The sequence below is a fragment of the Carcharhinus amblyrhynchos genome, chromosome 5 (assembly GCF_965287045.1).
Source record: "Carcharhinus amblyrhynchos chromosome 5, sCarAmb.v2.hapA, whole genome shotgun sequence".
Lineage (NCBI taxonomy): Eukaryota > Metazoa > Chordata > Chondrichthyes > Carcharhiniformes > Carcharhinidae > Carcharhinus > Carcharhinus amblyrhynchos.
The window spans coordinates 35,282,322-35,354,410 of NC_137328.1; the positions used below are offsets into that span (position 1 = coordinate 35,282,322).

At 41.8% G+C, this 72,089-nt stretch overlaps 2 protein-coding genes across 2 annotated transcripts in view; one reads left to right on the forward strand and one right to left on the reverse strand.

The window, feature by feature from the left end:
- Window positions 1–13,262: 13,262 nt before the first annotated feature.
- On the forward strand, window positions 13,263–38,722 carry LOC145342967 (uncharacterized). Its single transcript, XM_080188634.1, has 6 exons — window positions 13,263–13,281; window positions 14,907–16,175; window positions 26,663–26,832; window positions 29,525–29,651; window positions 33,965–34,073; window positions 37,165–38,722. The coding sequence occupies exons 2-6, from the start codon at window positions 15,085–15,087 to the stop codon at window positions 37,636–37,638; spliced, it is 1,971 nt and encodes a 656-aa protein (XP_080044760.1). The 5' UTR covers window positions 13,263–13,281; window positions 14,907–15,084; the 3' UTR covers window positions 37,639–38,722.
- Window positions 38,723–54,102: 15,380 nt separating this feature from the next.
- Window positions 54,103–72,089, reverse strand: part of zcchc7 (zinc finger, CCHC domain containing 7) — a 299,729-nt gene continuing 281,742 nt past the window's right edge. Inside the window, exons 7-9 of the mRNA XM_080189647.1 lie at window positions 57,795–57,890; window positions 56,474–56,591; window positions 54,103–55,165 (exon numbers count right to left, since the gene is read on the reverse strand). Coding sequence (XP_080045773.1) covers window positions 54,591–55,165; window positions 56,474–56,591; window positions 57,795–57,890 — 789 coding nt within the window. The 3' untranslated portion in view covers window positions 54,103–54,590. The remainder of the gene's footprint in view (window positions 55,166–56,473; window positions 56,592–57,794; window positions 57,891–72,089) is intronic.

A 72,089-nucleotide genomic window follows, 5' to 3' on the forward strand; every position in this document is an offset into this window, starting at 1 on the left:
ACAACACACATACCTTTAACCTGTGCTTAACCCTCTCTCCACTCACGTTATCTGTACCTTTAACATGTGGTTACCTGTAAAGACTCGCATTCCAAGCATTATTTTGTAAGTTGAGTCTGTGTCTTTATATGCCCGGTTTGTAAACAGAATTCCTACTTAACCTGATGAAGGAGCAGCGCTCCGACAGCTAGTGGCTTGTGCTACCAAATGAACCTGTTGGACTTTCACCTGGTGTTGTGAGACTTCTTACTGTGTTCCCCCCGTAGTCCCAAGATGTACAGGTTAGATGGATTGGCCATGGCAGATGTGGGGTTGCGGGGATAGGGCAAGGTGGGCCTGGATAAGATGTTGTTTCAAAGAGTTGGTGCAGATGGGTTAAATGGCCTCCTTTTGCACTGTAGGTGTCAATTGTAATACAGAAGTTTGTTATAGTAAGATTTTAACCAATCTGTAAAATAGTTTCAAAGTAGCCTCTAATCGCAGCACAGAACAATTTTACAAACTTTTTTTTCTGCAGACCCACAACTATCTTTAGTCAATTTTGTAGATGAGTTGAACTTTAAAGTTAATTAATTAAAGTAACTGAGTTTAAAGTTATTCACACAGACATTAAGTTCAAATAAAATATGCAATTATACAACAAAGTATTTCTTAAATTATTTTCAAAGCAAACAAGTTAGTATTCAGTGATGTGAGATGAAAGAATGAATCTCTCCTCAATTTCCTGGGCTCAACCCCCCCCCTCCCCCAAGAACTCCCCAGGCTCCACTGAAACCATCCCCCCACCAGCCCAACTATCCCCCACTTCTATGGAAACTCCCTTCCCCCAAAGCCCAACTTCCCCCTACTACACTTCTCCCTCCCAACCCCCCAATCTGACCCACCCACCTTAAATACTTACGTTCTCCTTGGCTTCAAAAGATCTTTAAACCTGGCTGGACCTTTAACCATTACCACAGCTAATGTTGTAAAAAAAAGATGACATGGCTTACTTACCTGTGACTAAGTTGCCATTGATTGGAGCAAACTTCGTTACACAGTTCTCGTCCATTCTGAGTCGGATGGTTGAGCAAAATAGAATCATCTGGATTTCCAGTAAGAAGAGTGGCAATTTGATTCAATTACCACCATCAGAAGTTATGCCCATATCTTTCCATGTGGCCTAATGTCACATTTTGCTTCTTAGTGCTTCTTTAATGCACCTTTGGAAGTTTTACTATGTTAAAACTGTTGCATAAATGCAAGTTTTTGTTGCCGTTCCTCTGTGCGTTTAGGTATATGTGGCAGGTCACATTTATGCCCCTTGTTGCTCGTAAAGCTGCAGTTTGTGATCATGCAAAGTAGCCAGTTGATAGAATGTACGTTTTGACGATATTAACTAGTATCTACCCAGTCCTTTGGAGGCAGGGTGGGAAAGCAACAAAAATTCCTGGTGGAATGGCTACCATAAGTGGCTCTGCCTCCAGGTGAGTTTCCCAGAAATGGGCTGCTCAACAGCAGTAGGTAGGAAGGCAATCAACAACATAATTAAGCCCTCAAACAAACATATCTGGCATTTTAGAAATCTCCCCATAGTTTCATGGGACTACACTGTGCCTGGATCCTGGTAACATTTAGGAGTCAACCTGTCAGCGGAAATTCAGAGGGACACCGGAAGTTTAATAAAATGCCAGGATCATGAAGTCACAAGGTTCAAAAAGGTTCAGTTGTGGCCTCAAGATGTTCCTGGGAATGGGTTTCCCTGTTAATGATCACCTCCTGGAAGATCTTCCTTGCCAGCCACTGCTTACGAGAGTGGGGAAGTGCAGGAGATTCTGCTCATCTAATTTTGTTTTTACCCTTTTAATCCCACATATAAAATCCCACCTATTCCACCTTTGAGCTTGTTTGTGTCACAGTTAATACTTTTAAGAATACATAGATAATTAGATAGTATTAAACAGTAGGTTTAAACCGGCAGCAGACTGCTTGGTTGAGGTACAAAAAAAAATTAAATCTTCCAAACAATATGCTTGCCCTGGCAGATGCTTTGTACCGTCCCATGGAATTGGCACAGATTGTTTAAAAGTGCAGTATTTTCAAATTTGTTTAATTAGTAACTTTTCTGTAAATAGAATGTTGGTTTCCTTTCCTGCTGACCTTTTGGCTGCGTTGCCCAGAATGTTTAAAATGCACTTTGAACCTTTAGCAGGTTTAGTATAACTGTTCTTTTATCTCCGTGCCCTTTTTTGCCTGCAGATTCTCATATTACTCCTTAAATTTGATGTATACAGATGTTCAGAGATCCCGGGCAGAGATTTAAACATAATCCTCATCAGTGATGCTTATGGCCAGCTTGCTGGAGATGCAATTGAAGTGTGACGAACTGAACAACGTCCCTTTTCCTTCTCCTCAAATAGAACATTTCACTGCTGTCGTGGGCTCAAGCCAACAATCTGAAAACCCTGAGACAGATCAATGAGAATGACAGTCAGTTCCAAGCATTGGGCTGACAACCTTTTAGTTGCGAGTCAAACATTTAACTGCTTGAGTTATTGGGCCACCCTTATTCTATTGTTAAGAGTGCAACAAGACTTCCAAAGCTTAATTCCTCATCTAAATATCGCACACATATTCAGGACATGGGGCCAAAAAACTCAGCAACCATTAATCCTCTGTGAGTTGCTATAGTATTTCTAGCACCGAAATCAAAAGTGTCTTATTTTCAAAAGTTTATTTCCTGACAACTGTGAATTAAAGAATCCCTGCTGTTAATCATTTCTATCCTCCAAGACATAAAATAATAATTCAAGGGGGTGAAACAATAAACATCTGCACAATTATTACCCTTCTCTTAGCTCAGAACTGCCTTGTACATTTTAAGTATAATTATGAAACAATTTTTAAATGTGCTTTTAATTGTGTACAATGTTTAAACAATTCTAAATTGGACCACATCTACCAAAGTCTTGAACCAGGACAACTTGAAGAAAAGAAACCTTTCTGTCACGAATGGTTAAATAGATCAACGTCTGAGACTTGTTCAAGCCATCTAGGGAAAATCAAATGAAGATCACATGCGGATAATATCAATAGTTACCTTTACGGTTATGGATCCTTACTAGTTCTGCATAAACTCTCTTGCATGTTTGCACTTTTATTGTGTAAAGAGAAAAGCATGGATAAAACACTGACTAACCCTGTGATCCTCTATGCAAATAATCAAAGAACTACATAAAATATGGCACAAAAAAACAGGCCATTTGGCCCATTTTGGTCAATGCCAGTGTTAATGTGCGACAAGAACCTTCTCCCACTCTCCAGTATACAAAGGCACACCCTCTTTCCACCTCAGATGGTCTCTCTATTTCCATAATCTTAATGACAGGTGAGACCATCTTTGGTCACTTTCCTGTACCCCTCACAACCTTCATTCCTCTGTCCCATTCCAATCGCTTTCTTATGTATTGAACCAAGAAGGTCACAAATCAATTATTTTCAACTTGCTGATTGTGTACACTTTGGTCCTTCTTTCCCATACTTCTGCAACCAATGATCTGATCAACCATTCACTCACTCCAGCTTTGATGTCCTTATCCTCTGCAAAATATTTATTCCTCTCGTCTTAGAATCGTAGAATGCAAGAAACTATCTTGGCTGTGCCAGCTACTAGGTGGCGCTGCCCAATTAGTGCCACTCTCTGCTCATTCCTCATTTTACACTTTAGATATTTATCCAATCTCTCCAATCCAATCAATAAGTTATTATTAAATCTGCTTTCTACACTCTTTCAGGCAGTGTATTCCAAATCATAACTTGCTGTGAAATAAAAAGTTCTTAATGTCACCTCTAGTTCCAAAGTTTATGTCCCCAGGTTAGTGATCTTTCTGCCATCCGAAATAATTTCTCTTTATTTACAACATAACGCTTAATGATTTTGAACATCTCTATCAAATATTCCCTTGATCTTCCCTTTTTTAAGGAGAAAAACACCAGTTTCTTTGATCTTCTCATGTACATAAAGTCCCTCATCCCTAGCTAGATGTCATTCTTAATGTGTCATGCCCAAGATAAGTGACAATAGTCCAGCCGAGACCTCACTAGTATTTTATAAATGTTATGGTCAGATGGAAAATGGTAGAATGGCTCCCCTCTTTTTCCATTCCTTACTGACTGAGACAAATATTTTTAAAAGGATGTCGATAAAAAGAAATAAAAAGAATACCAAGGGAGATTGGTCACCAGGGCAAAGAGAAGACTGTAAGGTTCATGGATATTGTGCTGGAGGCTCACCTCAGAGGTGGACAGGAGGGGGAGACCATATTTCCATGGGAAGCTGTCAGACCCTCAAATAACCCCCTTCTAAAGGGAGTGAGAGCAGGTTTCCATGGAGATCAATTCTCACAGTCTGGCCTTATATACCACATAGCAGCACTGGAAGAATTTTAATGAACCCGCACACATCATTTCCATACCACCAACTTTTAAGTACTATTTAATGCAGCACAACTCCATCACTCATCCAGTAACAGTCTGCAGTACCAGACTGTCTAACATTCAATTAATTCACTTCACTTTCACACACCTTCTACTGAAACCAGCCTCACATCCACCTCTTGCTACTTCCACATAGCCCTAGCTATTGAGCACTTTGTCTAGAGTGAGAGTCATGGAATGGTTGCAGCTTAGAAGGAAACCATTTGGCTCATTGTTCCCGTGCCACCTCTGCACAAAATAAATCAGATGGCTTCTTTCCAAGAAGACTAACTTACAAGATGATCAAAGGATTGGATAGGGTGGACAGTGAGAGCCTTTTACCTCGGATGGTGATGGCTAACACAGGGGGACATAGCTTTAAATTAAGGGGTGGCAATTATAGGACGGATGTCAGAGGTAGGCTCTTTACTCAGAGGGTAGTAAGGTTGTGGAATGCCCTGCCTGCAGCAGTTGTGGACTCGCCAACTTTAAGGGCGTTCAAATGGTCTGTGGATAGGCATATGGATAACTTTGGAATAGTTTAGGTTAGAGGGTCATTAGATTGGTTCCACTGGTCGGCGCAACATCGAGGGCCGAAGGGCCTGTACTGCGCTGTAATGTTCAATGTTCTACATTCCCTCACCCTTTCCCCTGAAAACCTCTCTTTTCTGGTGTTTATCCAATTCCCATCTGAAAACCACAAATGAATCTATCTTCATCAGATTCTCAGGCAGTATATTCCAAATGCTTGCTGAATAAAAATAATTTTCTTCATGTCACTGTTAGCATTATGCAATTCTCCTTACATTGGTGTCCTCTGCTTCTCAATTCTTTCACCAATGGGAGAATTTTTCTCTATCTATTCGGTCTAGATCCCTTGTGATTTTGAACATTTATATCAAATCTTCTTTCAATTTTCTGTAAGGAGAAGAGCTCCAACTTCTCCAGTCTATTCATGTAATTGACATTCCTCATCCTCGAAACTAATTTGGTAAATCTTTTCTGCACCCACTCTAGAGCTTTCACATCCTGCTTACAATGTGGTTACCAGAATTGGGCATAAATATGCAGTTGGATTTGGTCCTATGTTTTATAAAGGTTTGTCAGTTATACTTCCTCTATCTATAAAACCCAGGATCCTGTATGCCTTTTTATCTGCTTTCTCAAACTGCTCTGCCATCTTTAATGACATATGCATATTCACTCTGAAGTCACTTTGTTTCTGCAATCTCTTTAGAATTACATTTTTTATTTTGTATCATTCACTTCTCTGCATTAAATTTCATCTAGGACATATCTTCCCAATCAAGTAGGCTATTTATGTTACCTCGAAGTCTATCACTATCATCATATTTCTTCCAAGTTTTGTGTCATCTGAAAAAATACACCCAAGTCTAAGTAATTGATACATATCAAGAAAAGCAGTTGTCCTAATACTGATCCCTGGATAGCCTCAGTACATACCTTCCTCCAGTCCCAAAAACAATCTTTCACCATTGCATTCTGTTTCCTCTTACTTAGCCAATTTAATATTTGTGCTGTCACTGCCCCTTTTATTTCATGAGCTTCAACTTCATCGGCAAACTTGGTATGTGGCACTTTATCAAGCCTCTTTTCGAAATCCACGTACACCATATCAACTGCATTACCCTCATCAACCCTTTGTTACCCCATGAAAATTTTCAATCAAGTAAACGTGATTTACCTTTAACAAGGCTTTCCTTAAGAAATTCACATGTGTTTCAGGTGACTGTTAATTTGCCTAGATTATCAATTCTAAAAGTTTTCCCACCAAACAGGTTAAATTGACTGGCTGGTAGTTGCTGGGTTTATATTTTTTTGAACATAGGGGTAACATTTGTAATTCTCCAATCCTCCAGTATAACCCCTTTATCTAAGAAGATTATGGCCAGTGCCACCACAATTTTCTCCTTTATTTCCCACAATATCTGTGGATGTATTCCATCCAGTCCCGGTGACTTTATCAACTTTAAATTTGATTTGATTTATTATTGTCATATGTATTGTTATACAATGAAAAATATTGTTTTTTGCATGCTATATAAACAAAGCATATCATTCATGGCATACATAGAGAAGGAGAGACTGCAGAATGTAGTGTTACAGTAATATCTAGGATGTAGATCAGTTTAATACATAGAAAGTCCATTCAAAAGTCTGATGGCAGCAGGGAAAAAGTTGTTCTTGAGTCAGCTGGTACATGACTTCAGACTTTTGTATCTCTTTCCGGATGAAGAAGAAGGTGGAAGAGATTACGTCCGGGATGCGTGGGGCTTATCCAAGGCAGTGGGAAGTGGAGACATAGTTAATGGAGGGGAGGCTGGTTTGCGTGATGGACTGGGCTACATTCGCAACACTTTGTAATTTCTTGCAGTCTAGGTCAGAGCAGAAGCGATGCTAAGCTGTAATACATCAGAAAGAATGCTTTCTATGTATCTGTAAATGCTGGTGAGAGTCATAGTGGACATGCCAAATTTCCTTAGCCTCCTGAGAAAGTAGAAGTGTTGTTGGGCTTTTTGAACTATGGCATCAGCACGGAAGGACCAGGGCAGGTTGTTGGTGACCTAGACACTGAGAAACATTAAGCGCTTGACCATTTGTTTGAGATCTTTTATAGATGCACCATAGAAAGCATTCTTTCTGGTTGTATCACAGCTTGGTATGGCTCCTGCTCTGCCCAACAAGATAACAAGGATATCTATGTCAGACTTCTATTTATTGACCACAATTCAGCCTTCAACACTATTATTCCCTTGAAACTCATCTCCAAACTCTATGGCCCAGGCCTTGACATCTCCCCCTGTGACTGGATCCTGAACTTCCTCACAGACTACAATCAGTAAGGATAGGCAACAACACCTTCTCCACGATCATCCTCAACACCGGTGCCCCATAGGCTGTGTTCTCAGCACCCTACCATAATCTATAAACACCTATGACTATGAGGCCAAATTCCCCTCCAATTCAATTTTCAAGTTTGCTGATGGCACCAGCGTAATGGGTCGCATCTCAAATAACGATGAGCCAGAGTACAGGAATAAGATAGAGAACCTGGTGAATGGTGCGGCAACAATAATCTCTCCCTCAATGTCAACAAAACAAAGAAAATTGCTATCGACTTCAGGAAGCATAAAGGAGAACATGCCCCTGTCTACATCAATGGGGACGAAGTAGAAAGGGTCAAGAGCTTCAGATTTTTAGGTGTCCAGATCACCAACAACCTGTCCTGGTCCCCCCATGCTGGTACTAAAGTTAAGAAAGCCCACCAATGCCTCTACTTTCTCAGAAGACTAAGGAATTTTGGCATATCAGCTCTGACTCTCACCAACTTTTACAGATGCACCATAGAAAGCATTCTTTCTGGTTATATCACAACTTGATATTACCCCTGCTCTGCCTAACGAACTAGAAAAGGTTGTGAATGTAGCCCAATCCATCATGCAAACCAGCCTCCAAACCACTGACTCTGTCTACTCTTCCCGCCGCCTTGACAAAACAGTCAACATAATTAAGAGCACCACGTACCCCGGGCATTCTTTCTTCCACTTTCTTCAGGAAAAAGGTACAAAAGTCTGAGGTCACATACCAACTGACTCAAGAACAGCTTCTTCCCTGCTGCTGTCAGACTCTTGACCGGACTTACCTTGCATTAAGTTGATCTTTCTCTACACCCTAGCAATGACTGTAATACTACATTCTGCACTCTCTTGTTTCCTTCTCTGTGAACGGTATGTTTTGTCTGTATAGCACACAAAAAACAATACATGCGACAATAATAAATCAAGTCAAATCTCCACTTCACCTCCTTTGATGTAGACAGGGGCACGTCCTCCACTATGCTTCCTGAAGTCCATAACTATCTCCTTCGTTTTACAGACATTGAGGGAGAGATTTCTAACGCCACACCAATTCAAAAGACTCTCTATCTCTTTACTGTACTCTGTCTCATCACTGTTTGAGATCTGACCCACTGGTGGTGGTGTCATCAGCAAATCGAGTTGGAGAGGAATTTGGTCACACGCTCATTGGCGTATACAGAGTATAGTAAGGGGCTGAGGACACAGCCTTCCGGGGCATCAGTGTTGAGGATAATCGTGGAGGTGTTGCCTATCCTTACTGATTCCAGTGAGTGGGTTAGGTAGTCTAGGATCCAGGGAGGAGTCGAGCCTTAGGCCATGGTAGGAACAATGGCGTTGAATAAATGTGCTAAGCTGCAGTTGATAAATGGGAGTCTGACATAAGTGTCTTTGTTATCCAGGTATTCCAGGGTTGAGTGTAGGACCAGCTTATCTATCATAGTATCAGAGCAGAAGGATGCCATTTGGCCCACTGATTCTGCATTGATTCTCCAACAGAGCATCTTATCCAGGCCCAACCCCCACACCATTCCCATAACCCCACACATTCAGCCCGCTAATCTTTCTAACCTACACATCTCGCTCAAGGGCAATTTAGCATAGCCAATCCACCTAAACTCTGCATCTCTGGACGGTGGCAGGAAACTGGAGCACTCAGAGGAAACCCACGCAAACACAGGGAGAATGTGCAAACTCCAAACAGACAGTCATTCAAGGCTGGAATCAAACCCAGGTCTCTGATGCTGTGAGGCAACTGTGCTAACCACTGTGCCATCATCTAATACCTGTTACTGATCTGACTAATCACTGATATTTTTCCCTCTTCCTTGCAATACAAGGTATCATACAACAGAAGAGAGAATAACAGAGAATCTGTGGGCCATGCAAACCACCTTCTTCCAATCAGCCCATGGAGGAGATGGTGCACCAAATCACAGGTCTAGCTGCAAAGGAGCCAGTAACATCCAATGTCTCCAGAAGCTTTCATGATTGCTATATATTACTGTTTTTTGGCTCATCTGAATTCCCAACTCAACCTGCTATCTGCCATGATGTGCAAACTGAAGCTTGTGTATCACAGATCTCTTGCTTTCCATCTCAAGATCCCACCTCCACCCCCTTCACTTTGAACCACTCCTTTAGCTTTTCTGCTTTCATACATCCAAAAACTGCAATGTGCCAGCCATGGAACAATCAGGATGAGAGATTGAAAGAGAACAACCCCACAAGAAGCGAAGAAGCATTCACTTGATTTGACGTCCTCACTTTCCACCTCACCAGACTCCGCATTCAAAGGATCAGTCACTGCCATTTCCATCAACTTCAGCAAGATGCCATCATGAAACACAACTTCTCCTCACCTGTCAGCATCCCAAAGGGACCATTCTTCCAATTCACCCTGCTTCAATCCTCCATCACCCACAAACCCTTCATTCCCTTCCCACAGCACTTTCCCTTGCAATTGCAGAGGGTGCAACACCTGCCTCTTTATCTCCTTCCTCTTCACATAGAAACACAGAAAATAGAGCAGGAGAAAGCCATTCAGCCCTTCAAGCCTGCTCTGCAATTCATGGCTAATCATCAAATTCAATATCCCGATCCCGTCTTTCCCCCAATATCCCTTTAGCCACGAATCATGATGGGAAGGACAAATCCTTTCAGTTTAAGCAGTATTTCACTTGAACTTCCTTCAATTTGGTCTATTGTATTCGCTGCTCCCTGTGCTGTCTCTTCTACATAAGGGAGACTAAACATAAACTGGGTGATCGCTTTGTGGAACACCTTTGCTCAGTCTACAAGTATGACCCCTGCCTCCTTGCTGCATGCCATTTTAACTCAGCACCTCGCTCTCATGCCCACATGTTCATCTTTGGGTTTCTGCAATGCTCCAATGAAACCCAATGCAACCTGGAGGAATAGCATCACATCTTCTGGTGGGGCATGTTACAGTCCTTAGGACTCAACATTGAGTTCAAGCACCATTAGACTGAGGCCTTTGTCCTCCATTTTAAACTTAAAAAAACCCATACATTTATTCTCTCAATTCAACAGCCCTCTCGTCCTTCTCTCTCCCACACCAGTCCATCTGTCTTTTGTTCTTAAGGTTGCTACATCTTGTTGCAATCTCCCACAGCTACTGTTTAACATCTAACAACTCTCCCTCTCTTTAGTTTTGAAGGGCCAAATGGACTCAAAACATTAAGTCTGTTTTCTCTCCCTACAGGTAATGATAATCAGAGTATGGCAGGAAGGGAATGATGATTTGTCAGCTCAAATAGAAATTCATATGAATGACCTGATGGCCAGGAAAGAGGTGTGGCTACAAATAAACCAAAGCTGGTTCCTGACTATCCAAGAGTTCGTGACATTCAGGAAGGATAGAAAACTAGAAAAAAAATGGATTGCTCTGTTAATTAGAGAGAGATGATCTTAGTTCTCATAATCAAGATGTAGAATTAGTTTGGATAGAACAAAGAAACAGCAAGGGGCAGAAAACATTGGTGAGAATTATTTATTGGCCACCAAACAGCAGTGGTAATGATAACATAGTATAAATCAGAAAACTGGAGGCCCATGTAGCAAGGTAATGGGGGATTTCAATCTACATATAGACTGGGTAAACTTAATTAGCACTAAGGTTGTGGAGAACGAAGTCATGGAATGTATGCAGGAGAAGTTCTTTTAGAAAACAACAAGGGATGTGCTATTTTAGATCTAGCATTAATAATCTTCATGTAAAGGCGCCTTTAGTAAAAAGTGACCATTAAGTGATAGCATTTTACATTAAGTTTTAAAGTGATAGTTCAATCAGAAACTTAGGTCTAAACGAAGGAAACTCAGAAAGTATGAGGGGTAAATTGGCTATGGGAGATTTGGAAACTGTTAGAGGCTATGACAGTAGAATGGCAATAATTAACTTTTAAAGAACCAATATATTGTTTGCTACAAAAATATATTCCTTGAATGTGCAAAAAAAAAGAAAATTGTTTCAGAAATCAAGGATTGTATTATATCAAAGGAAGAGGCATATAAAGTTGCTAAACCAGACAAGCCTGAGAATTGGATGCATTTTTAAATTCTGCAAAGTAGAACCAAAGAAAAGATTAAGCAAGGGAAAATTGAATATTAGAATAAACCAGCTGGAAGCATAAATAATTGTTAAAGCTTTTACAGGTCAGTAAAAAGAAAAAGATTAGCAAGATCAAATTGTAAGTGGTAGAAAAACAAAACAAATACTTTGTATCTGTTTTCATGGAGGAAAATACTAAAAACCGCCCAGAAATAATGGGAAATCAAGGGACCCAAGAATAGCCAGGGCAGAGAGGCCTCCCAAGAGGAATGGAGCCTGGGGTGCCGAGGTGAGGGTGTTGGTGAATCAGTGAGGGTGACAGTGGGTGATCCAATAGAAAATGGCAAATATTTGAAGTATTTGTTGAATAACTTTTTAAAATTATAACTGTATACATATAAGAACATAAGAAATAGGAGCAGGAGTAGGCCAACTAGCCCTTCGAGCCTGCCCCGCCATTCAATAAGATCATGGCTGATCTGTCGTGGCTCAGTTCCACATTCCCACCCTCTCCCCATAACCCTTAATCCCCTCACTTATCAAAAACCCATCAACCCACGTCTTAAAAATATTTAGCGAGGCAGCCTCCACCACTTCAGCGGGCAGAGAATTCCAGAGATTCACCACCCTTTGAGTGAAGAAGTTCCTCCTCAACTCTGTTCTAAACCGCCCCCCCCTTTATCTTGAGGCTGTGCCCCCTAGTCCTGCTATCCTTTCTGAGCGGGAAGAGTCTCTCCACCTCTATCCTATCCATCCCATTCATCATCTTATACGTCTCAATGAGATCTCCCCTCATTCTTCTAAACTCTAACGAGTACAAGCCTAATTTATTCAGCCTCTCCTCATAGCTCAACCCCCTCAACTCTGGCATCAGCCTAGTAAACCTCCTCTGCACTCCCTCCAAGGCCAAAATATCCTTGCGTAAGTACGGTGCCCAAAACTGCACACAGTACTCCAGCTGCGGCCTCACCAATGTCCTATACAGCCGCAGCAAGACCTCCCTACTTTTATATTCAATCCCCCTCGCAATGAAGGCCAGCATCCCATTCGCCTTCCTGACCACCTGCTGCACCTGCAAGCTGGGTTTTTGCGACTCATGCACAAGGACCCCGAGGTCCCTCTGCACCGTCAACATCTTTTAAGTTTGCTTTTATATATTGGCACCTATTACACCACAATAGTTTTTTGTGGTTTAAATTCAATATAATAAGGATGTTTGTCAGGGGTTCCTTCAGTTGGGAGGTCAAAAGGGTTGCACAGCTGGAAATTTTGGGAAACCCCGTATTAGACTAATTAAATAAAATAAAGCTGAAGTCTATGTTCAATTATGATTTGTATTGCCATCAAGTAGTTTATCTAGCTAAGCTGTAAATGTAATCCAGTGCAAATGCTTTCCCAGTCCTAACTTCAACTACTGCTCAAATTGAGAGAAAAAAAATAAACCTTAAATCTCACGAACCAATCTCCTATCTGTTCATAACGCTGAGGTCGCGCTGTCTCCCTCTCTCAGGCTAGTCCTTGTTCTGTAAAACACCAGAACAGCTCCTCTTCCCTGCCTGAGCCAAATGCCTTAACTCACCAAACTCCCTCAGAGTAAATACTCTTGTCTGGCAGGACTCCATCCAGCTGGACTTCATGTTACTTCACTTCACTTCACTTGAAAGATGGCTAAGGCTGCCAATAAGATGCCTGGGGTTGTACCAGGTCCCATCTCCTCAGCTCCCCCCGAGGAACCTGAAGTGGTCACTGAGGTCTGTGAAATGGTCGCTAAGGAACCAGTTACCTAGCAACCACCTCCTGTCCTCTCCGAGGGCCGCCTGGCTCCGCGAAGCTGGGGGTTGGAGGTTAGAGGCGGTGGCCGCAGGCGGCGGCGAGTGGGTGAGTCCGGGATGAGTGAGGGTGGCGGGGGAGGCCCGGGATGAGTGAGGGTGGCGGGGGAGGCCCGGGATGAGTGAGGGTGGCGGGGGAGGCCCGGGATGAGTGAGGGTGGCGGGGGAGGCCCGGGATGAGTGAGGGTGCCTTCTCTAGAGCTGTACCTCTCGCGTGTTTGGGCGGGGGAGCGAAGGCCGCAGTCAGGTCGTCCCCCGCCCTGAGGAGCAGTGAGTTTTCCGTGCCCTACAGCAGTGTCGCCGCCCGCGGGGTTGGGGGATGTCACTGCTCCCCCCTGCACCGCTCACGGTTCTCAGCTCAAGGGGAAACCGAACCAAATGTGTATTCGAGGTCGCTGCACTCTTCGGTAATCCGGAGACAGCACAGCCTCCCTCCCTGCAATTTTGCTGCCAGTTTCTGGCAGACGCACATCTGAATGAATTCAGCCCAGAGCTGGCTGCAGCTTTAGATTCGTTAATTTCTGTCCTTCCTCACAGGGTGACTGTCAACGTCAAGGGAAATATGACGAATTAGCTGTGGGTCAGAACCAAATAAATTGAGACACTGCGAAAACCCACTGAAATATGCCAAAATAAGTCATTTTGAAATGAGGGAATTTAGTTTCCGTGAGTGAACTTAAAGTATCTTACAGGAGCGTGAGGGGTTAGGATGTATGCATAAACCAGTTTATTCAAATATTTTGCTCAATTGCAGAGGAATTGTTAAAGTCTGAAACTTGGGTGATCCAACGTCTTTTAAATTTGAAAGTGAAATGAGACTGGATTTTACTGTATGAATTATTTCATAAACCAGGGCTGCACGACCATGATAGAATCATCTGCAATGGTTTATCTATCTGTACCATAATCTCCAGTGTCCCCCTCCCAAGGATCTATCTTTGCCCCTTCCTATTTCTCATTTGCTGCTGCCTCTTGATGACATCATCCAAAACACAATTAATTTCCGTATGTTTTCTGTGCTGATGACACCCAGTTCTACTTCCACCACCTCTTGACCATTCCATTGTCTATATAAATTGTCAGATTGCTCGTTGTTCATCCAGTACTAGATGAACAGAAATTGCCTGTGATAACAATGAAAAGACTAAAGTCATTATTTTTTGTCCTGTGACAAGCTTTGTTTCTTTGCCTTTGATTCCATACTTCTCCTTGGCAGCTGTCAGTAAGACTGATCAAGACTGCTTGCAACCTTGGTGTCATATTTAACCCTGAGAAGACCTTCCAACCACATATTTGCACCATCATTAAGACTGTCTATTTCCACCATTGCCAAACTCCTTAAACAGCTACTATTAGGGGCCACCCTTCAGCTTCCATGGCTCAAGGTCTGAAAATTCCTTGTTAAACCTTTGTCTCCATTACTCTTAAAAGCTATATTTGTGACCAGCTTTTGGCCATCTGGCCTAATATCTTCTTATGTGTCAAATTTTATTTGATGCATTCCTATGAAGATTCTTGTGATTACAATGTTGAAAGGTCTACATGAGTGCAAGTAGTTGTTGTGGGTAGGTGCAAACATAAAACTGCAAAGAAGTCAAGTATCTCTTCTGTTGAATTTAAAGTAGTAACTACTGCTTAAAATTTTAATGACCATTTTCAATGGTTTATTTTCAGCACACAGGTTGAGGACAAGCAGCTTTCTTTAAGGAACGATTTGGACCATGGATTACTACAAACCTAAAACTTTTTAAAGCATACATGGTGCTTGATTTGAGGATAACCTTCGATCTAACTTTGGTGTTTCATTTTAAATCTTGACACAAGTGCAAATCCATTAAATTTTTTGGAAAAAATGGATAACCCTTCCTGCATTAAGGGTTGTTACAATCACTGTAAAGCAGTTCTTCAGAAACTTTATGAACAGCGAGCTATGGGTTTGTTTTGTGATATTGCAGTTGTCGTAGAAGGAAAAACTTTTTACGCTCACAAAAACATCCTGTCTGCATGCAGCAACTACTTCTACGCAACCCTGAGCAAGAATAATCAGGAGTGCACAGTTGTCCTGGATATGGTTAGCTTGGATGGCTTTAGCCATTTGTTAGAATTTTTTTATACGTCTCAGGTCCCAGGTTGTCACATGAATGACTTCCTGTCGGCTGCTCAGAGTCTGAATGTTTGTGTACCAGTAAAATTTCACACAGAGGACAGTGGAATAAATGGCAGTGGCCAAAGATCAGATAAAGAGGTCTGTAAGGTAAAGAATTTTCTTGTAAAAAAACAAGAGGTGAAATTAGATTTAGAAGATCTGGAGTTGCTTAAGAACATGAAGGAGGATAATTCCGTACAGGTGATGAGCCCACAGTGTAAGGCTGATGTGAACAATGAATTAGTCGTTGGCAGAAAGGTGCACAGTGCGTGCCTGGCCAAAATCAAAACTCGACTGCAGACTGCCAGGTTAGCTAGGGCAATTGCTTCTAGCAGAAGTTCTCGGCATCCAAAGACCAGACTAATTCATGTGAATGGGAGGAAAGAGAAGCAAGAGACTGTTGCCAAATCAGAAAATTGTAAGGTTCCATGTCAATGGAATAATATTCCAGTAAGTGGAACCCAGAGAAAGGCTGTGCCTGAAATAGTGAATGTCCCTTTGGAGGAGAGAGACGATAGTACCAGAAATAGCAACAATGTTTTGCCATCTTTGAATGTGGAATGCTCGCTAGCGACACATTGTAGCAGGCCAAAAAAATCAAGGAGGAAACCAAGGAAGGATTCTGCATTAATAACCGGGGGTCTTTCAGGCGATGGAGATGACATTCTGGAAAGAAAACGAGTGAGATGCGAAGGCTGTAAGAAGTTGCTGGTGTACACACGCTACCTTTCCCATCAGGTTTCCACTGGTGAGGAGTCCTTCAGGTGTGATGTTTGTGAGAAATTATTCAGTTACAGGTGAGTTACTACCTGTTCCGAATCCTGGGTTAACACAGCATGCTACCTGGTGCTCCCAATATTGATCAGGTGTGCAGCCAGTTAGTATTCTTTTAAGTTCATATTAGAATGTAGGCATCACTGGCATTTTTGCCAGGTGGGTCACCTTCTTGAAGTAGCTTATTACAACTGAGTGACTTTAAAGGACAATTAAGGGTCAACCGTGTTGGTGCAAGTTAATGTCAATTGGAAGCCAGAGCCGAAAGTAAGGGAGAGGGCGGGATTGGGTTAGGAAAAAAGGTTTCCTTCCCTAAATTAGTGAAACAGATGGGTTTTTATGACAATCCAACATCTTCTTGGTCAGTTGTACAAATTTCAGCATTTTATTTACAAATAAAAACAAACATGATTTCCAGCTTCCCAATCTGCCATGACGGAGTTTGAACTTGTGTTTATTAGTCCAATAACATACTCAGTACATTATCTTGATAGCTTTCACTAGCTATTTTAGTGTAACTCAAGTTTGCTGTGTAATTCTTGTCTGGATCTTGAGTTTGTCCTTGTGAGCCCTGAGTTCTCTTGTAGAAAAGATGAAGGGAAATCTAGCACAGGGGTATGCGCAGATATATGCAGACAGACACACATGTCAATCTCTGCTGACAGGTTAATATATATCCCACAGCATTAAAACGGCCCCAAGCTATGAATGAGTTCTTCTGTAAAAATGTTGTATTTTACATCCTCATCAACTTCTCTGCAACTGAACTTCTCACAGTTGGCTAATCCACCCTTGTGCAGTATCATCTCTTTATGGTCCAGTTCAATAGGATTGTTGACGCTTGATTTTACAGTGGCTTTTCAGCAATGGTTTCTCTTTCCATGTTGTCACCTTGGGAATATTTCTCCTCTTCCTCATCCATATGCTACCTCATGACAGTATTTGATGATGGTGTGATTCCACATGTATGCTAACAGCACTAAACCCTGAATAGGATTTTGCGGGTTGCTGGCAGAATCTTCTCATCCCACCCAAGGCACCCTGCAGTGGGGCGGGTGAGCGTAGATATTGGGAGGACCGGAAGATCCTACCTGTTGGCAGCCAATACAAGCTGCCTCAGCCACCAGAAAACATACAGAAGGGATGCTGGAACATCCCTTGCTCTCTCTTACGTTCAGCTCCACTGTCTCTGGATTGTCAAGCCTGCTTGTCTATCCTCATTCTTGGAGAAGCTACCATGGGGAGGTGATGGTATAGAGGTTATACCACTGGACTAGTAATCCAGAAGGCCCAGGTTAATACTCTGGGGACACAGGTTCAAATCCTACCATGGCAGCTGTTGAAATTTAAATTCAGTTAATAAAAAATTTGGAATCTAAAGCTAGTCTCTAATAGTGAGCGTGGGCCCCATCTGGTTCACTAATTTAGGGAATGAAATCTGTTGGGCTTACTTGATCTGACTTACCTGTGACTCCAGACCCACAGCAATGTCGTCCATTCTTAATTGAAATGGCTAAGTAAGTCAGTCACTGGGATAAAACCACTACAAAGTCTACAAAAAGGAATGAAATTGGACCTACTGCTTGGTTTCCACCTAGACACCAGAGATGACTGCTGTAAATCCAGACCTTGCAAAGTCTGGGGGCTTGTGCCAAAATTAGGAAAGCTGTGTCACTGAGTAGTCAAACAACAGCCTGATATTGTTCATACTCACTGAATCATATCTTGCATATAATGTCCCAAACATCACCACCTCTGGATATGTCCTGTCCCACCGGTAAAACAGACCCAGCAGAGGTGGCAGGCAGCACAATGGAACAGTGGAATAGTCAGGAGGGAATTGCTCTGGAATTCCTCAACATTGATTCTGGACACTGCAAATTTTCATAGCACCAGGTCAAATATTGTCAAGGAATCTTCTGCTGATTACTGCCTAATACCTCAGCTAATGAATCAGTGCTCTGTTAAATATCACTTGGAGGAAGCAGTGAATGCCCCCCTACACTGGATGGAGACTTCAATGTTCATCACTGAGAGTGGCTCAGTAGTACCATGATTGGCCAAACAGGCCAAGTCCTAAGATTGGGGCAGGTGGTGAAAAAACTAATGAGGGAGAAACTTACTTGACCTTGAACTTGCCAGTCTACAGAATTGGTAGGCGTGACCACTGCATAATCCTTGTGAAGAAAAAGACCTGTCTTTACATTGAGAATACCCTACATTGAGTGTGAAGCATTACCCATGCTTCATAGATTTCAAACAGATCCAGTGACCCAAGACTGAACCATCAGCAATAGCAGAATTGTACTCAAGCACAATCTGTATTAAGCCTAGAGATCAACCCTGGCTCAATGAAGAGTGTAGGAGGGCATTCCAGGAGTAGCATCAGGCATATCTAAAATTGAGATGTCAACCTGGTAATGCTATAACAGGACTATTTTCATGCCAAACAACAGAAACAGTAAGTAATAGACAGAGCTAAATGATTCCACATGGATCAGATCTAAGCTCTGCAGTCCTGCCACATCCAGTTGTGAATGGTGGTGGACAATTAAACCACTGACAAGCAAGAGGCTCCACAAATGCCTCCATTCTCACTGATGGGAGAGATCAATGCTGAAGCATTTCTAGCCATCTTCTGCTAGAAGTGGCAAGTACATGATACATCTAGGTCTCCTCTGGAGGCTCCCAGCATCATTGTTGCCGGTTTTCAATCAATACGATTCACTCCACGCGATATAAAAAAATGGCCGAAGGCACAATATTCCTGAAGACATGTGCTCCAGAACTAGCCAGGGCCCTAAGCTAAGCTGTTCCGGTACAGTTAAATACTGGCATGTACCTGGCAATGTGGATAAATGCCCAGCTTTATCCTGTCCGTAAAAAGCAGGACAAATCCAATTGGACCAATTACCGACCCATCAGTCTACTCTCAATCATCAGCAAAGTAATGAAAGGGATTGTCGTAGTGATATCAGACAGCACTTACTCAGCAAGGTCTACTTGTTCAGTTTGTGTTTCAGTAGGACTAACTCAGCTGCTGACCCCATTATGACCAAACATGGGTAAATGAGCTAAACTCAATGAGGTGAGAATGACTGCCCTTGACATTAAGGCAGTATTTGATTGAGAGTAACACCAAAAAACCTTAACAAAACTGCAGTCAATGAGAATTAGGGGGAAAGCTTTCCAGTAGTTGAAGCCATATCTAACACAAAAAAAAGGTTGTTGGAAGTCAAATATCTCAGTCCCAGGTTATCATGCATGAATTCCTCAGGGTAGTGTTCTAAGCTTAACCATCTTCAGCAATTTCGTCATTGACCTTCCTTCCGTCATAAAGATAGAAATGGGCATGTTCACTTACTGTTCAGCACCATTTGCATCTCCTCAGATACTGAAACAATCCATGTCCATATGTGGCAATACCTGGACAGTATTCAGGTTTGGGCTGATAAGTGGCAAGTAACATTCACAGCACACAAGTGCTAAGCAATGATCATCTCCAACAAGAGAGAATCTAACCATCTCCTCTTGACATTCAGTAGCATTGCCATTGCTGAATCCCCCACTGTCAACATCCTGGGGGATTAACATTGATCAGAATCTCAACTGGAGCAACTGTGGCTACAGGAGCAGATCAGAGGCTGGGAATTCTGTGGTGAGTAACTCAGCATCCGACACTTCAAAGTGTTGGGCAAGCTAATGGGGCTAAAGATAGACAAGTCTTCTGGCCCTGATGGAATGCATTCCAGGGTACTAAAAGAGATGGTGGGGGAAATAGCAAATGTACTAGTGATAATTTACCAAAATTCGCTGGACTCTGGGGTGGTTCCTGCAGATTGGAAAACAGCAAATGTGATACCACTGTTTAAAAAAGGAGGTAGCGAAAAGGTGGGTAACTATAGGCTGGTTAGTTTAACTTTTGTACTAGGGAAAATGCTTGAATCTATCATCAAGGAAGAAATAGCGAGACATCTGGATGTAAATTGTCCCGTTTGTAAGACACAGCATGGGTTCATGAAGGACAGGTCATGTTTGACTAATTTTGTAGAATTCTTTGAGACATTATGTGTGCAGTGGGTAATGGGGAACCTGTCAATGTGGCGCATTTAAAAACAGCGAGGTTATGTTGCAGCTGTATAAGGTGCTGGCGAGGCCACACCTAGAGTACTGTGTATAGTTTTGGTCTCCTTCCTTGAGAAAGGATATACTGCCACTGGAGGGGTGCAGAGAAAATTCACTAGATTGATTCTGGAGTTGAGAGGGTTGGCTTATGAGGAGAGACTGAGTAGACTGGGGCTATACTCATTGGAATTCAGAAGAATGAGGGGAGATCTTATAGAAACATGTAAGGTTATATAGTGAATAGATTAGATAGAAGCAGGAAAGTAGTTTCCACTGGCAGATGGAACTAGAATTAGGGGGCATGGCCTCAAAATAAGGGGAAGCAGATTTAGGACTGACTTGAAGAGAAACTTCTTGTGCAGGGTTGTGAATCTGTGGAATTCCCTGTCCAGTGAAGGCAAGGATAGAGAAATTTTTGAGCAGTAAAGGAATTAAGGGCTATGGTGAACGGGTGGGTAAGTGGAGCTGAGTCCACAAAAAAGATCAGCTGTGATCTTATTGAATGGCGGAGCAGACTTAAGGGGCCAAATGGCCTACTCCTCCTAATTCTTATGCCTACCATCTACAATCACAAATTGAGAGTGTGATGGAATACTCTCCACTTGCCTGGATGAGTACAGCTCCAACAACATTCAAGAGGCTTAATACCATCCAGGACAAAATGGTCCACTTGATTGATACCCATCTACCATTTCCAAAGTTCATTCATTCCACCACTGACTCAGTAGCAACAATGTGTGCCATTACTGGATGCACTGCTGCAACTCATCAAGATTCCTTATGAAGCTGCAAACTCTTATCAATTAGTGCGGATACCTGGGAATACTACCACTTGCAAGTTCAACTCCAAGGCACGCACCATGCTGACTTGAGTAATCAAAGGGATTGTTTACTTCCATCTCTGACATCACTCACCTTGGCTCCTGCCATTGAAGCCCTCGTCCATGCCTCTGCCATCTTCTGACTTGACGACTGAATGACTATCTGAAAAAAAAGACATTGCCAGCTCTACAGGGTAAAGGTATGGGAGTGGGACTCACTGAGTTCTTCCAGAGGGTTGGTATGGACGTGTTGGATGAATGACTTCCTCCTGTGCTGTAACTATTCTTACAATTGTATTCCAGTGTTTCCTGGAACAGCCTCTGATTCTCCACCTGATGTAAGCTTCTGTTTATGCTTATATTTATCCTGCACCAAATCCCATCCATCCTCCATGCCCAGCATTACTGACCTACATATTTCTATGTTAAAATTGCTTTATAAACGCAAGTCCTTGGTAAAAAGTGATTTTGGAAAGGTTAACAGATAAAGCTTCAACAAGAAATGTGGAATAGTGAGTTTCAATATTGTTGGACTTTTTATTTGATTAATGCGAGATAAATAGGTGGAACAAAGGGGAAATAATGCGAGGAAAAAAGATGAATAGGAAAGTAAATTGGGGGACTTTTTAAAGGTCCTTAAAAGATATAAGGATGTAAACTTTCCAGCAGACTTCTGGTAACCTGCCACATGATTTGTCCAAGAACCACTAACTATAATATTGGATCAAAGCAGGGGCAGAGGTTGTTGGCACTGATATGCTTTTTAGTACTTTTTAAAAATTCATTCAGGTGATTTGGCAGTTGCTGACAAGGCCAACGTTTGTTGCCCATCCCAAATTGCCCTTTTTGAGAGCAGTTGACTCAACCACAATGCTGTGGGTTTGGAGTCACATGTTGGCTGGATGAGGTAAGGATGACAGATTTCCTTCCCCAGTGTATTGGTGAATCAGATGAGTTGTGCTAGAGAGTTGAGGAACAGGGAGAGAGTCCAGATAAACATGTGGCTGCAGGGATGGTGTAGGAGGGAGGATTTCAGTTACACGGATAATTGGAGCACATTCTGGGGAAGGTGAGACCGGTACAAACAGGACGGTTTGCACCTGAACCAAAGGGGTGCCGATATCCTGGGAGGGAAATTTGCTACGGCTCTTTGGGGGGTGGGGTTTAAACTAATTTATCAGGGGGATGGGAAAACGAGCTGTAGTCCAGAAGCCAATGTTGAGTGTAGTGAGGTACTGAGGAGGGTACCGGCAGACAGGAATGTGGGTTGAAGTGTGTCTACTTCTATGCAAGAAGGATCCGGAATAAGGTAGGTGAACTTGGAGCGTGGATTGATACTTGGGACTGTGATGTTGTAGCCATTACAGAGACATGGTTAGAATAGGGACAGGAATGGTTGTTGGAAGTTCAGTGGTATAGATGTTTCAGTAAGAGTAGGGAAGGTGGTAAAAGACGTGGAGGAGTAGCATCGTTAATCAAGGATAGTTTAACGGCTGCTGAAAGGCAGTTCGAAGGGAATCTTCCTACTGAAATAATATGGGCAGGTTAGAAATAGGAATGGAGTGGTCACGTTGTTCGGAGTTTTGTATAGGGTCCCAAATAGTAAGAGATGGGGAGGAAGAAATTGCAAAGCAGATTATGGATAGGTGTGGAGGTCACGGGGTAGTTATTATGGGTGACTTTAACTTTCCAAATGTTGATTGGAACCTTTATAGGTCGAATAGTTTGGATGGGGCAGTTTTTGTACAGTGTGTGCAGGAGGGTTTCCTGACAGAATATGTGGATAGGCCGACAAGAAGTGGGCCACATTGAACTTGGTACTGGGTAATCAACCGGGCCAAGTGTTAGATTTGTTTGTCGGAGAGCACTTTGGAGATAGTGACCACAATCCGGTGTCTTTCATTATTGCCATGGAGAGGGATAGGGCCATATGGTAGGGCAGTGTTTATAATTGGGGGAGGGGTAATTATGATGCAACTAGGCAAGAATTAGGGAGCATAAGATGGGAACAGAAAGTGCCAGGGAAAGGCACAAATGAAAAGTGGAGCTTGTTCAAGGAACAAATACTGTGTGTCCTTGATAGGTATGTCCCTGTCAGGCAGGAAGGAAATGGTCGAGTGAGGGAACCATGGCTCACAAAAGAGGTTGAATGTCTTGTCAAGAGGGAAAAGGAAGTGTATGTAAGGATGAGAAAACAAGGTTCAGCTGGGTTGCTTGAGGGTTACAAGGTAGCAAGGAATGAGCTAAAGAAAGGGGCTTAGGAGAACTAGGAGGGGGCATGAGAAATCCTTGGTGGGTCAGATCAAGGAAAACCCCAAGGCTTTTTACTCTTACGTGAGAAATAAAAGAACGACCAGGATGAGGTTAGGGCTAGTCAAGGAAAGTAGTGAGAACTTGTGCATCGAGTCATAAGAGATAGGAGAGGCGATGAATGAATACTTTTCTTCAGTACTCACCAAGGAGAGGGGCCATGTTTTTGAGGATGAGTGTGTGATACAGGCTGATAGGCTGGAGGGGGTAAATGTTCTGAGGAAGATGTATTAGCAATTTTGAAAAACCTGAGGGTCGTTAAGTGCCCTGGGCCAGATGGGATATATCCTAGGATTCTTTGGGAGGCAAGTGATGAGATTGCCGAGCCTTTGGCTTTGATCTTTGGGTCCTCACTGTCCACGGGGATAGTGCCAGAGACTGGAGAGTGGCGAATGTTGTTCCTCTGTTCAAGAAAGGAAATAGGAATGACCCTGGTATTTATAGGCCATTTAGTCTTATCGGTGGCCGGTAAGTTCATAGAAAAGGTCCTGAGGGATAGGATTTATGACCATTTGGAAAGATGCATCTTAATCTGGGTTAGTCAGCATGGATTCTTGAAGGGCAAGTCTTGCCTCACAAATTTGATTGAATTCTTTGAGGAGGTAACTAAGTGTGTAGATGAAGGTAGAGCAGTTGATATCGTATACATGGATTTTAGTAAGGCATTTGATAAGGTTCCCCGTGGTAGGCTCATGAAGAAAGTAAGGAGGTGTGGGATAGAAGGAAATTTGGCCGATTGGATAAGTAAGTGGCTATCTCATAGAAGACAGAGGATGGTGGTGGATGGAAAATTTTCAGACTGGAGACCAGTTACCAGTGGTGTACCACAAGAACATAAGAAATAGGAGCAGGAGTAGGCCATCTAGCCCTTCGAGCCTGCCCCACCATTCAATAAGATCATGGCTGATCTGCCGTGTCTCAGTTCCACCTTCCCGCCCTCTCCCCATAACCCTTAATCCCCTTGCCTATCAAAAGCCTATCAACCCGCGTCGTAAATCTATTTAGTGAGGCAGCCTCCACCACTTCAACGGGCAGAGAATTCCAGAGATTCCCCACCCTTTGAGTGAAGAAGTTCCTCCTCAACTCCGTTCCAAACCCCTCCCCCCCCCCCTTTATCTTGAGGCTGTGCCCTCTAGTCCTACTGTCCTTTCTGAGCGGGAAGAGCCTCTCCACCTCTATCCTATCCATCCCATTCATCACCTTATACGTCTCAATGAGATCTCCCCTCATTCTTCTAAACTCTAATGAGTACAAGCCTAGTTTATTCAGCCTCTCCTCATAGCTCAACCCCCTCAACTCCGCTATCAGCCTAGTAAACCTCCTGTGCACTCCCTCCAAGGCCAAAATATCCTTGCGTAAGTGTGGCGACCAAAACTGCACACAGTACTCCAGTGCCCTGTACAGTTGCAGCAAGACCTCCCTACTTTTATATTCAATCCCCCTCGCTATGAAGGCCAGCATCCCATTTGCCTTCCTGACCACCTGCTGCACCTGCAGGCTGGGTTTTTGCGACTCATGCACAAGGACCCCGAGGTCCCTCTGCACCGTCGCATGCTGCAGTTTTTCGCCATGTAAGTAATAGTCCTTCCTACCATTATTCCTACCAAAGTGGACAACTTCACATTTGCCAACATTAAATTCCATTTGCCAGTTCCTGGCCCATTCGCCCAGCCTATCTAGATCCTTCTGCAGACTTTCCACACCTTCCACACAATTTGCCGTTCCACCAATCTTGGTGTCATCAGCAAATTTCGACACCATACACTCGGTTCCCTCCTCCAGATCATCTGTATAAGTGGTAAATAGCTGAGGCCCCAGCACTGACCCCTGGGGCACTCCACTAGTCACCAACCGCCAATCCGAATAGCACCCATTGACCCCCACTCACTGCCTCCTATTTGACAGCCAATCCCCTATCCACGCTAACACCCTACCCGCAACTCCATGCCCCCTGACCTTCTGTAATAACCTCTTGTGCGGCACCTTATCAAACACCTTCTGAAAATCAAGTACCACAGGGATCAGTGCTGGATCCTCTTTGTGATTTTTATCAATAACTTGGAAGAGGGAGCTGAAGGGTGGGTCAGTAAATTTGCTGATGACACCAAGATTGGTGAAGTAGTGGATAACGTGGAGGTCTGTTGTAGGCTGCAAAGACACATTGATAGGATGCAGAGCTGGGCTGAAAAATGGCAGATAGAGTTTAACCCTGATAAGTGCAAGGTCATTCAATTTGGTAGGTCAAATTTGAATGTGGATTACAGGGTCAACGGCAGGGTTCTGAGAAATGTGGAGGAACGGAGAGATCTCTGAAGGTTGCTACTCAAGTGGATAGAGGCTTGAAGAAGGCTTATTGTGTGTTAGTGTTTATTAACGGCGCTTGAGTTTAAGAACCGTCGGGTTATGCTGCAAACTGTACAGGGCCTTGTTGAGACCACATTTGGAATATTGTGTGCAGTTCTGGTCACCTCATTATAAGAAGGATGTGGAAGCATTGGAGAGAGTGCAGAGGAGATTTACCAGGATGCTGCCTGGTTTGGAAGGTAGGTCTTATGAGGAAAGGTTGAGGGAGCTAGGGCTTTTCTCTTTAGAGCGGAGGAGGATGAGAGGCGACTCAATAGAGGTTTACAAGATAATGAGGGGGATAGATAGAGTGGACGTTCAGAGACTATTTCCTCAGGTGGATGTAGCTGTTACTAGGGGGCATAACTGTAGGGTTCATGATGGGAGATATAGGAGGGATGTCTGAGGTAGGTTCTTAGAGTGGTTGGGGTGTGGAATGGCCTGCCTGCTGTGATTGTGGAGTCGGACACTTTAGGAACTTTCAAGCGGTTATTGGATAGGCACATGGAGCACACCAGAATGATAGGGAGTGGGAAAACTTGATCTTCGTTTTGGACAGAGCTCGGCACAACATCAAGGGCCAAAGAGCCTGTACTGTGCTGTACTGTTCTATGTTTTTATGACAATAGATAGTTTTAAGGTTACCATTACTGAAACCAGCTTTCAATTTCAGACTTTTCAATTTGTTGAATTTAAATTACACCAGCTGCTATTGTGTGATTTCAACCTGTATTCTCAGAACATTAGTCTAGGTTTCTGCATTGCTAGTCCAGTGACACTGTCAGTATGTCACCATTTCCCCATACTGAGCAGAGAAAACTTGGTTCCGTTCAGCTGTTGTACCTTTGTGATTTTCAAACCTTCTACTAGAGGTTAATGAAGTGGCTAATTAGACATCACTGTTTCTCTAGCTGCCAGCTAAGCCAGCACCAGAAAATTCATCACAGCAAGAAGTTATATCAGTGCGATCAGTGTGGGAAACAACTCAAATCTATGGAGAAGTTGCGTGACCATGTGGCATATCATGGAGATGCCAGGCCCCATCAGTGCAGTCTGTGTGACAAGGCATACAAGGTGAAAAGTAAGTATGAATAGCCAGCAGCTTGATTATTTTCAGGTGAATGTGTTGTACGATCATCTGTGGTGAGCACTGCTGCCTCACAGTGCCGGGGACCCAGGTTCGATTCCCAGCTTGGGTCACTGTCTGTGCGGAGTCTGCACGTTCTCCCTGTGTCTGCATGGGTTTCCTCCCATATTCTGAAAGAAGTGTTGGTTAGGTACATTGGCCATACAAAATCCTCCCTCAATGTACCCGAACAGGCGGCGGAGTATGGCGAATAGGGGATTTTCACAGTAACTACATTGCACTGTTAATGTAAGCTTGCTTGTGACAAATAAATAAACTTTAACTTTAACTTGGTCTTATAATTATATTTCACAGCTCAGAACATCACAGTGGTGAAAATTCACGTAAATGCCTTGAGATACGAAATTCACTGTTATAGATTGTCCATTGATTGTTGGCCTGCAATTATTTTCTACTAATTTCAGTGGTAAAGAAGATTGAACAGATTATACAATAGGTATCTGTTTTGCTACACCTTCCCTCGCCACTATTCCACACAGACTCTGGTTTGAGACTTAAAGACCTTCAGTTCCTCAGCAGCATGTGGATCTGGTATTAGAGGAAATTCTCAACGTTGTTTCATTGGGATACCTCCCTACAGTCATGATTGACAGAATTCATTTGGCTATATTCCTACTCCTATACGAAGGCCTTGTAGTGGCTGACACCTGATTTGCTCCCAATTGTTTTATGCCATTGTGTAAGCTGAACTTTATACCTTTCCTTTTTGCAGATGATTTTTGCTATTACTTTGCTATAAAATCTTTTGTGTGCAATTCAAGATTCAAAGGTTTTAAAACCGGCCTGTGCGATACGGCATTGGAGTATAGGCCAGTCTGCTTGTACTTATAAGAAATATTGAAAGCTAAATTGTGGGAAATGAATTTTAATATGGACAAAGTGTGAGATCATTCACTTTGGACTTAGAAAGGATAGAAGAGGTGGCTTTGTAAATGGTGAAAAGCTGGAACAACGGGTGTTCGAAGAGTTTGGGTATTTGTATACACCAGTTATTAAAATGTAATGGAGTGGTGCAGAAAGTAATAAGAACGGTGAACAGAATGGTGGCCTTCCGAGAATGCTCACACAAGATGAGGGTAGGAGTTATGTTACAGGTATACAAAGGCTTGGTTTGACCATATCTGAAATACAGTGAACATTCTGGACATCACTTTGGATTTACCAGAACGATACCATGACTTCAGAGATTAAATTATGAGGAAAAATTACACAAACCCATTGTATTTCCTGGAATGTAAAAGGTCAAGGTCTGATTTGGTTGACTTTCAAATTCTTGAAGGAAACTGATGGAGAATTTGGAGGAACTAATTTCACTGGTGGGGAGTTTAGGACTAGTGATGCAGCCTAAAAATTAGAGCCAGACTTTTCAGAAGTGAAGCTGGAAAACCTTCCTTCATGCAAAGGGTGGTAGAAGTTTGGAAAACTTTGGGGGGCGGTTGGCGGTCAAGATCCTGGCACGTGCTTCCTGTCTTGGAGCTGGGAGTGCTGCCACTGACCCAAAACTGACGTCTATGGCCTTGAAGAACCATGATATGTAACTATTTGAATGGTTTCAACATTGGTGTAGGAGCTAAACATTTCACCTACTATACCATAAATTATTCTGTGCCAACTGATGACTGCTGACTCTGGTCTTTTCTTTTATCATAGGGTCAGATTTCTACACTTCACTGGAATTTAAAAGATCACCTCTGTGTCAGAAATCTGTTGTTTCTTTCTCTTGACATTTTGTGAAACTATTTTCCAATAATTGTTGTGATCCCATTTTATAAAATGGGAAATGGTTTGCGTCAATAATTTTTGAATTGGGTTGTGTTGCTAAAAAGGTCTTCACAAACATGAGCATCGTATAAAGCTGCATATTGGTCCTCACATTGTGTTCATGTTCTGAGTTTGTGATTTATGATAAATCATATTTTAACATGATTTTCATTCCTTTTTCAATCTGAAAGGCCTTGCATAAATATTCATCAAATTACTACATATTCGACAACTTAATACAAAATGTTAAACGTGCAAAATAAATTTTAGAAATTTCTAAAATGAATGTTGCATGTTGTTTTTGCTTCCCCCCAACTGGCTCAGTGGTTCAAGGCTGCAGCCAGTAAAATATTGATAAGGCCCTGTTCAGTTGTTTGTTGACTCAGTAATTGGGCTCAATGCTGCTGGGCCAGGAAGGGGAGAAAGTAAGCAATGTTCTTACTCCTGGTTGCTCTTTGTGCTTCTGTTAAACTGCCCACTGAAATGACCTAGCATGCCACTTAAATGTATCAAAGCTAACTAGGATAGAAAATAAATTCTGGCCTTGCCAGTAATCCCCACATTCTCACAATTAATTAAAAAGGAAAATTATCTGGTGTGGATGTGTTGATCCTTCCCTTGGTTGAATAATGTGCCACTGTTAGCTGTTTGAAGTCACTCGGGAATAAGTGAGCTAATGGAGTGCTGCTGGCATCCTTGAAGTAACACCCCTGCAAGCTTTGGCTGCGAGATGTTTGATGATGTGCAGTGTACAAAAGATTGATTTTGAAGTTTGTGTTTCTGTGTATTTACACTGTATTGATTGTATTGAAATCTAAATGGCCACCACTGCACTTCATTAACAAGAGTTTAAAATACATTTCAGATGATCTAACACAACACATCCGTGTGAAACATATAGAAGCATCAAAGGGCAAACCTCCCCTGGTGCAACTGTGTGAATTCTGTGGTCAAGCTGTGAAACACTACAAGAGCCACAAGATTTTCTGCAGGTAAACAGTCAAATAAGTGGGGTTCCTGGGTTGTGGGCAGTGGGTAACTTGCACTTGCCTTTAGGTTTGATGAACTCCAATAAAGCTGAAAGAAAACTTACATTTTTAGTGGATCTGAATGTCCCAAAGTATACAACAGCAAGTTAAGTACTTTTGAAGTTTAGTCATTGTTGTAGGAATTTGAGTAGAGTACAGTCTCTCAAAACGCATTGATAAGTGGCCAGATAATCTGTGTAATGATATTGGGGGTGGAGGGAGCTCCTTGGTTTTCTTTCAAATAATACCATGGGATCTTCATGTCCACCTGAGGGGGCGACAGGGATTTGGTCTCAGCCAAAATAGAGCACCTCTGCCAGTGCAGCACACCTTCAGTACTGCAGCATAGCATCAGTTTAGATTTTGTGCTCATATATAGGCCTTGAGACTTGAACCCACAGCATTCTTTCTTGGGAGTGAGAGTCACAGCTGACAACTAAAATGGTAGGCTGCATAAACCTGGATTTATTCCCTTGAAGGGTTTAGAAGATTGAGGGTTTATCTAATTGGCATCTGAAAAATTGTAATGATTTCAAAGGGTATATATAAAGAAACCATTTCCTTTGCCAGAGGAATCAAGAACAAGATGGCAAAGTCTTAAGATGAGAACAAGACCAATTAGGAGTCATAGAGGTCTACAGCATGGAAACAGGCCCATTTTTTTCCTAAAACCCCTAAGCTAATCCCAATTGCCCACATTTGGCCCATATCCCTCTATCCCATCGTACCCACGTAACTATCTAAATGCTGTTTAAAAGATAAAATTGTACCCGCCTCTACTGCTACCTCTGGCAGCTTGTTCCAGACACTCACCACCCTCTGTATGAAAAAGTTGCCGTTCTGGAGGCTTTTGTATGTTTCCCCTCTCACCGTAAACCTATGCCAGCTAGTTTTAGACTCCCCTACCTTTGGGAAAAGATATTGACTATCTACCTTGTCTATGCGCCTTGTTATTTTATAGATCTCTATAAGTCATTTCCAGCCTCCTATGCTCCAGAGAAAAAAGTCCCAGTCTATTCAGCCTCTCCTTATAACTCAATCCATCAAGTCCCAGTAGCATCCTAGTAAATCTTTTCTGCACTCTTTCTAGTTTAATAATATCCTTTCTATAACAAGGTGACCAGAATTGCACACAGTTGCTAAGTGTGGCCTGACCAATGTCTTGTGCAATTTCAACAAGACGTCCCAACTCCTGTATGCAATGTTATGAAGATGAAACCAAGCATGTTGAATGCCTTCTTTACTACTCTGTCCACCTGTGACTCCACTTTCAAGGAGCTTTGAACATGTACCCCTAGATCTCTTTGTTCTGTTACGCTCCCCAATGCCATTAACTGAGTAACTCCTACCCTGGTTCAATCATCTACCAAAATGCATTACCTCGAATTTGTCTAAATTAAACTCTATCTGCCATTCATCAGCTCACTGGCCCCGTTGATCAAGATCCCACTGCAATTGGAAATAATCTTCCTCACTGTCCACCATGCCACCAATCTTGGTGTCATCTGCAAACTTACTAATCATGTCCCCTATATTCTCATTCAAATTATTAATATAAATGACAAATAACAGTGGACCCAGCACTGATCCCTGAGGCACACCGCTGGTCACGGGCCTCCAGTTTGAAAAACAACTCTAAATCACCCACTGGCTTCTGTCAAGAAGTCAATTTTGTATCCATTTAGAGACCTTACCCTGGATCCAGTGAGATTTAACTTTATTGAACAAAGTACCATGCGGTACCTTGTCAAAGGCCTTGCTAAACTCCATGTATACAACATCAACTGCACTGCCCGCATCTACCTTCTTGGTTACTCCTTCAAAAAACTCAATTAAATTTGTGAGACATGATTTTCCACTCATGCTGACTGTCCCTATTCAGTCCTTGCATCTCTAAATGCCTGTAGATCCTGTCTCTCAAAATACCTTCCAACAGTTTATCCACCACAGATGTGAGGCTAACTGGCCTGTAGTTCCCAGGCTTTTCCCTGCTGCCCTTGTTAAACAAAGGCACAACATTCGCCACTCTCCAATCTTCAGGTACCTCACTTGTGACTATCGATGAATCAAATATCTCAGCTAAGGGACCCGCAATTTCCTCCCTAGCCTCCCATAACGTCTTGGGATATACTTCATCAGGTCCCGCAGATTTATCTACCTTGATGCGCTTTAAGACTTCCAGCACCACCACCTCTGTAATATGAACATTCCTCAAGACATCAATATTTAATTCTCCAAGTTCCCTAATATCCATGCTTTTCTCAACAGTAAATACTGATGAGAAATATTCATTTAGGATCTTGTGAAAGACAAGGCTGGCAGAAGTCGGGAACCCTGGATGACACAGGAGATTGATGGGTATGTGGGACTGGGATATTATGGCGAAGGGAGGGACAGGACTGGCAGCTTAATGTTCCAGGGTAGAGATGTTATAGGAAAGGTAGAACAGGAGGTAAGAGAGGAGAGGGGGTTGCATATTTGATTAGGGAAATCATCATGGCTGTACTGAAGGGGGATATATCCGAGGATTCAGCCACTGAGTCTGTATGGGTAGAACTGACAAATAAGAAGGGAAAATCACTTTGATAGGGTTGTACAATGTTGGGAAAATTAAAATCTCCAACTATTACCACCCTATTTTTCTTGGAGCTATGTGTAATCTCCTTACGTATTTGCTCCTCAATTTCATGCTGACTATTTGGGAACCCATAGTACAACCCTCACTTGTGGCTGAATCCTCGGATATATCCCCCTTCAGTACGGCCGTGATGATTTCCCTAATCAAAAGTGCAACTCCCTCTCCTCTCTTACCTCCTGTTCTACCTTTCCTATAGCATCTGTACCCTGGAACATTAAGCTGCCAGTCCTGTCCCTCCTTTAGCCATGTTTCAGTAATTGCTATTATATCCCAGTCCCACATACCCATCAATTCCCTGAGTTAATCTGTCTTGCCCATCAGGCCTCTTGCATTGAAATAAATGCAGTTTAATCTGGCCTTCCCTTCCTCTCTGTCTTGCTGCTGTCTGATACTAGGATTACTGACACTGCCTTTACTAATTAATGTGCTCTCTTTAACTTCCATGCTGTCCGCAAACTTCTCTCCTGTTTCCCTACTGCTTTGGATCCCACCCCAATGCCAGACTAGTTTAAACCCTCCCGAGTGGCTCCAGCAAATCTCCCCACCAGGATGTTACTTCCCCTCCAGTTCAAATGTAACCCAACCCTCTTGAACAGATCAGCTTTTCCCCAGAAAAGATCCCAATGATCCAAAAATCTAAATCCCTACCCTCTGCACCAGCTCTCAAGCCAGGCATTCATCTGCCTAATCCTCCTATTCCTACTTTCACTATACTACATTTGAGGTCCTGCACATTAGCCTTCTGCCTAACTCTCTATATTCACTTTTCAGGACCTCATTCCTTTTCCCACCTATATTGTTGGTACCAATATATCCTCACCCTCCCCCTTAAGAATGTCATGCAATCGCTTAGAGATGTCCTTGACCCTGGCACCAGGGAGGCAACACACCATCCTGGAATCTTGCTTGCAGCCACAGAAATGCCTGTTTGTGCCTGTAACTAGCGAGTTCCCTATTACTACTGCTCACTTGCTCTTTGCCCGACCCTTTCCCACAGCAGTCACAGGCCTGGCTACTGCTGGTATCTCCCCCTGATTGGCTATCCCCCTCAACAGCATCCAAAATGGTTTACCTGTTTGAAAGGGGAATGGACACAGGAGACTCCTGCACCACCTGCCTGCCTCTCCTGGCAGTCACCCATCTACCTGTCTGAACCTGCGGTATGACAACCTCCTTGTAACTATCACACTGTCTGCCTCCTGTATACTCCGCAGTGCATCCACCTGCCACTCCAACTGAACAATGTGGTCTGCGAGGAGCTGCAACTGGACACACTTCCTGCAGACAAAATTGTGCAATCAAAAAGCATTTTTACAAAAAGGCTAGTGGAAATCTAGAACTTATTTCCCCCAAAATGATGTGGATAGTGGGTTAATTGGAATATTCAATACTGAGAGATTAATAAATATTTGTAAGATAAAGGTTCTCGAAGAGTATGCTCAAAGGAAGGTAAGTGGAATTGCAATACTGATCAACCATGATCTATTAGAATGAGCAAACAAGTTCAAAGGGCTGAATGGCATACATCAGTTCCTGTTCTTTGTTGGGGTTATTTTGGACCTGTGAATTTTTTTATGCCAAAGAAAGTTGGATTACTTCATTCTTGCTAACATTTCTTTCCTCCCTCATTGCTTCACAGTGGCATTAAGAAGTTCCAATGCAAGTTTTGTCTGCAGGCATTTTATCGTTTGTCTGAGTTGAAGAGACACACGTGGACCCACACAGGGGAGCTGCCTTATCAGTGCCGAGTAAGGACTTTTTGAAACCATACAATTCTGTAATGGTGATGGTTTATTTTAGGTGAATGTTGGTGTAAAGATGATGGTTTATTGTTGGTGCTGTTTGTGTGAAGGGGATGGTTTATTGCAGGTGAACATTGGTGTAAAGGTGATGGTTTACTGCAAGTAACGTTGGTGTAAAGGTGATGGTTTATTGCAAGTGAACGTTGATGTAAAGGTGATGATTTATTGTAGGTGTGGTTTGTGTCAAGCTGATGGTTATTGCAGGTGGGGTTTGTGTAAAGGGGATGGTTTATTTTAGTGTGGTTTGTGTAAAGGTGACGATTTATTGTAGGCGATGGTTTGGGTAAAGGGGATGGCTTATTGCAGGTACAGTTTGTGTAAAGGTGATGGTTTATTGCAAGTGAACGTTGGTGTAAAGGTGATGATTTATTGTAGGTGCAGTTTGTGTGAAGATGATGGTTATTGTAGGTGCGATTTGTGTAAATGTGATGATTTATTGTAGGTGGGGTTTGTGTAAAGTAGATGATTTATTGTAGGTGAATATTCATGTGAAGGGGATGGTTTATCGCAGGTACAGTTTGTGTAAAGGGGATGGTTTATTGTAGGTCCAATTTGTGTAAAGCTGATCTGCCGGTAGTTGTGTAAATGTTCTGATTATTCACTCTTTTCTAGAGCTGATTGGGTTGTACGCATAACAAATACACTCATTAGACCATCCCTCATCAGGTAGAACATAGCTGGATCCAGATTAAATTATTCGACAGCTTTGACCCTCAGACTACTCCTTATTACGGAAGTATGTTTTGTTTTCATAACTGTTGGTCTATGTCCTGTGTGTGACTGAAGTTATCAATTAGAACTGAATTGGTGAAATTTTTGTACTATAGGTCCATGTTCAATTTAAATTGGATTGAGACTGTATCAGTCACATTGTATTCAGACTTGAGGAAACTTTTGATCTATTGTGAACTTGAGCTCATCTTCCCAGAAGTGAAAAATCATTGATTTTGGCCCCCATGTTCCCAAAAATCAGTGAACACATTTGGGACCAGCCAGGAGTCAGGGTCCTGCTGGTCTATATGGCTGAGAAGTTTCTGGATCAGATCATCACATTTTTTGAGGAATCATGCAGATGGGAATTCTAAAATGTAACCTGCATTTCTTGAGTTTCTTCTTTTATTGCATCCACAATGTTTAAATTTGGTGACAGAAGATCTTAATAGCAATACTGTAGGTTTAATGTCAGCACAAAATGAGGGATGGTGATTATATATTGATGACATTTATACAAACTGAATGGGCTTTGCACTTATCACAACAATGTTGGGCTTAACTGCAACTTAACTGCAAGACTAATACAATCAAACATACAAAAACAAAAGGGAGCAAAGTCCAGCTAGTTCATCTGGACACCCATTCCCGTGATAGGTGAAGCATCATGACTCAACATTTAGTATCTATTGCAGTCAGTTATTATTCGTGGAGAGACAAAAAAAACAGAAAAATACTTGAGGCCAATAAGGGGCAGAACTGGATAGCAGTCAATTTCAGGAGTTCTGACTGCCTCCAACTCTTCTTTCTTAACTCCACACTCTTGTCTCCCCATTAGACTGCCACTCAGAGCAACATGCTTCTGAGCTGGATGGATCTCCCAAAAAATTAAAATAAAGCTAATTTAAAATATGGCTGCAGTAAAGGAAAAGCAGAAAAAACTTTACCTGTCCCCAGCTGACCGTTGAATGGTTGGTGGGTCTTCACTTTGGAGGAAGTTTGATGTGGGGTGAATCCTTTTTATTGCTGAACAGTCTAAACTGATTTCCATGGGTTGTGATGATTTGACCCAGTTGCATTTGAGCTGATGTCTGTGGCTGTCCTGATAGCCTTTACTGTTCTTTACATATTTCTATTGAGGTGGGAAGCTCTCTGGGATGTAAACTCATTGTTCCCGTGTTTTTGAGATAGCTGGTCATTATATTGTAGGAATATGCTGGTGACCATTGCTTTCATTATTGTAACAAACATTGTCCAAATTGGGGTAAAATAAACTCCATACACCTACCAGCAAGAGAATTACAAGTAGCAAAAGTAATTTAATTTAGTTGGTGCCATGGTGAGAATTAAGATAAACACAGCCAATCAGGAACTGTACTGAAGTTACAAGGTCTTTTTGGACAACTACTGTCAATTCTGGTGATAGTTTTATACATCAATGAAATGTTTGGCATATGTTGGTTTTAAATCAAAACTGTTACGTAAATAAGTAAACTTACCCAATACATGAAACAAATTTGGTCTTCGCCTTGGCTGAATGGGAATACTGAGTCCCAAGGTTGTGAGTTGAAGCCCCATTTGAGACTTGAGCACACAATCTGTGATGCAATTTAAATGTACTATTGAAGGAGTGCTGCACTATCATTTGAATATGATGTTAAACTTAGGACCCATTTACCTGATTAGATGGATGTATCAGATGCCATGGTACTTTGTCAAAGAGGAAAAGGAAGTTCTCTGTGTCCTGACCAACATTTATCTTTCAACTAACATCATCAAAATGATTGTCTAGTCATTCACTCCACTGCTATCTGTGGGAATGTGATATGCACAAACTGACTTTGTGTTACCTACGTAATGGTGAAAACACATCAGTGGTACATAATTGGTTAGAAAATTGATGGACTTTTCTCTTTCCTTTTTATGGACAAAATCATGTTTCTTGCTGCTTTGCTTTATTCGTTTATGTGATGTGAGCGTCATTGGCTAGACCAGCATTTATTGCCCATCGATAATTCCACTTGAAGGTGGTGGTAAGTCACCTTTTTGAACCACAGCAGCCAGGTAATGTAGATATATCCACAGTGCTTTCAAAGAGGAAGTTCCAGAATTTGCCCTGATAATGAAGAAGTACCAGTGATAGAGCTCCAGTTAGGATAGTGTGTGGTTGGGAGAGGAACTTGCAGGTGGTGGTGTTACCATGCATCTGCTGCTCTTGTCCTTCTAGACGTCGTGCCCCCCCGCCATACTTGTGCCCTCCCGCCATACTTGTGCCCTCCCCAACAGTAATTTTGTATTCACCTGTAGTATTCTGGTTTTGTACTAGGTATGTGGAAAGCGCTGCCGTCATCCCAGTAACCTGAAGAAACACATTAGAACAGTTCATAAGGAGGAGATCCGAGTGCAGATCGACAAGGAGCATGCCTCCCCAAAGCTTCTGAAGGACTTTCTACCCCGAGAGATGGAAAATGATCACTTGGTCATGGGGAACAGCAGCTTCCTGGACATGGCTCAATCTGATGTTCGGTTGGGTGGCTTAGTGCCCTCTACAATACCCTCTTTCACAACTGCCATAGCAATCCCTGATACTGTGCCAAGCATGTCACATGTACTGTGCACTGTTCCTGTTGATTGTGATACTGTCATCCCACCTATATACACAACTGTCTCCAATGCTTTAGGAAGGCACAATGATAAGGTGATCAGTCCACTTCCGTCCTTCAAGTCCCTTCTTACTAGCCCCCATGTGGATATGCTACAGAGTCCCTTTCACCAGACAACACCCTTAGAGCAGAAATGACATTATAAATGGACTCATAAACTGGGAGAAACACAATGCACAAGATGAAATTATCCACTAGTCTGCACTTATTAACAGATTTTCCTTCATATTGTTGATTTCTGCAAACCACTTAAGATTATTGTGGTCTTATTTTCAAATTGAGCTGCTGCATTATATCTTTCTGTATTCAATGTTTGCTATTGATGAAAGCTTGCAAAGGCATTCTCCTTTTCCCCATCCCCTCCACATGGATCTAGTAGATCTGTTAAAATAAACATGAATTTAAGTTGTTGTTAAAGCGGTGCTCAGTCCTAAAAGGAGACCCAGAGAACAGAAGTTGATTTACTGATCCATCTTGCTTCCCGATTCTCTTCTCAAGGTAAGGTATGTTGCTACAATAGAACATGGGACTCTCCAGTGTAAGATTTAATAAACAACATAGGAAAAGTGCATCATTGTGCTGGGTAAACACATAGATTATGGATTTCTCTGGAAACTGTCCACGTTTTTGGAAGAGCAATGGGCTAATGGTTAGAATGTTTGCTTTCCTTCACTATCATCAGCCACTGTGATAAGGGGAAAGAGATTCTGCATCCCTGGCAGCAATAGTGTTCATTTTGTGAGTCAAAAACACTAAGACTAAAGAATTCATTGCTGTCCCGATTTGGATTTTAAAATACCACCGTTGCAAATATTGTGTGTTAGTGCTGATTGTTGACCCTGGCTCCCCACTGCCCTAATCAAACTAATGTGCCTTTATGGCCAGCCACTGTGTTAGTTTGCAGTGGCTGTTTGCTGCCTGTATTGTGGGATAGGTGCAGTATGCTATACACAGGTCCACTTGTAGTTCTAGAAGTATTTTGATGAAGTATTTTTTAAAATTACATAGGAATTATCACAGGTATGAAATTATTTTTAGTATGTTTAAGTTGTTACTATAAGTTAATTCCAGAGGGAAAACTGTCAGCATATTCAAGCCATAGAAACAAAAAACTATTTTTTTAATGAGGTTAGTCCAGTAATGAACTTTGAGAGCCTGGTTAAGTTATTACAATAGCTAAACTGCTTCAAGGCTAATACTTATTGGAATGTTCAAAAGTGTACTACATTTAAAAAAATAAATAAAATATTTACATTTTAATAATTCTGTCCTTGTGTCTTAAGTTGCAATGAAGGCATTTATAACAACAACTTTCATTTCTATAGCACCTTTTAATATTGTAAAATATGGAAACAGTACTTCACTGGAGTGTTATCAAACAAAATTTGAAATTGAGCCACATGTGATGTTATGGCAGTTTGTGGTCACCTTACACGAAGTGGTAGATTTTAAGCAGAGGCTTAAAGGAGGGGAGAGAGCAAGAGAGAGAGATTTAGGAAACTTGGGCAGCTGGAGACATGGCTGCTGGTGATGGAGCGATTAAAATCAGAGATATGCAAGTGTCCAGGATTGGAGGGGTGCAGATATCTTGGAGGATTATAGGTCTGGAGGAAGTTAGAGTGAAGCCATGGAGGGACTGAAAACAGGATGAGAATTTAAAACTGAAATTTGTTGAACAGTGAGCAAAGGATGATGTGTGAATGGGACTTGGTGTGAGTTTGGACGTGCTGCAGGGTTTTGGATGAGCTCAGGTTTATGGAGGATGAAAGATGGGAGACAGGAGTGCGCTAGAATTGTCAAGTTTAGAGGTAACACACACATTGGAGACGGTTTCAGCAGCAGATGCACTGAAGCAGGGGTAAAATCAGGCAATGGTAAAAAATGATGAAAGCTGCTAATTTCAGTCAATTAAGAACATAAGAAATAGGAGTAGTCCATCCAGCTCCTCAAGCCTGCCCTGCCATTCAATAAGATCATGGCTAATCTGAAGTGGATCAGTTCCACTTACCCGCCTGCTTCCCATAACCCTTAATTCCCTTATTGATCAGAAATCTATCTACCCTTGACTTAAACACATTCAACAAAGTAGCCTCCACCACTTCAATGGGCGGAGAATTCCAGAGATTCACTACCCTCTGACAGAAAAAGTTCCTCCTCAACTCTGTTCTAAACTGCACCCCCCCCACATTTTTGTGGCAGTGCCCTCTAGTTCTGATTTCCTTTCTAAATGGAAAGAATCTCTCTACCTCTACCCTATCTAGCCCCTTCATTATCTTGTAAGTCTCTACAAGATCACCCCTCAGCCTTCTAAACGCCCAACGCGTACAGGCCCAATCTACTCAATCTCTCCTTATAAGCTAACCCCCTCATCTCCAGTATCAGCCTGATGAACCTTCTCTGTACTCTCTCCAAAGCCAATATATCCTTTTGCAAGGGGACCAAAACGGCACACAGTACTCCAGTTGCGGCCTCACCAGTACCCTGTACAGTTGCAGCAAGACCTCCCTGCTTTTATATTCTATCCCCCTCGCTATAAAGGCCAACATTCCATTCACCTTCTTGATCACCTGCAGACTGAGCTTTTGCAATTTTGCAATTACAAGAATCAGAATATAATGCCCTGGCAATGTGTTGTTTGACTATCAACGTTAAAGTGAAGATGAGTAAGCTGTAGGATGATTGTTGATTGAGTGAATTGCTTCTTTTAGGGTTGTGCAGAAGTACCCTTTTTCACATTTGATCTTTCACAGGATGTGGGTGTCTCTGGCTAGGCCAGTATTTATTGTGCCCATTGCTAATTGCTCTTGAGAAGGTAATATAAGTGCTCATTGAACCACTGCAATCCGGTACTGTTAGAAAACGATTCCAGGAATTTGACCAAGCAACAGTGACGGAATGGCAATATAGTTTCAAGTTGGAATCATGTGTGGCTTGCAGGTGGTAGGGGGTCACGGGTTTGAAAGGTGCTGTCAAAGGAACCTTGGTGAGTTGCTGCAATGCATCTTGTAAATGGTGCACACTACTGTCACTGTGTCAGTGATGGCGAGAGTGACTGTTTAAGTTGTTGGATGGGGGCCAACCAGGTGAGTCGTTTTTGCTCTGGATTGTGTCGAGCAGTCAACCAGGCAAGTGGCGAGTAAGCATCATGTTCATGACTTGTGCCTCATGGTAAGACTTTAGGGAGTCAGGCGGTGAGTTTCTTGCTGCAGAATTCCCAACCTCTGACTTCTTGTAGCCATAGAATTTTTATGGCTGGCCCAGTTAAGTTTCTGGTTGGTGGTAACTTCCCAGGATCTTGATAATGGGGAATTCAGTGATGGTAATGCCACTGAATGCCAAGTGGTTATATTCTCTCTTGGAAGTTGTCACATTTATATTCAATTCATCTCATAAAGGATAGCATTCAATTAGCCCTCCCGATTATGTGCTGTACCTGCATACTAACTCATTAGAACACCTCAAACCCACTTCACCTCAGGAATTCTGCAATTGTTACCTGTTTCAGTCATACTTTTCTTATTCTTGCCAAGATGAATAACTTTATATTTTCCCAAGTTATACCTGATTGCCAAGATCCTCGAGTTGGCCAGCAATGCCCAAAACAAGAAGACCTTTTAGTTCTCTCCAGGTCATTAGTAAACCAGATGGGATTTTACAACAATCAGTTCATAGTTGCCATTACTGAAATTCGTTTTTAATTCTAGATTTATGAATTGAATTTAAATTTCGCCAGTTCCTTGGTGGGATTTGAATTAATGTCACCAGACAAGTAACCGGGGGTTCTGGATTATTCATCCAGTAACATTACCATAACACCCTGGTGCTCTGAGTACAATGGTGGAAAAGATCTTTCCTTGGCAAGCAAGGATGGGGAATTGCTCAATTGTACCTGATGTCTTGCAAATCTACTAATGCCACTTCAGTGCAATCTCAGTGCAAATATTAGCCATATTGCTGAAATCCTGAAAAGGAAAGTACTGTAGATGTTGGAAATCAGAAATAAAAAAACATGCTGGTTGATGACCTTTCATTAAAACTTCCTTTTGGCTTTGGTTAGTATTGTAAAACAGGTGATATTGCTTCAGGTGCCTGTCATACAGCTTTTTCATTGACATTGTGATGCTGTGAAATAACCAGATTGGATCTCAGTGATGTTTTGTGAACATCCTGTGAAATGTTGATAAGAGGATTTATAAATGGAAGATGAAGTGGTGTCTCAGAGGTAAGTAGGAGAGAAATAAAATTGGATTGAAGGTATTAAATGGTCAACACAATGTTGCCGTTGTTACATTTCTGTGGATGACTCTACCAGAATGACCTTCACAACTTCTGCACTTCCTGCCTCTTCATTCAGCGGCTTAAGAACATAAGAAATAGGAGTAGGAGTAGGCCATCTAGCCCTTCGAGCCTGCCCCGCCATTCAATAAGATCATGGCTGATCTGAAGTGGATCAGTTCCACTTTCCCGCTTTCTCCCCATAACCCTTAATTCCCTTGTCTGTCAAAAACCTATCTACCCATGACTTAAACATATTTAGCAAGGTAGCCTCCACTACTTCAACGGGCAGAGAATTCCAGGGATTCACCACCCTTTGAGTGAAGAAGTTCCTCCTCAACTCCGTTCTAAACTGCACCCCCGACCCCCCCGCCGGCCTTATCTTGAGGCTGTGCCCTCTAGTCCTGCTGTCCTTTCTGAGCAGGAAGAATCTTTCTACCTCTGCCCTATCCATCCCTTTCATTATCTTATACGTCTCTATAAGATCCCCCCCCTCATCCTTCTAAACTCCAACGAGTACAGACCCAGTCTATTTAGTCTCTCTTCATAGTCCAACCCCCTCATCTCCATTTCCACCTCATTTGACTCCCTACATTTGCCAGTCCTCATCTGCCTATTCCTTGTAAGAATATGACCGTCTAAGGATATTTTGAAGGATTAAGCCTTTTAAGAGTTAAATGACCCTAAGCTTTTCTCTAAAACCACTGCAAAAATAAACTGCTTTGGACTGTCTGCTGACTTGTTATTAAAAAATCTATTTATCACTGAGGAAAGAATGAGAAATGTGAGAACGTTTGATATTTGTTGAAACATAAGGAAATGCAATTACTTTTTTACTATTTTTCAGTATTAAGCTAGGCTGATTTGCAGTCTAATATTAAGGTTGCTAGTCTATAAATGTATTATTTTAGTTTTATTTCTCACTTTCTTTAAATCTAAGTTTTATTTATAGTTAGAAAGCCTGGGGCAAATTTTCCAGTCCCGCCTGTCACTATTGGGATAGAAAATTTGACAGAATTTCCAGTCTCGGTGGGCACCTATGGAAAATCCTGATCCTCCCTGCAAGCCCCCCTCCCCCCTCACATCCCCCCCGCCCCCCCCCAACCAACCAACCACCACCACCAAGCAGGGTGGTTGAGGTGGACACGCTGGGATTATTTAAGACTTATCTGGGTAGCCACATGAACAGACTGGGAATGGAGGGATACAACCGAATGGTCTAGTTGGACCAATGAGTGGCGCAGGCTTGGAGGGCCAAAGGGCCTATTTCCTGTGCTGTATTGTTCTTTGTTCTTTATCCCCCCACCCTCCTCATCACCCCTCCCTCAAAGCAGAGAAAAGGTCTGTACTCTGGCTAAAAAGCAGATAAAAGAAACCCAAGAGGCCATCTGGCCCACTTAGTCTGCACCAAAAAGCATCCCATCTATGTCGTCCCCTCTACCCTATCCCTGTAATCCACCTATCCTGCACATATTTGGACTGTGGGCACAGATATGGGGAGAACATACAAACGCCCCTAAGGCCGTAATCAAACCTGGGTCCCTAGCACTGTGCCACCTGTTGGTGGTGTAAATTTTAAACACCATGCAGTTTTTCCTGGCACAGAAAGTTTTGTTTGGTTTGAGATTGTGGCATCAGGCTTACTGCCAGAGTTACTGTACCAACATCCTGGAGACTCCCAATGATATTGATTCTGAGGCCCAGGGTTGCCCACTTTGAGCTGTACACCTGGCTGGGATGGATGTGGGGGAGTGGGGTCCCTAAAGTCAACACTCTCTTCCTCCTCATTTAAGTAAATTGGAGTCCCAAAAGGCAACCCTGACTCTGCTCCTTGCATTGGTTTACCTCCCAGCAGCCACATGTAATAGGCCAAATAATATATCTATAAGGAACATAAATTATTGCATCAATCTTGCCAAATCAGCAGCACCCTTTTAGTTTTTTAATTTTCACAGAGCCCTCTTTTAGTGCTTGCGCATAACCCGTAGCTGACACCCGTAAATCAGGTCACACCTTTTGTTCTACATAGTAGCAGAGGGACCCTTCAGCATTTCTGGTAGGCCATTTGTGGAGAAAGCTTTGCTCGCCACCCATCTCTCACATGGATCGTGCTTCTTTGGGCTTTTGGGTCTGGAATATATGCCCTGCTATTTCTCTGAACCCGAAGCCTGGTGACCTTCCTCGAAATAATTCATCAGCTTGAAGAATTCTTACCTTAGGTATTGATCATGGCACAATGGTAGCACTTCATTTCTTAGTCAGAAGATCTTAGTTCAAGTACTCCAGTGACTTCAGCATACAATTTAGGCTGACACAACAGTGCAATATTGAGGTAACAACATGTATAAAAGGTTAATTTTTTGAAAACATTAAATCAAAGCCTCTTTTGCCCTCAAAAGCTTTTGAAGGATCCAATACCATAATCTGAAGTAGCGCACTTGTGTATTCCCTAATACCCTGACCAATATTCTTTTCTCAACCAACATTAATACAGCAAGTTACCCGATCAACTGTCAAATTCCATTTAGCGGATGCCTGCTGTGTGCAAAATGACTGCATTTCCAGTCGTGATCATATGTCAAATGTACTTCAATGGCTATCCTGAGGTTGTGAAGTTACTGTATTAAAATAATTTTCTTAATTCCCCTGCAAGCTCTATTTAGGGTAGCTTCTAGCAAACGTAAATGAGCTACATTGTGAGATTATTTGGTTGATAATCTTAACCCAAAAAGACATTCTGCTACCACACAACATGAACAGCAATTTCAGTGCTGGTATGATACCATGAACATCCCAACAACTGGCAGATCATATCAAACAGCATGTCCCTTCAGCTGTTCATAACAGGGTAGGCTACTAACCATACTGAACCGACCTGTGAACATAAATGTCTAAAGTTAGATGTTATTCCTTGATTGGGCAGTACTTGTTGAACAATCCTAAATCCTAAGAATTACACTAACAACCAATTTAGAATTATCAGTCACGTTCATAATTGTAGGAGTTTTTCAGACAGCTGTGTATTATGTTGGCTTCATGCAGGAGATTTCTCTCCATTAATACAGCTCAGCAAATATAAACAACTTGTAGGAGACAGTAGTTTCTGGCTGAAGACATTTTATTGACCCAGACCTGGTTTCCACCATGGAGGAAGATTAATTTAAGACAGCTCAAATTGCTCAATTAAATTATCAAGACATTCTGTAATTATAGTTCTTCAGAAATCATCTGTCCACTTACTCTGTCCATTTTAATAGGATGGACCAATCATGTTAATACGGATTACTTGTCTTGTTCAATTAGATTTTATACTTAGACAACATGAGAATTCATTGGTCTGTATACTCACACCTACTTGTCTCTTAGCAACCTCTATTACGTAAGTAATAGAGTTCAAAGGTAACTTTCTTACTGTCTCTCTGTAGAGTTCAAGAGTTGTTGTTCTCACCATCTGCTAAGCATCCCTTATCAACAGAAAATGAATTGTCCCATTCATTTAGTGTCTAGAACTAAGATAAAAACTATGCTCTGTGGCCATATTGTTCTCAAAGAATGTGGTTCATCTCACATAGCTTTCATCCATTATACCTTGGGGTAGTCTGTATTTGGCCAAATGTACAGAATTTTTTCAAATATACATATTCAAAATCTCTAATAGTGGTTATATGTGTTTCTATGCATTTGTACCTTTGTAAGTCCAGGTACATCATACCTTTTCTATATTCATTTCTAAATTAGACTACCTTAATTTTATTAGTTTTTTAGTACCAGACTAACCTTTTTTCCTCTAAAAACAATGTAGCATGCACTTGCTAGAAGCTACATATATTCAGGGACGTGTCCTCTGCAAGCAAATGGAATATATCTAGACGTTGCACCTTTTTTGAATAAACAAAAGCATAGTGCTACATTCACTATGACATTATCTTGGCCAATCAGACCAGACTTGGCCATCAATCAGAACCCCTTTTCTCATGCAGTATAAATTGTTCTCTTCGAAATTTGGAATTCTTGTGTTTGTCCTGGTGAGTGCAAGACAAATAGCTTCAACAGCATGTTTCTTTTTACAGCAATACTAAAGTGGTCTTGTGAGAACCAACAATTACAGGTGGCCTTTTTACTTCATAATGTGAAAACATGACATGCACAGACTGCCTTAAGATTGATGAGTTCAGGTCTTAGGATATAATCTGAATTTTCTCTCTCCACCATCTCACTATAAATCCATATAGCAATAATGTTAGAAACTAATTCAGCGAAGATAAAGATTAATCATTAATTACCAGAGTGAAGCATCCAACCAGTAACCAAGGTTTTCTCCCTGAAATGGTGTATTCATTGCCTGTCCTGGTGACAGCTTTATTGGGAATATAGTTAATCTTTTGAGGCTTGCACTTACAATTCTGTATGAGCAATAAATATTGTAACAAGATTAGATTTTCACATCTGTGCATTTGCAAATGTTTGCTTTAGTATATTTCTCCAATTGTGTTACTTAAAACATTGTGTAGAAACTAGAAATTGTATGGACTTAAGTCCATGAAAATGACAGCTGCTTCATTTTGTAGTGCTAATTTATTGAAGTAATTCTGTCTACATTCTCCTCTGTCCAAATCCTGCTGAATAATTGCAAAAGGAGGAGACAGTTTATGCCACAGTGGATCAATTTGTTGTTACACTGGAAATCCAGATGTGGTTAATTGCATTTCCGATTAGTAAATGAAAGAGGCAATTGTTGGTCATGTGACCATAATAAGAACATAAGAACATAAGAAATAGGAGCAGGAGTAGGCCATCCAGCCCTTCGAGCCTGCCCCGCCATTCAATAAGATCATGGCTGATATAATACTCGTCTGCAGTTTTTGCATGTGAACTTTATTTTACATTTTATTGGTAAAATGGCAAAATGAAAAAGCAGAGTATGAAAGTGTTTTCAATCACAGAGTGCTTTACTTCCTTGAAATCTAAATGAGGGTAGATATTTGTTAAGTAAATTCAAATATGCAACGAATGGTTAAGGTTTGGAATTCAGTGCCTGAAACGTGGAGACAGGTTCAGTCAAAGCATTTAAAATGGAATTAGACTTATCTAAAGAGGAGGATTTGCAGGATTATGAGAAGAAGGCAGGAGAAGGCCAAATGGTAGGACTCTGAAGAGTGCAGTTCAACAGAGGGATCTGGGAACACAGGTACAGAATTCCCTAAAAGTGACGTCACAGGTGGATAGGGTCGTAAAGAGTGCTTTTGGTACATTGGCCTTTATAAATCGGAGTATCAAGTATAAAAGTTGGAGTGTTATGGTAAGGTTATATAAGGCATTGGTGAGGCTGAATTTAGAGTATTGTGTACAGTTCTGGTCACCTATTTACTTGAAGGATGTAAATAAGGTTCAAAGAGTGCAGAGAATGTTCACAAGGATGTTGCCGGGACTTGAGAAGCTGAGTTACAGAGAGAGATTGAATAGGTTAGGACTTCATTCCCTGGAGCAGAATGACGGGAGATTTGATAGAGGTGTATAAAGATTTTGATGGGTACAGATACAGTGAATGCAAGCAGGCTTTTTCCACTGAGGCTAGGGGACAAAAAAACCAGAGTGCATGGGTTAAGGGTGAAAGGAGAAAAGTTTAAAGGGGGAGAGGTGGGATTGTGGAATGAGCTGCCGGATGAAGTGGTAAATGAGGGGTCACTTTTAACATTTAAGAAAAACTTGGACGGGTTCATGGATGAGAGGGGTGTGGAGGGATAGGGTTCAAGTGCAGGTCAGTGGGACTAGGCAAAAATGGTTTGGCACAGACAAGAAGGGTCAAAAGGCCTGTTTCTGAGCTGTAATTTTCTATGGTTCTAATTGCACCAAGTGAGTTGCTCATTGAGAGCCGGTGCTGTTGTGATGGGCCAAATGGCGGCCTCCTGCGCTCTAACAATTCTAAGATTCTGTGAAATGAATGAAGTATGCTTACCCATACTGTATGTGCTTTAGGCATTCTTTTATTAAAACTAGTGCATATAGCTAAAATAGTTGTGCTAGCCTCAATTACGATTTCAGTAGACAACAGAAAATTCCCTCATGGTAGGTTGGTGGAAAAGATAAAGGCCAGGTATCTAGATGTGTTGAGAACTGGCTTGCTAAGAGGAGACAGAGTAGTAGTGGAAGGGTCCTTGTCTAGCTGGAGGTCTGTCACTAGTGGTGTGCCACAGGGCTCAGTACTGGGACCTCTTCTTTTTGTAGTATATATAAATGACTTGGAAGAGGGAGTAAGTGGTGTGATCAGCAAATTTGCAGATGACACTAAGATGGCTGGATTGGCGGGCAGTGAGGAGCAGTGTCTGGCAATACAACGGGATATAGATAGGCTGGTATATTGGGCAGATATATGGCAAATGGAGTTTAATCCGGATAAATGTGAGGTGATGCATTTTGGCCGGAATAATGTAGGGAGGAGTTATATGATAAAGGGTAAGTCTATAAAGAGTATAGAAACACAGTGGGACCTGGGGGTACAAGTGCACAAGTCTTTGAAGGTGGCAGTACAAGTGGAGAAGGTTGTAAAGAAAGCTTATGGTATGTTAGCCTTTATAGGGAGGGGTATAGAGTATAAGAGCTGGAGTCTAATGTTGCAGTTGTATAGAACATTGGTTAGGCCGCATTTGGAGTACTGCATCCAGTTCTGGTCGCCTTACTACCGGAAGGACGTGGAGACCCTGGAGAGAGTGCAGAGGAGGTTTACCAGGATGTTGCCTGATATGGAAGGACTAGGTTATGAGGAAAGATTGAGCAAGTTGGGGCTGTTTTCCCTTGAAAGATGGCGACTGAGGGGGGATCTAATAGAGGTATATAAGATTATGAAGGGTATAGATAAACAGTGGTAAGCTATTTCCTATGTTAGAAACGCACAGTACGAGGGGCCACGGGCTTAGGGTGAGGGGGGAGAGGTATAACACGGATGTTAGAGGGAGGTTTTTCACACAGAGGGTAGTGTGGCTATGGAATGCTCTGCCAAGCAAGGTGGTGGAGGCAGGCACGCTGGACTTGTTTAAGAGTTACTTAAGCACATGAGTGGGTTGGAGATGGGAGGATATAGGAGATTGTTTTAAATAAGGTTCATTAGCATTGGGACGTCCCTGGTAATGTATAAGGATGTGGAATGATACTAATGTTTTTCTCTTTTAATTCGCAGGTTTTAAGTTGGTCCGCCTTGTTGTCCAACAACGGGCATACACACAATGGGTCGTTCAAGGGCTGCTCTTGGATGTTCGAGAGTAGCCTTGTGCTTCTTGTCGTTAGTGTGTGCTTAAACTGGACCAGATGCCGGGCAACACGACAGCTCAGTGACTATCACTGTTTGCTGTGCAGACACATGGATTTGGCCAGTGTCTGTGGGAGTTTGCGCATTCTCCCCGTGCTCGTGTAGGTTTTCTCCGGGTGCTCCGGTTTCCTCCCACACCCCAAAGATATGCTATTAGGTTGACTGGAGGTAATAAATTGTCCCGAAATTAGTTTTCCCTCAATGTGGAATGCCATAAGCATAGATAAGGGTCATGGGTGGAGGGGGGACTGGTAATGTTAAAATGGCAGCGCAGGCTCATTGGGCCAAAGGGCCTGTTTCCCGGGCTGTTTTTGTTCTTTATATCTGTTCCGTATCAATGATTTATAACTGATTTTGCACAGGAAAGGAAATCCACTGAATATGCTGGTCACTAGTCTCTTATAGTGCAATTAATGTTTGACAGATAGTATCAGGTTGTCTGAATATTTTAACTTTTATAGGTGGTTTATGGTCAGGCTTTAAGAAGTTGCCAATCAAATATAATTCAGGTAGTGAGCTCTGTCAGGTTGCTACATATGCAAGCTGTTGACCTCAAGTGTGTCTTATTTCCACACTGCCATAGGTGAAATCTTATCTCTGTCCAGAATTTTGCTCAGCAATCCCAGTACAAGATATCACCTATTGGCCTAACTGCTGCTCTAGAAGTCTTTACAAAATGTCTGTGATCAGTGCACGCCTATAGTCTCAAAATGTGAATGGATCACTTCATGGAAAACAATTCACCTTCAAGATTTAGAAGCATAGCTAGTTGAATCCACTTAGAGGATCCAAAGATGAGAGCAGCATTTGGCACTGAGACAAAAATATTTTTAAGCATAGGTTGTTAAGGATTCAACTTGCACTGGAGAACTTAGGCCCCCATGCAAAAGGTAAAACATCTGCTTTAGTGACTGTCAGTAGCTTGGCTCTCCAGTGAACCAACCTTGTCCAACAGGTTTGATAGTGTACCATCTGAGTTTTCATAAATCCTGTGAATAAAAAGTTTGAGGGTCCCAGGATAAACATGTGGGAAAGTTTAACTGCCAAGATTTGGAGCATGACTACTGAATGTGTAACGGATCCAGTAAAGAGTTAGGAACTGTAGAATGGAATCCCTTAAGTACAGAAGGAGGCAATTTGACCCATCGAGTCTGGACCAATTCTCTTACCTAGGCTCATCACCATCCCCCCCAAAACCCCATGTTTTTACTGCATAAATCCATGGCAACACGGTAGCACAGTGGTTAGCATTGCTGCCTCACAGCGCCAGGGACCCGGGTTCAATTCCGGCCTTGAGTCACTGTGTGGAGTTTGCACATTCTCCCTGTGTCTGCATAAGGTTTCCTCCAGGTGCTACAGTTTCCTCCCTCAGTCCAAAGATGTGCGGGATTGGCCATGCTGAATTGACCCTACTTTCAGAGGATTAGTAGGTTAAATATGTGGGGTTATGGGAATAGGGCCTGGGTGGGATTGTGGTCAGTGCAAACTTGATGGGCTGAATGGACTGTAGGGATTCTATGCAGGCTAGGTTGATTGGCCATGCTAAATTGTCCGTTAGTTTAAGGGGGATTAGCAGGGTAAATATGTGAGGTTAGGAGGATATGGTATGTGTGGGATTGTTATAGGTGTAGGCTCGATGGGCCAAATGGCCTCCTTCTGCACTGTAGAGATTCTATGAAATTGCACATCTTTGGACATTCTCTCCCCCAAACAGGTATCGGTTGAAATGCTTACTAGCAAAGGTAATAAGCTGTGCATAGTATGGTTCAGTTTGTATTAGTGCTTTAGACTGTTAGTTAGACTGGTTGTCTTTGCTGCATGATAGCTGTTCCAAGTCCTGTTTTACTGGCATCTCACCACTGGGTAGGTTTAGCTAACAGCCATAAGGATCCTATAGGACGGTCCTGTCAAATCACACTGGGTTCTTATACAAGAGATCTGTGTAAAACACCAGTGAGTTATCAACTGTATTGCAACCCTTTACAAGGAATCAATTGACTCCAACTGAATCCTTTGGAAAATCTCTGTTCCTTTTAGCAAATACATCCTGCACTCTGACCGCTGTCTGAGACTGAACCAGACTTTTTGTAATTGTGGTGTTGCATTTAAAAATATGAACTTCCAACTACATACATACTACTCAAACATCAAGAGTGTTCACTTCTATTTCCATACAATGAAGATGACATGACCACGCATCTGACAACTCATCTCCCTCTGAAGCCCACACCCTCGTCTTTTAAAATCTCTACCCTTGACTATTACAATGTTTTCCTGATTAGACTCCCGTTTTCCTCCTCCTATAGTGTGCATCCAAAACTCTGCTGCCCTTATCCTAACTTCCTTATTCCACTAAATCCTGTTCACCAGTGCTCACTAACCTACTTTGCTTCACCAACAGCCAAAGCCTCAATTTTAAAATTCTCACCCTTGTTTTCAAGTAGCCTTACCCCTCCTTACCTCTGTAAACTCCTTCAGATCTTAACTGAGGATGAGTAAGAGGTCAGAGATCTTTCATCATTGCTCTAACATTGGAGGCTATGCCTTCAGTTACCTAGGCCCTAATTTCTAGAATTCCTTTCCTAAACCTCTGCCTCTTTCCTCTTTTAAGACACAGCTAGAAATTTATTTTGTAGTCTTAATATTTTCTTATGTGGCCTGACGTCATATTTTGCTTGACAAATTTCCTGTGAAGCACCTTGGGATGTCATATGAACATACACAGGAATTAGGAGCAGGAATAAACCATTCAGCATCTCAAGCTTCTCTGCCATTCAATAAGATCATGGCTGATTGGATTGTGGCCTCAACTCCATATTCCACCTATTCCTCATAACCTTTGTCTCTTCTGTTACTCAATAATCGATCTACTGCTACCTTAAAAATATTCATGACCCTGCTTCCATCTCTCACTAAGGAACAGAGTTTCAAACACAGAATACTCTGAGAAAATAATTTGCATTTCAGATTTAAATGGGAAATACTTTATTAACTGTGTATTCTAGTTCTAGTCTCTCCCACAAGGAGAAATATCCTTTCAGCATGAACCATTTCACGTCCCCTCAGGATCTTATTGGTCAATAAGATCATCTCTCATTCTGCTGCACTCCAATGAAACAGACCCAGCGGGTCAAACCTTGCCTCATAAGATAAATCAGTCAAATTATTCAAACTGTTTCTAATACATTCATATCCTTTCTTAAATAAGGGGACTAAAACTATACACAGTATGCCAGATGCAGTCTCACCAACTGTACAACCAGCAAAACATCCCTACTTTTATATTCCATTTCCCTTCAATAAACAGCACTCTATTTGCCTTTCTAATCATTTGCTGTACCTGCATAACTTTCGTGATGCATGTACTAGAACACCCAGATATCTCTGTACCTCAGTTTTGTAATTTCTTTCTATTTAAATAATTTGCTGCTTTTCTATTCTTCCTACCAAAGTTGACAAGTTCCTACATCTTCCTACATCTTCCTACATCTGCCAAATTCTTGCCCATTCACTTAACCTATCTATATCCATTTTCAGGCTCCTTATGTTCTTTCCATAACTTACCATCCTACTTCGTGATATCAGAAAATGTAGCAATCATATCTTCAGTCTATTCACCAAGTCATTGATATAAATTGAAGTAGTTGAGGTCCCAGCACTGAACCTTGCAGCACTACATTCGTTACATTTTACAAACTGGAAAGAAAACCATTTACGCTTCTTCTTTGTTTCTTGTTACCTTAACATTCCTCTATCCATGCTAATATGTTATCCACTACACCATAAGCTATTATTTTGCATACTAAACTCTGATCTGGCGTCTTGTCAAGTGTCATAAGCAACAGCACTTCCATATGTTCACCTTTATCCACATTGCTTATACTTTTTTAAAGAATTCTAATAAACTTAAACATAATTTCCCTTTCACAAATCCATGTTGACTTTGCCTGATGGCACTGAGATTTTCTAAGTGCTCTGCTACAACTTCTTTAATAACAGATTCAAGCTGTTTTCCTACAACAGATTTTAAGGCCACCGACCTGCAGTTTTCTGCTTCCATCCCTCCTTAAGTGCAGAAATCACATTCACTCTTTTCCAATATGTTGGAACCTATCCAGAATATAGGGAATTTTGGAAAATTAGAATCAATGCATCTACTATTCCAGCAGCCACTTCTTTTAAAACCCTAGGATGAAGTCCATCAGGCCTGGGGACATTAGATCTTAGTTCTAATAATTTTCTCAGTACAGTTTCCTTGATGACTGTAATTGTTTTAGGTTCCTCCCTCAGACCCTTTCACCTTCTGATTCACAGCTGAGGCTGGCAGACTCCTGGGGACCATGATTCTGGAGGAAGGCCTACTGCTAGCCTGTCAAGTGCCCGAGTGGCCTTCTTGGAAAGATGATGGTGGCCCCCTCCAAAAGATTCTGATAAATAATACTGTGAGGGAAAGGAACTATTGTTAGAGATGATGGGCTACGATCAAGTGGTTAAGAGTGGAACCAAATGAGATAATTCCACTGAACTGGAGGGCAGAGATATTAAAGGTGGTTTGCTGAAGGCTGCAGAGAGGACAAAAAGGAATAATGCACCAAGATGACAGTTCAGATTTACATACCATGCAAGTTTAAGTTTTAATATCTCGTATTGCATGAGTTAGATAAAAGGGTTATATTGTGGCAGGACAGTTCCAACGTGTGTTTCTGTGAATTTTGCTGATTATAGTGTTCCTAGATAGTATGATATTTCAGTAATCAGGATTGGGAACATAAATAAATGCATACTGAAGTTTTGAGAGAATGAAGATGTGTGAGATGTGGCAGAAGTCATGGTTCATGCCACCCAAGAGTTCCAAAAATTAGAAAGTAAATTTAAAAGCAGAATCTTTAAGATCTTAAGCAGAATCTTAGAATTCAACAGATCAAGATAACAAAATAGAACATATACATCCATGTTGTTATTGCAGTGTGTTGAGTGAGTATCTACCCCTATATATTGCTTGAACAAATTTGTTATGCAAAGGTAAATGTTGAAATATTTAATAACTTGTAAAGAAGTCACATAAACAATAATACAAGCCAAAGCAGACATTTTACTGATGATAGGTAACCAAAGGAATAAACTATTCTAACCATACAAAATGTAACAAGCATGAATACTTATCTAAACTGCATCAAACTTAACAATTCAGCTCTATGCAAAAATGATTACTCCTTTCCTTTCACTGTTCATCAGGGCTTGGCTTAGAGGTTGTACAGATGCCCTGCACACAGAGTTCACTGCCTCTCCCTTCCCAGTGAAAACACAACCCAGGGTGATTCACTCTCAAATTTACCCACTCTCCTATTGGGTGAAGCCTGGTGACATCTGGTGCTCTTTGCGTGTGTGCAAACTCAGAAACTCCATATCACAGTGAATTAGTACAATGATTTTTACATTAAAAACAAGGGTTGTATTGTTGCTGAGAAGCTGTTCCCTCCCAGAAACAAATGCAACTATTCACTATTTCTATTAGTTTACAGATTCCTGAGATATAGTTTTAGATTGTTTCTTGCGCTTTTTTTTCCGTTTCATTATTGCAACATTATCTGGGGCTGACAGCTCTCCTTCCCTGACATGTACTTTTGTTTTCTTAGCCCTTCTCCTTTTTGTCAAGTCTATAATCTCCCTTTCTGCATGTTTTTTCTTTTTCCTGATCTTGTTCCTCTTTCTTCTTATTGGATCTAGATGTTCCTCATTCTGTGTGATATTACTGTGCATAAACAACAGAGGGCCCTGTTGGGTTTTATATTGTGGGGCACTAATTGTTACTGACTGGGCTGCAAATCCTCTTGGAAAATCCTCTTCAGCACCTTCACTAGAGGTTTTGGGACAGTGGGATGTCTGATGGTAACACCTCCTTTTGCGTTTTGCCATCCCATCGCTTCTTCTGGACTCTTTTCCCCCTTGTTCTACCCTTTTTTTCTTCAGCAACTCTTTCTTCCTTTTTTTTCTTGCTTTTTTGGTAAGCGATTCTTCATTTGCAGTCTCCCTGCGCGTTCTCTTATTTAGACAGCTGGTTTCCAGAATCCCAGCATCTTGGAGCTCTGCAGGAAGAAGGCAAAATTAATGTTCAAGAAACTTGGCTTCCACTTTTTTTTAACATGGGCTGTGATCATATCAAAAGTACACTTTGAAGATGAAGATTATAAGCATAGAATGCAACTGCCACATTTTCTAATTAGCTCAAGAATATATACGCCAATATACATAAGCTTATGTATATACTGTTATTATTTTAAAAAATAGTACTTCGGATGCCACAGTGTTGGGCTGGAGCCAGACCAGGTAAATGCAGGGAACAAGTTCCCTACTCTTACGTTCATTATGGAACCAGTTAGCTTTTTACAACAATCAGGCAGATTCATAGTAATTTTTGTGATGTTAGTCCACAGATGATCCTTTTTATTAAACTCAGTTTTGCCATTGTGGGATTTCAATTCGTGACCTCTAGGTTGCAAGTCTAGTTCAATATCAGTAGGTTAATATGTTATCAATACAAACTAGCACTGCTGTTGCACCAACTTGGTTTGTATTTTCCTGAGTATAAAAGGTCGTCTAATTGAAGTGTTTAAAATGATAAAGGATTCAATAGGGTAGATACAGATAAACTAATCCCTCTGAAGGGGGAAATGTAGAATAGGCAGATATACTCTTAAAATTAAAACGGGGCCATTGAGGAGCGAAATAAGGAAGCATTTTTTTCACACCAGGGAGGGTTGTAACCTGGAAATTTCTTCCTGCAAAGGACTATGGATACTGTGTCAATTAAAATTTTCAATATTGAGATCCATAGATTTTTATTGGACAAGGTACAGATTTCACATAAGTAATGGTCAAAAGCAGCAATGGAGACATGAGGAAAAACATTTTCACGCTGCGGGTGTTTGGAATTTAGGTCATACTGTCTTGAGTGTGCAGTGAGGCTGGTTCAATTGAGGCATTTAAGAGGGAATCGAATTATTATCTGAGAAGGAAGAATCTGCAGGGTTTAGCAAGCACAGACCCAGAGTGGCAGTAAGTAAACTGCTCTGTTGGAGAATCAGTGCAGTTAAGATGGGTCGAATAGCCTCCTCTGTGCTGCTACCATTCTGTGATGGGTATCAGCAGTCACCCTGGTTCATGCATTTCCTCTTCCTTCGCCCCTTTTCATATCACTCTGCAGTTTGTTGATTTGCAGTCCTGTGACAGTAGCCTGCTATTGGTATTGCTCAGATTAATACAGCAGCACTGTTGAGATTAGAGACTGAACCTGTGTGCCTCAATTTCACAACGCTCTATATCAAAACACACGTTACAAATAAATAATTCTTACAGAGCGGTTCCTTGTATTTCCAACATTAAACAGGTCTAACCTTTAACTCTCTTCCGTATCCTCCGCTCCCTCATTTTTATATCACGCTTAGTGTCATAGTAACACACAAATGGTAATGTCGGGAAGGTATGACTTTGCATCCATTTGCTTGAACATTCCTGAAAATCATCAAAACTTTGTTCTTTAATATAAAGATAAACATACCCAATCTGGGAGATATGAAAATATCTGATTGTTTCCCCTTTACTCTCCCCATCCACCATATGCCAGTGTATTGGAAGTCATCAGTAATCAGCAAATGCAGCAACATTCAAGTAAACATTTTGATACTGAATTATTGAGAACAGTAACATTTCAGATTGTACTTTGAGCTCACTGGATTTTTGACTAGTATCATAAGGGTGTCATAGTTTGCAGGGAGACTTGGACAGGTTGCAGAGCTGAGCCGAGAGGTGGCGGATGGAGTTTAATGCGGAGAAGTGTGAGGTAATTCACTTTGGCAGGAATAACAGATGTGTCGAGTATAGGGCTAATGGGAGGACTCTGAATAGTGTGGATCAACAGAGGGATCTAGGTGTATGTGTACACAGATCCCTGAAAGTTGGGAACCAAGTAGATAAGGTTGTTAAGAAGGCATACAGTGTCTTGGCGTTTATTGGTAGGGGGATTGAATTTAGGAGTCGCAGCGTCATGTTGCAACTGTACACAACTCTGGTGTGGCCGCACTTGGAGTATTGTGTGCAGTTCTGGTCCCCACATTATAGGAAGGATGTGGAGGCTTTGGAGAGGGCGCAGAGGAGGTTTACCAGGATGTTGCCTGGTATGGAGGGGAGGTCCTATGAGGAGAGACTAAGGGATTTGGGGTTGTTTTCGTTAGAAAGAAGGCGGCTAAGAGGGGATCTTATTGAAACATATAAGATGATTAGAGGTTTAGATAGGGTGGACAGTGATAGCCTTTTTCCTCGGATGGAGAAAGCTAGCACGAGGGGGTATGGCTTTAAATTAAGGGGGGGTAGTTATAGGACGGATGTCAGGGGTAGGTTCTTTACCCAGAGGGTGGTGAGGGATTGGAATGCCCTGCCTGCTGCAGTTGTAAATGCGCCTCGTTTGGGGGCGTTTAAGAGATCCGTGGATAGGTTTATGGATGGAAAGGGATTGGTTTAGGTTAGAGGGTCATTGTTTTTTAACTGGTCAGCGCAACATCGTGGGCCGAAGGGCCTGTTCTGCGCTGTAATGTTCTATGTTCTATCCGAAATACAATATTATAGTCACTGGGTTTGTTTTTAATTAAATTCTACAACTGTGCATTACACTTGAACACCTGAACTGGAATTTTAGATAATTCAATGTTTGAAGCTTACGTAGCCATAGTGTCCTTTTTTTGAACAGTTGTAGCAATATACAGATTCCTTTGCAGCAGGCTGGGAACATCCATTTATAATTGGTCCTTGACTGGTCTGCAACATGGAAAATGACAAGTGACAATCTGAAGAATCATCTGGAAACACTACAATCTAAATATCACAAATACAGATACTTATACAAATAAAATATCGTCATTGTAAAATAATTGTATTCTTGGGCTCATATATGTGAGAAATATTTTTCCAGTTTGGCCAACCAGTATCATCAGGTAACATACATCATGATCAGATGCAGCACATGACAATATGTTCTAACCCCAATCTTGAAAAATGTTTCCCAATCTAGACAGCTTTATTAAATGGCTGATAGCTTGTTGTCAACACAGTATATAATCCTCTGTCGTGTTTTGTAAATAGCTGAAGCAGAGGAAAATGCGGAGCTCTGAGGAGACTGTGAGCAATTTGGTTCATTTTGAATGAGCTAGTACACATGTTGGGGTGAACGGCTCATCTCTTGAGTTGCAAACTTTAAAAGTTCTAATGCTTATTTTTAGAGGCCGTAAATCAGGGATAAGTGCCAGGATTGAAACAAACATATTTAATTTTCTCCCCTCCCCAAACAAATTTGTTGTTAAAATGTCAGGTCCATTTCAGTAATAAGAAAATAACAAGTTTGGGCAGATACTGGTTGGTTATCTGCAAACAGTATTGTTAACAGTAAATGCTGTACGGTTATTACTGCTAATTTACGTCATTGGTATTTCTGCTGCTTTTAATAACCAAACCACTTATGTTTCATCACAGACCACCTTTTAATTTGTGCTTTAGACCTCCAGGACATTCAGCTAAGAGCATCAAGGGAGGACCGAGAGGCAGGGGCTATGATAGACAGCTTGATCACTGCTACTTGTATTTGTCCAGAAGTAATTATTCAGGTATATTACCTCTTTTTGATGAGAAAGTTGTGAACATCCCTTACCTAATTTCTTTCAGTGGGGTTGTGACAGATTTGCTGACTGTTTTATGCTTTAGCAATGACATTGAGGGTACTGAATCTTTAAATTCAGTATCCTGAATTCCACATAATCTGTGGTAAAACATTTAAAGCACCTCACCACACCACCCAAGCCTGTAACTGGACTGTGTTATTGGACAAATATCTTCAGCTGCTTCACCAATGACCTTCCTTTCATTATAAATCAGAAGTGGGATATTTGTACAAAGTTCAGCACCATTTGCCACTCCCTGTCCACAGACAACAAGACGTGGATAATATTTAATCTTGGACTGATAGGTGGTAAGTTACATTTGTGCCACACAAGTGCCAGGTGATGGCCATCTTCAACAAGAGAGAATCTAACAATCTCTCCATGACATTTAATGACAATATCATAGTTGAGTCCCCTACTATCAACACTCTGGCGGTTATCATTGACCAGAAACTGGACTAATTCAGCCACATAAATACTGTGGCAAAACAGCAGGTCAAAGATTGGGAGTTTTGTGGTAAATAACTTACCTAACTCCCCAGTGCCTCTCCACCATCTACAAGGCAAATATTGGGGTCCTTGAGCTTCACCTCCTCATTCCATTTGAGAGTTCTTGATAAGAGAGGGGATTAAGGGTTATGGGGAGAGGGCGGGAAAGTGGAACTGAGCCACAACAGATCAGCCATGATCTTATTGAATGGCGGGGCAGGCTCGAAGGGCTAGATGGCCTACTCCTGCTCCTATTTCTTATGTTCTTCTGTTCTTATGAGTGGGCAATGGAGCTATCAGGGGAGTCTGAGTAGAGAGTCGTGACTGACAGCCAGGTCGGGGTGTACCACAGAGGTGACGAGCCACAAAACATTCAATCATATGACCTATCTTGTAAGTTGCAATGTGCCCAGAGACTTGTCCCTCCTTTGCACTGAACCATGTACCTTGTTTTGCAGGAAATGACCTTGATAAGGCCAGGCCATCAGGAGTCGCCCCCCACCCCCACCACAGCTCCCACTGAGACCCTGTCAACACTTCAGAGGAAAGCTCTGAGGCACACCCCCACCCACTCACCAAAGATGATGATGGCAGCTTTTAAAGAGAATTGGATAGTACCAGAGGACATTACCAATTGCCAATATCAACTAGCACTGGGCCAGGAAGGCAGGTTGGGTTGTCAACAATTTTAAAGGGATTAGGGACAAAAGAACTGGAGGTAGGTTTCATAGGCGAGTTAAAGTTCATTTATTTATTAGTTTCACAAATAGGCTTACATTAGCACTGCAAAGAAGTTACTGTGAAAATCCGCTAACTGCCACACTCTGGCACCTGTTTGAGTACACAGAGAGAATTTAGCATGGTCAATGCACCTAACCAGCACATCTTTAGGACTGTGGGAGGAAACCCACACAAATACTCCTATTGAGTGGTGGCCAGAACTGCACACAGTGTTCTAGCTGTACTCTAACAGTGTTTTATACAGCTCCATCATAACGTTCCTGCTCTTATATTCAATGTCTTGGTGAATAAAGACAAGTATCCTATTTACTTCTGAACCACCTTATCTCCCTGTCCTGCTGTCTTCAGGGATGTATGGATATTTCTCCCAAGCTCCCTCAATACTTTTCAGTGTGCTGCAGTTCCTGACATATTCTTAGGTGGGCTTGAAGAGGATATGAAGGAAAATAGGAGAGAATACTCCAAAATAATCCTAGCTACTTGTCTTCACCTGCAATGCTTCTCCCTGAAAGATAAGTTCAAGCATGTCACATCCTGAACTTTATGTTACAGCTATGTTGTTTGTTTGTAAAGCAGCCCAATTTTGCCAAATCTTACTGTGCTCTTCGCACTCACCAAACAATAATCAGCTTATTGTCATGACACCTTTTATATATAAAGCCACTCATTTTTCCATTAATGGATTTATATAGGTGGCATTTCTATGTAATTATATTAGCTCCCCTTCAAACAATCTAAAAGTTCAAAACAACTAACAAATTCATCCAATATGTTCCAATTGAGTTGTCTCACTTCCTCTAATTTTGAATTGAACCAGTTCATTCAGTGACGTCATCCTGATTTCCTGCAGCCCGACCCTGTTTTCACAGTAATGCATGGAGAGAGGACAGACTTAATATGTTTATCATCTGTCACCATAGATAGCTACAGAGTTAGCAGTATTCTCTGAACTAGGCACAAATTATCATACTCAAAGAGCAGTACCATATCTGAGAGATGGGGAAGTATAGGCAGCATTTTAACATTTAATAAGGATCAAATTAAGTGGAAAGATCTTAGATGACTTTATAAATTCATAATCTCTTGTAATATCCTATGCACTTGAGATGCATCTCTACACTGGGGAAGCAAAAGCAATTTCCTGCCAATAAAGTACCAAGACGTTATTTACTTTCTACTTGAAACAGCACACACTGTTTCCTACTCAAATCTTAAAAGTTATCTTCTGCATTAAAGGGTCAAGTACTGTCAGTCTATACTCAAAATATTGCTCCCTAGTGAAACTTCATAATATTTTTCAGTCAACTAATGATATTAATAACACTAACAATTATTTTACTATTCCTTAGGAACACAGGGGACATAACAACAGCTCTTCAGCTCTTAAGAGTGCAAGGTACAATTTTGAAAAAGAGTTACAAGGGAGCACTGAAATTAAACAAAAACTTCCTACCCTGAATCAAAACATTTGATAATTGAAAAAACAAGCTGTGACAACAAAATACAGTTTGGAAGTACATCTTTCAAGTGGCTGTGGAACTTGTTCCAAATATAGTAAAGATAGGACATGATGGGAAGTACAGCAGCACACAGTTATCAGGGTACTCAAATGAGAAGAAGTAGACCATGATTAATATTAGTTGTATTTTCATCTTCTGAACTAAATATCTTATGAAATCTAAAACCAAGATTAAAATTTGAAATAAGAATGAGAATAAAAATAAAACAACTTAGGTCAGAGTACACAATGTTTTGAAAGAACGTTACACATCAAAATGGATGAATAATGTTACGTGGTGTCACCTGAGCCCCAGTTTATTGTTACTTGCTCAATATTTTGGAAGTGACCAGCACAAAAGTACAGAAATCAAGAAGTAAACTGGTCACCAAAGGCTTTCTCAAAAACAGTAACTAAGGGTAGAATGGGAAAGCCAAGATCTGTGAAATACAAATAAGTTGAGATCAGCACAACAGCAAACAATAGGATGATGAATTTGGGTGTACTGAAATAGAAAGAAAAGCTCTCTTACGACTACAGAGAATATGTAAGCAGGTACACAAAATTTGCCATTTGATGGATAAATACTGTAGAAGAAAAAAACGTTCTCACTCTGGAGTAAAATTCAATGATCGATTTCTGAAATTCTGGGATAATCAGACTTGGAAAATAATTGCTGATGAAAAGACCATCAGCTGGTAGTCTTTGTTTAGTAGTTCATAATAATTTCACTGAATATTTTTAAGACTAAGTTAGATAGATTCTTGATTGACAAGGAATCAAAGGGTACAGGGGATAGATAGGAAAGTGGAGTTGAGACCACTATCAGATTAGCAACGATCTTATAAAATGCCGGAGCAGGTTTGATGGGCCAAATGGCTTATTCCTGCTCCCAATCTGTATGGTTATGTATGCATCATTTAAGAGATGGATAAAGAAGTATATGTCTTGAGGAAGATGTGCACCATGAACTGGGTGAGGATAAAAGGTCTTTGAAGGTAGTGAATGTGCTTGCTATCTACCTGATCACGATGGTCATTTTGTTTGCAAATACAGTTCTGTGTCAGCACTCTCTGTTCTTCATTTGAAATTCTGCGAAACTGACACAGTTAATGAATTTAAGAACAAATCTGTAGTTAGAAAGTAATTTTAACACCTTCACATCTCAACATATTTCACAGTTTTTACATGTAGTTATTGCTGTTATGCAGGCAAATGTGACAGCCAATGGCCTTAAAGAATATGACAGTAGCTGTCAATTGCAGCAAACTGGCCTCAGCTGAGCATGACTTGGAGATAAATAGTGCAGGCCACAGGAACTTTAAAAAGGTCAGGAAAATTGGGAGAATGTAGAAGGAGCAATATTGGAACAACTATTACAGTAGAAAGTATTTTAGTAAGGTTGATCAGGTAGTGGAAACAATATGGGTGGAACTAAGGAAGCAAGACAATGCTGGGAGTTATCTACAGACCTAACAGTGATGTAGTGGAGGATGTACAAAGATCAGAGAAGCATGTGGCAGAAACAATGTGGTTACAGTGGGAAACTTTAATTGTCTTACAAACTGGAAGAAGCATAACAGCTCAAGTAGTAAAGCAATGCATTTCTGGAAAGTAATGCTTTTGGAACAATACGTATTTGAATCAACAAGGGAGCACACCATATTAATTTAGTGATGAGTAAAACCCAGGATTAGATAATAATGTCACAGTAAGGGAATTTTTGCGAGTAGTTACCGTAATATAGAATCATAGAATCCTACAGTGCAGAAGGAGGTCATTTGGCCCAATGAGTCTGTACTGACTCTCTGAAAGGGCAGACCCTATCCCCATAATCCTATGCATTTATCTTGCTAATTCCACTAACGGGCAACTTAGCATGGCCAATCAACCTAACCTGCACATAGTCTTTGGATCCAGAGCACCTGGAGGAACCCACACACACATACTGACTTGTAGTTATGGTTTGGGAGATAGGACGCAGAGTACCGATAAAGGAAACGTACTCCAACTGGCAGATTACATGATTTTCCCAGGGATTTGTCGGTGGATGAAGACAGAAAGAGTTCTACATCATATTTGCATATTATTCTCAGTTTGGAGGCACAGTAAGATGTGTAGATGGTTCAATTGTACAGAATCAGTAACTCTGATCATAAGAATGGAAAAGCAGATGTTATGAGGATGTATTACATAAAATATTAATTTGTGTCATCAGCTGGACATTATACGTACTAAACATTTTTGAAAAGCACGCTTCTTTGCTAAGCAAAGCTTACAGAAACGGCGAGTCTGTGGATCTCAGAGAGGTCATGTGATCCAGCTCGAATGTAAAACAAAGAACAACAGCACGGGAAACAGGCCCTTCGGCTCAAAGAGCTCGCGCCGCCATTTTAACATTGTGAGTTCCCTCTTCCACCCATGACCCTTGTCTACGCTTATGGCACTCCACATTGGAAACCAGATTGAGGGGAAACTAATTTAGGGACAATTTGTTACGCCAATCAGCCTAACAGCACATCTTTGGGGTGTGGGAGGAAACCAGCGCACCCGGAGAAAACCCACGCAAGCACGGGGAGAATGCGCAAACTCCCACAGACACTGGCCCATATATGGATTTTGACATAGGAAGAGAAAGATTGACACAGGGCAACAGCCTTACCCTATCACTTTCTTCTGAAACCTCTCTCATCAAAGCTCAACTGTTTGTAAGACCATAAGACATAGGAGCAGAAGTAGACCATTCAGCCCATCGCGACTGTGTACTGAATGACATCATGACTGGTCGGATATAAATGTCAACTTTCCTGCTTTACCCCCATAACACTTGATTCCTTTAGTGATTAAAAATATGTCTGTCTCAGCTTTGAACATACTTAACGACCAAGTCCAACCCTCTGCAGTAAAATATTCCACAAATTCACTACCCTCAGAAGGAATTTCTCCTTATCTCTGTCAAAAATGGCATTTTGAAAAACCCACCAGAAGACCTCAATACTGCAAACTGAGAGTTCTTAAAGGAGAATCCTTAAACAACACTGTCTAATATATTCCAACATATTTTCTGGCTCACTTATTTTACTTTTGAGCTTCTGGGGATTCCCTTGAATGTTTGCATAAGGATGTGCGTGGTATTGATGTTTTTCTCTTTTAATCCACAGGTGCTTCGGTCTGTCTTGTTGTCCAACAAGGGGCATACTCGTGATGGGTCGTACGAGGGCTGCTCTTGGATGTTTCGAGAGTAGCCTAGTGTTTCACGTTGTTAGTGTACGCTTAAACTGGACCAGATGCTGGGCAACACGACAGCCCAGAGACTATCACTGTTTGCTGTGCAATATCACCTTTTTAAATTCAAATTTTCTATTACCAACTCAAGATTGGGACAAAGAGAGGTGTCAATTCACCCCGGTTAACTTGGTTGGAACATATTTATTTTACAGGATGTGAAACCTGCAAGTGTTCATGTTCCAAGAGCCTTAGATGTACTTTTACAATGAATATGAAAAGTTATTATACAGGTACAGCAATTAGGAAGGCCAATGGCATGCTGACCTTAATTGCAAGGTGTTTGGAGTAAATGAATACAAAAGTCCTGCTACAATTGTTCAGGGCTTTGGCAAGACCATATCTGGTATACTATGTGCAATTTTGGTCTCCAGATTTGAGGAAGGATATGCTTGAATTGGAGCAGTACAGCAAAGGTCCCTGGTATGTGGGATTGTCCTAATGATGAAAGGCCAAGTCTATATTGGTTTGGATCAAGGAAAACACCAAGGCTTTTTAGAACAAAGAACAGTACAGCACAGGAAACAGGCCCTTCAGCCCTCCAAGCCTGTACTGCGCATTGGTCCAACTAGACCATTCGTTTGTATCACTCCATTCCCAGGCTGCTCATGTGACTATCCAAGTAATTCTTAAATGATGCCAGCGTGTCTTCCTCCACCACCCTACTTGGCAGCGCATTCCAGGCTCCCACCACCCTCTGCATAAAAAACATCCCTCTGATATCAGAGTTATCAGGTCATGCGAGGGTTGCTCTTGGATGTTTTGAGAGTAGCCTAGTGCTTCATGTCATTAGTGTACGTTTAAACTGGACCAGCTGATGGGCAACACGACAGCTCAGTGACTATCACTGTTTGCTGTGCAGGTACATGGATTTGGGCTGGTGTCTGTGGGAGTTTGCGCATTCTCCCCATGCTTGCGTGGGTTTTTTCTGGGTGCTCCGGTTTCCTCCCACACCCCAAAGATGTGCTCTTAGGCAGATTGGTGTAACAAATTCTCCCTAAATTAGTCTCCCTTCAATCTGGTTTCCAATGTGGAGTGCCATAAGCGTAGACAAGGGTCATGGGTGAAGAGAGGACTCACAATGTTGAGATGGCAGCATGGGCTCATTGGGCCGAAGGGCCTGTTTCCCGTGCTGTGTTGATCTTTGTTCCTTATACCTCGCCCCTCTCACCTTGAGCCCGTGATCGTTACCTCCGACCTGGAAAAAAGCTTTCCACTGTTCACCCTATCTATACCCTTCATAATTTTGCACACCTCTATTAGGTCTCCCCTCATTCTCCATCTTGCCAGGGGGAACAACCCCAGTCTACCCAATCTCTCCTCATAGCTAAGACCCTCCATACCAGGCAACATCCTGGTAAACCTTCTCTGCACTCTCTCTAAAGCCTCCACGTCCTTCTGGTAGAGTGGCGACCAGAATTGGATACAGTACTCCAAATGTGGCCTAACCAGCATTCTATACAGCTGCAACATCAGACTCCAGCTTTTACACTCTATACCCAGTCCTATAAAGGCAAGCATACCATATGCCTTCTTCACCACCTTCTCCATCTGTGCTGCCACCTTCAGGGATTTGTGGACTTGCACACCTCGGTCCCTCTGTGTTTCTAAACTCTTGATGGCCCTGCCATTTATTGTTTAGCTCCCCACTACATTAGTCCTTCCAAAATGCATCATCTCGCATTTTACTCTTATGTGAGAAATAAAAGAATGACCAGGATGAGGTTAGAGCCAGTCAAGGATAGTAGTGGAAACCTGTGCATGGAGTCAGAAGAGATAGGAGAGGCAATGAATGAATAATTTTCTTTAGTGTTCACCAAGGAGAGGGGCCATGTTTTTGAGGATGAGTGTGTGATACAGGCTGATAGACTGGAGGAGGTAGATGTTCTGAGGGAAGATGTATTAACAATTTTGAAAAACATGAGGGTCAATAAGTCCCCTGGGCCAGATGGGATGAATCCTAGGATTCTTTGGGAGGCAAGGGAGGAGATTGCAGAGCCTTTAGCTTTGATCTTTGGGTCGTCACTGTCCACGGGGATAGTCATGATGTGGATATGCTGGCGTTGGACTGGGGTAAACACAGTAAAAAGTCTGACAACACCAGGTTTCAGTCCGACCGATTTATTTGATAGTAAACTCACTAGCTTTTGGGTTAGCCCCTTCGTCAGGTTGTTAGGGGCTAATGAAGGAGCTAACCCGAAAGTTTACTATCAAATAAATCGGTTGGACTGAAACCTGGTGTTGTCAGACTTTTTACTGTGTTCATGGGGATAGTGCCAGAGGACTGGAGAGTGCCAAGTGTTGTTCCTCTGTTCAAGAAAGGAAATAGGAATGACCCTGGTAATTATAGGCCTGTCAGTCTTACTTCAGTGGTCGGTAAGTTAATGGAAAAGGTCCTGAGGGATAGGATTTATGACCATTTGGAAAGATGCAGCTTAATCTGAGATTGTCAACATGGATTCGAGAAAGGTAAGTCTTGCCTCACAAATTTGATCGAATTCTGAGAGGAGGTAACTGTGTGGATGAAGGTAGAGCAATTGATGTCGTATACATGGATTTTAGTAAGGCGTTTGATAAGATTCATGAAGAAAGTAAGGCGGTGTGGGATAGAGAGAAATTTGGCCGATTGGATAAGTAAGTGGCTATCTCATAGAAGACAGAGGGCGGTGGTGGATGGAAAATTATCAGACTGGAGACCAGTTACCAGTGGTGTACCATAGGGATCCGTGCTAGGTCCTCTGCTATTTGTGATTTTTATCAATGACTTGGAGGCGGGGCTGAAGGTGGGTCAGTAAATTTGCTGATGACACCAAAGATTGGTGGAGTAGTGGATGAGTTGGAGGGGTGTTGTAGGCTGCAAAGAGACCTTGATAGGATGCAGAGCTGGGCCGAAAAACAGCAGATGGAGTTTAACCCTGATAAGTGCGAGGTGATTCATTTTGGTAGGACAAACTTGAATGTGGATTACAGGGTCAACGGCAGGGTTCTGAAGAACGTGCAGGAACAGAGAGATCTTGGGGTTCATATCCACAGATCTCTGAAGGTTGCTACTCAAGTGGATAAAGCTGTGAAGAAGGCCTGTAGTGTGTTAGTGTTTATTAACAGGGGGTTAGAGTTTAAGAGCCGTAGGGTTATGCTGCAACTGTACAGGGCCTTGGTGAGACCACATTTGAAATACTGTGCGCAGTTCTGGTCACCTCATTATGAGGAGGATGTGGAAGCATTGGAGAGAGTGCAGAGGAGATTTACCAGGACGTTGCCTGGTTTGGAAGGTAGGTCATATGAGGAAAGGTTGAGGGAGCTGGGGCTTTTCTCTTTAGAGCAGAGGATGATGAGAGGTGACTTAACAGAGGTTTATAAGATGTTGAGGGGGATAGATAGAGTGGATGTTCAGAGACTATTTCCTCGGGCGGAGGTAGCTGTTACTAGGGGGCATAACCATAAGGTTCATGGTGGGAGATATAGGAGGGAGTCTGAGGTAGGTTCTTTACTCAGAGAGTGGTTGAGGTGTGGAATGGACTGCCTGCTGTGATCGTGGAATCGGACACTTTAGGAACTTTCAAGCGGTTGTTGGATAGGCACATGGAGCACACCAGAATGAGTGGGATAGCTTGATTTTGGTTTTGGACAAAGCACGGCACATTGACGGCCAAAGGGCCTGTACTGTGCTGTACTGTTCTATGTTTCTTTATATTTCTGCAGTTTAGAAGAATGAGAGGTGATCTCACTGTAACGGTCAAGATTACAAAGGGGCTTGACACAGTAGATGCGGAAATGTCATTTCCAGTGGTTTGGAAATCTAGAACAAGGGGGCGTAGTTTCAGGATAAGGGGTCAATCATGGGAGGTGAGATGAAGAAAAATATTGTTCACTATAAAGGTTGTGAATCTTTGGAATTGTCTACCTCATGGGATCCTGGATGTGCCATCATTGAGTATATTTAAGGCTGATCTAGACAGATTTTGCTCTCTCAGGGAATCAAGGGATATAGGGATTGGACAGGAAAGTGGAGTTGAAGCCCAGGATTAGCCATGATCATATGGAATAGCTGATGAGCATGGTTTTCTCTTGTTCCTATTTCTTATGTTCTAATGGAGTATTGTGTTCAGTTTTGGTTTTCACACCTCAGGAAAAATCTCAATCAGAGTGTACAAGGACATGCTCCCTGGAATGATACTTGCCTAAAAATGTTAAATTATGAGGCAAATAAATAATAAATTGCAAAAGGTAGCCTTAACCACAACATACCCTTTAAAATATATTAAATTTACTGTTTTTGACATCTGATGCAGATTTCATCAAAGTCTCCAAGTTATAACTTTGGTTGTGGCATCATCATAAGGATCCCCTTCTGGCTCAGATGTGGTACTTCAGGTTTCATAATCATCCCTCCATAACAAATCGTCTTTATCTCCATCCGTTGAATTGGACAGTTCGTATTTTTGAACACTCTGATGACACTCAGTGCATTAACAACATTCCACGATTGATGATGAAACCATATGAAACATCGAGTAAAGCAAGCAAGGATGTTCCATTCCTTGTGAAGGCTTTTGCCTCTATCAACCTATTCCATTTGATGCAAACGTGATCCTTTATTGAATTGCTGAGGCACAAATTCACAGATTGAACTCCAGATGTTAAATCCATGGTATAACTGCAATTTGGGTATTTTTCCTTTCAGGTCCCTCTTGATCTCACCAATTATATGGGATCTGAACATATCCTATACAAGCAAGCTGTATTCTTTGTGTAGCCCTTACAATATGAAAAGGTATGACCCAGAGGTTCTGGAACAATGCACAGAGACTGTGGACATCGGAAGGCTTAAAATAGGAATTCTACAGAGGCTCAGGGAGTTGAAGAAACTTCTGAAGGAATCCAACAGGTGAAGACAAAGCCACCAGAATTAATACTGATAGAGAAAAAGCCAAGAACAAGGAAAAATGCTGATATTAAAATAGCAACTACTGACAGAAAGATTGTGCTCAGTGGATATCTTTTTAAGAATTTAGATAGGGGCAAGCAAGGTTCCCAAGCCAATAAGCAGAATGTGGGTAGGATGCCTCATAGTTGGAAGTGTTCCAGGTGAGTGCATTGGAGTCTGAACAAACACTTGGAGATAGTAGAGTTTCAGAGGACATGGGACAGTTTGGAGAAAAACCCACCCCAGAAATACAGGAAAGGAGAAACGAAGTATAAGGAAAATTGAAAGACTGCTGTGAAAACTACAGAAGGTCTGAAAATTAAGTCAATGCAGATCTGCCCCTGAAGATTCAAACAACTAGGTTTTGCAGGGACCATATCTCAAATCATGCGAACCAATAGAAAACTCAACAAGAATGAACTGCAAGATGAAAGAGAGAGCTTAGATTCACTATTTGTGCTGAAATAGAGTCTACCACCCAAATGTCACTATCAAAATAAGAATGACCAAAGGCTGGAAACTGAAATGATCAAGCCCTTGGATTATGGAGATAGCAGTTGAAGGGTTAAAGTCTGCAATAGCAGAGACAACTACAGGCTATTGTCACCAAAATTTGCATAATAAGCCCAGGACACAAGCTCACAATCAGTGTAGATCTATGTGCTTCACCAAGCAGTACTTTCACCAGAATCATGTGTATTTTTGTGTAAAAATATTTGAACTATCAACATGTGATTGGAAAATATAATGCCTTTAGATTACACTTAAAAGGCCTGGAAAGCACTAAATTTCTTTTCTTTATTTTTAAGCCTTCTTAACTAAAACACACTCCAACTAAATCCAGAAAAATATTTTTTTAATTTTGCTTCATCTTAGTAGTGTAGGGTGTCGAAATTTGCTGATGACACCAAGACTGGGGGAACGGCAAATTGTGCGGAGGGTGTGGAGAGTCTGCAGAAGGATCTAGATAGGCTGGGCGGATGGGCCAGGAAATGGCAAATGGAATTTAATGTTGGCAAGTGTGAGGTGGTCCACTTTGGTAGGAATAATGGTAGGAAGGATTATTACTTACGTGGCGAAAAACTGCAGCAGGCGACGGTGCAGAGGGACCTAGGGGTCCTTGTGCATGAGTCGCAAAAACCCAGCTTGCAGGTGCAGCAGGTGGTCAGGAAGGCAAATGGGATGCTGGCCTTCATAGCGAGGGGGATTGAATATAAAAGTAGGGAGGTCTTGCTGCAGCTGTATAGGGCATTGGTGAGGCCGCAGCTGGAATACCGTGTGCAGTTTTGGGCACCGCATCTACGCAAAGATATTTTGGCCTTCGAGGGAGTGCAGAGGAGGTTTACTAGGCTGATACCGGAGTTGAGGGGGTTGAGCTATGAGGAGAGGCTGAATAAACTAGGCTTGTACTCGTTAGAGTTTAGAAGAATGAGGGTAGATCTCATTGAGACGTATAAGATGATGAATGGGATGGATAGGATAGAGGCGGAGAGACTCTTCCCGCTCAAAAAAAACAGTAGGAGTAGGGGGCACAGCCTCAAGATAAAGGGGGGGCGGTTTAGAACGGAGTTGAGGAGGAACTTCTTCACTCAAAGGGTGGTGAATCTCTGGAATTCTCTGCCCGTTGAAGTGGTGGAGGCTGCCTCGCTAAATATTTTTAAGACGCGGGTTGATGGGTTTTTGATAAGAGAGGGGATTAAGGGTTATGGGGAGAGGGCGGGAAAGTGGAACTGAGCCACGACAGATCAGCCATGATCTTATTGAATGGCGGGGCAGGCTCGAAGGGCTAGATGGCCTACTCCTGCTCCTATTTCTTATGTTCTTAAGGGATGATGTGTAGCCCAAATTGTAAATGAGAAGCAAAATGTTACAAGTAAGCTGTGGAAGGATAATGACCATGACTTTGTGGAATTTATTGTGTTATGCTCTCTGTGATGTAACAGAGAGAAAAAACAAAGAAATGCCGGTAAACAATTTTAGGAATGTGAACACCACTTTCAAAAGGAGCATAAAATATGGAGAATTCATCTCACAAAATGGATTCCATGGAGTCAAGTGACTTCTTATATGGTTTTGATAAGACAAGGATTAACTCATGTCTGATCGTGTCAGTTAGTAAAAAGTAAATGTACTTCTGGAGGACCTTCCATTGAAGAGATATCAGAATGCAAGATTACTTATGGAATTTACAGTTACTACATTCTGGATATTTACAGAAACTCAAATACAATGGATGCCCCAAACTTGGTGCCTGCAAATTTGAAATTTGACGAAGTGTGAAGGCACAACTTTGTGAATTGTGTTATTTACACCTCAGTGTGTGACAATTATATCTGCTATAAACACATTGTATGAACAATGGG

Bases quoted from the DNA above. Each gene is read 5' to 3' on its own strand.
- LOC145342967 (XM_080188634.1), top strand. From the start codon at position 15,085: ATGGATAACCCTTCCTGCATTAAGGGTTGTTACAATCACTGTAAAGCA. The intron at 16,176-26,662 runs GTGAGTTACTAC...CTGTTTCTCTAG, and splicing joins GAGAAATTATTCAGTTACAG to CTGCCAGCTAAGCCAGCACC. The intron at 26,833-29,524 runs GTAAGTATGAAT...AATACATTTCAG, and splicing joins CAAGGCATACAAGGTGAAAA to ATGATCTAACACAACACATC.